Raw genomic sequence first — 72089 nt, forward strand, 5'->3', positions numbered from 1 at the left:
GGAATTGGCTTTTTCCAAAACAAGCTGCTTCGTCAATTTCCGAAATACCAGGGCTAGAGAAGTCAACCGAAAAATGCACATCGACAAATTCTGAATTCCAACCTTGGGATAAGATAAGATAATTTTTTCCTGTGCTGGGGCCACGCTTTTCACGTATCCCACAGTGAAAATTCTATTGTTTTCCAGCAATAAATATAAAACAAGTATCCCGTAAAATTTGGAAGATTTGCTAAGGACTAAGGATCTTTCAGATTTCTGGGCTGAATATCATTTTCTATCTGGTTATACCTTTAAGTTGTACTGTATTCATACCTGAAGGAAACACATTTTCGCGGCAACCAATGAACAATGTATATTTCATATCTTCCTAAATAAGTAAATTTCTCTGTCTCCTGTTTCTTTCATTTTCAAATCGTCAACACTCCCTTTTCCTTCATCTAGCACAGGAATTTATGAATGCTGATTTTACTCGCATTGTTTAGCAGAGCTACCATGATACTTAGCCTGTAGCAAACCCTACTATTTTGATGTGAGTTTGAAGTTTGGTTGACTTATGTTATAATAATATTTTCCAAAATTTTGTGACTCAGCAAAAATCGTTGATCTTTAAACTCGAATATCTCGTGATCTAAAATTCACAATCCCAAACCATACCATATCCACAAAGTTTTTTTTTCAAGCCCCATCTAATCTGGTTTGAAAATATAAAAACTCCTGGTTAGCCGATGAAGTCATTAAAAGATATAGTAGATTTTGGGTCATTTTGGGATCTAAATGAAGAGATTTTACATACATGAATCCATTTTCATCATCTACTTTTCTAGTTAATTCATTCAGAAACGCAAATACATCGGTAGAAATTTTATTGTTATAAAATATGTTTTCAATGTCCCCAAAGGGTAATTAATTGGTAAACGCTTTTTGATCAAAACAATGTTAAGGGAAAATGCTCGATTTGATTGTCGGAAAAAAATACTTAAATCTCATTGGATAAACCAAAGTCTGGTGCAAGGGAATTCGTCTGCGACCAGGCGTTAGGATAAGATCAGAGAAACTTGTTGAACAGAGGTTATACACATTGGCAACTCGACGAGACTCCTGGATGGGGAATGAATCCGTCGTTATGATTGCGTCGCGTTCTAGGTACGTTCTGGATGTCCCCAAGTAGAAACACAGGTAGTTCCTATAAGTTTTCAAAAGAATAATGTAAGAAATATTATCATTATCAGGAAAATCTAACAAAAAGAAGTGAGAATTTACAGACCCTCTCAGTGCCTGTCAGTGTATTTATCCATGATATGCCTATTGCTTTGTTCTATTTTTAAAAAATGAAGTCAAGAAAGTACTCTGAATTAAGTTAAATCTATTTGAAAATATATACGTTAAGGAATAAAGTATAACAAATTAATACCTTTCCTTAGAAGGAGTATTTAGCAGACTGATTCCTTCATTCGTCCTAATAAGAATATGTTGATTTATTTTATATTTAATTTTTCATTTTCTTTCATGGGATAAATTCTCGTGGACATTAAATTTTGCGGTATTCGCGGATTACATTCCCCGTTACAACTAAAAATTCGGGGGAAGAATTTATTCACCCCCTCACCTGTGATTTTTCGAAAGTTCTTTTCCTAACCGAATCTCAACTTTCAATAGGTTGCTATTGATGAAAATTCTTCACAATTTAGGATAGATTTGGGGGTTTCCAAATCCGTCAAAAATTATGAAGAATTATGCAAGAATATTCTCAAAACTAAGCAGATGTGCAAATAAATTCGTAAAATTCTTCCTCCGAATTCTTATGTATAATGGAGTCTTTAAAGTGAGCTCGACTGCGAAATTTAATCCCTGCGAATATTTATCCCATTAAAATATAAAACAAAATGGCTCAAAAGTATTAAGTCTGAGTATGTATCAGTGTCAAAGTGGCTGTTACATCTACATCTACAAAAGGTGGAAAAGGAAAATTACTTTTTAACAAACCTTTCATTTGCAATTGATTCATACATCAACTATTTGAAAATTAAGTTAAATTATAAAGCGCAGAAAAGTAGCGTTAAAAATTATACCTTTGAAAAAGCCTAATTGCATCTTGGTCAATTTTTTCTACAGGAATTCTACTTGAATCTTGATTTTTTTATCCTCTCAGTTTATGATATGATAAAGGGATGGGTTCTCTTTTTTTGACACGCCGGGAGCTCTGACTCCATCAATTTCCTAAAAATTTCGAAAGTAACTAACCTTTGTTGAAATTTAGAGAGAAAGTTAATTTGAGTAATTTGATTGGCTTAGAAAAAAGTATTCTAATAATTGGTATCATAAAATCTATTGTTTCTAGTATGGTGCACTTCTCTGCTCAAAAGGGATTTTTTATTTTAAATGCAAATTTTGGCACACGTAGAGTATTTCCTGTGATATACTTGTCACCGGAAAGCTGTTACATAAAATGTCAACCGACAACCTGAATAATGAGATTGTTTTGCAAATAGTTGAGATATATATTATTGGCAAGCTTTGGCTTTGTACGTTGGAAAGATAGTACATTTTCTTCGCGTAAGCCTAAAACCGAAAAAATAATATTAACTTTTTAAGGAGACAAAATTATTCAAAAATTACAATAACTTCATGCTGATGAGTTAAATTCTCATTATATTCAAGACACACTAGTAGTTGAAAATTTAATTAACTTGTTACCGAACGTACCCAGGATAATCAAGGGAGAAGAAATCCTCAACAAAATAGTTTAATAGTAAACAATGAGCATGATAACGTTGGTAATTTAAAGTCAATTTTCGGACAATATTTTACTGTATAGAATCAATCTCCTTAAAAGATTTCAAACGTTACTTGGCAATGAGAAAATGGTAGTTTACCCTGGAGAGTTAATATATCTGAGGAAATCCCTTTTCTGGGAGATTCCCTTTTTATACCACAAGTAGTTATTAAGCGCTCTTCATAGTTTAAAAATATTACTCTACTCAAAGTTTTCGAACACTTATGTTGCTAAACGTGTACATTAGTTAAATAACATACGAAGAGCAGTATCTTCGGATATATGCTTTTTATAGGAAAAACCAGGATAAATATCTGAAAATCAATTAAACATAAAAGTTGTGATGACAAAAGATCTTGAAAATGTATTATTACCAAACTAAAAATAGTTTAGGTTTATTTTCATTGAGAAGCATTTGTAATCTTTATGCGGATTTACAAGGAAAACAAAACAAGTTAAAATTTACTACCCTTACCAAACAAACTAATCCTTTAATGTTCTCTACCAGTCTTCCTACAGTAAGTAACATACCTTGGTTTATCTATAATTAGATTTGGGTGGATAGAATTGTCAAGTTCAGTTTCGGATTCATCAGCTTGGTAGCCTTCATCTTCACTTTCATCGATATCTTCAGACTCATTTGCTTCGTCAATTTCTTCAGACTCGTTTGCTAAGCACGTAAGAAAATTATGAGCTGTTATCAGGTTACTCTTTGGAAGCTGCTGGTCGGTTCCTTTTTCTGTTGTCTTTTCTGAAGGCAACTGAGTGTGGGCCCTTCAACAGTCTTACATTACTCGGCAAAATATACCAACAGCTTCAATAACAACACCTACAAGATGCCAAGACATCCAACAAATAAAACAATCCGATAAGGTTTACATACCAGCCGACAAAACGACCAACATGTACAAAGTCAGCAAAGACGAATACAAAAGTCTGCTCACCAACTCTATCACTGCTTGACTGCAAGAAAGACGAAACCGACCTATCAAACGAGATCAAATATGCTTTGCTTTAGAATTTTAGTTAGGGAAACTATCCAGGATCCTGCCATTTTATAAACCAGCAAAAAACAAATGACACTCGTAAACTTAATTTTGTTTTCATTTTCCATCGAAAACAACCAAAAACATTGCTACTTCCCAAAGCCGGAGACCAAAACAAATTATCTTCCATGATTATGGCGCCCTTTTGGAGCTATTGTCAAGGCCATCTAAAATGGTAGAAAGAGTTGCGAAAAGACAGAGGCGCCCGCTGCTTCAAAGGTGCTGGTGATCATAGTGGGCGCCAAAACGCCCAATATGATCTTCCAACAGAAGGCAAGTTAGTTGCCGCGCAAGTTAGTTGCCGCGCAAGTTACGTCGTGCACTCCACCGCAGGGCACAATGAACGGTGTTTCAGTGAATATCAATAATTATAAGAATATCTGATGTGCCTTACTTCAGTAGAAAAGACACGAACGCCATTTTTTAATGAGTGTTGTTATGACTTTTTTTATTGTGGCTGTGTACAGGTACTCGCCAAATGTTCCTAACTGAATTTTATCATTTGAAGCAGGCACAACATAAGCCTTTCCATCTTATGCAGCCAATGAGGAAAACAACTTCATCAACGGCAATTTCTAAAATGGCGGACACAGTGAGATCATCAAAGTTGCAAAAAGTCAATCTTAGAAGAAAGAAAAAACAGTTGGCAGCCTTTCTCTTGATGAGTATGGATTTTATATATTTATCGATGTTACATTTATTTATTCTTTATTTAGGTCCTGCTTGCTGGTTAGGTTGCCCTTTTTTACCTTCGTGAATCCCAGTTAGGGTCCTCAAAAACACAAGCTCGAGTACAAGTGGAAGATAAGAGTACTCCCTCAGCCTCACGTGGTTTAGGTGGCTCAGGTACTTACTTACTTTTAATGGGTTTTTTGAGTCTCTGAATTATCCAATTTGGAAATGCGATGATTCACCATTTCTTTTACACTGTTTGAATCCACTCTCCTGTAAGGATAAACAGTCAAGTTGTCTTTTGAATTTAATTTTTGTACAGTTTGTGATTTTACAAATGTAGTAAAGAAGGGAATTGAAAAGCTTAGGTCCTTCTTCAGATAATATGCTTCTCTAAATGTTTTTGCGCTTTGAATTAACTTCTTTAAGGTAGGAGTTAGCAGGTCAGACTGTTGTACTTCCGTAGGATGTGGTCTCTCTAGACGATCTTTTAACGCCCTAGTGAGCTCTGACTTCGAATACTTTATGATTTCTCCATCTTTGGTCAGGTAAAATAACGTTGAAACAATTTCGTGTTTGAGGAGCTCTAAGACGTCAAGATTTCGGGAATAATCGATCATTCGAAGGAAGTGAATAGTTTCCTTGTTTACGTCAGGGGGTGTCTAGTTCTTGCTTCTTCTCTTGGATTATCTCTGGTCTTTTGAATTTTGTCAAATAGCTTCACAAATTTTTTCTGTAAACATTCTTTGACAAATTTGCAGTATGCCTCCTCGCCCTTTAATAACAAATAAATAATGTCGTACCTGAAGGTATGCTTCAAAAAACTCATAACATTTATACAGATGAGGAAAAAGCGCCAACAGAGACAGAACGAAAGCAGTGTGTATAAATATTAAAACATTGGTTATGATAGACGAAGGGCTTTTACTAGTGTATTTGAAATATTCTATCAGAGTATTTTATATGAAATGAGGTAAGGTAAAACTATTAAAGAATGATTGATATTGATACTAGTCAGAAAATCTGCCGTATACTATCTTCGCTTTCTGATTTGAATGATGGCGCTGCGATAGGACGTCAGAGGGAACCCCTCGACAGTTTTCTGTCGGCGCATGCGCCAACTTTTGAAAATAATTCAAAATTGCGCAATATCTGTGGTTTTTTAATTAAAAATGAAATGGCCGTATTGTTTTGTCTTTAAATAATGTTTTTATCTTAGTGAGGAAAACCACAGCTTAATTATTCATTTTGACTAACTGCCGCTCAAAACAAAATCTAATTCCGAGAATCTGAAAGTTTATGAAGCAATTCTACAGTGAAGATCTTAAAGAAGAAAACCAATCTAATCACATGGAGAAAATAATGGAAGTCTTTCCTTTTGCCATTAAGAAAAAGTAATATCCGATGATGTTGCTAATATGGTAATATGTATACTCGCTTTCTTTTTCATACGGCTGTCCTCCTATAATTATCTACTTTATCTTTTATCTACGTTGGAGTGTAATTTCTATGCTAATACGGCAAAAAGTATATTGAATAGAATGCTCTCTCATTCCTTGTGTTAAAAACAAAACAGAGAGAGTTTCGTGGTCGCATGGCTTTTTTAAAATATCCTCTCAATATCTTGATTTTGTTTGAGATATAGATCTTTAGTAGATACAACCAAGGGGATGTAAATAAACCTTCGAGAAGTCAAAGGCAAAATGGTAGATAAGATACGGTAGAAATGAACGAAGATATTAGTCACTACAGTAGGATCAGTGGTAAAATATGCTTGTTTATTTTCAAATTGGGTGATTAATTTTACACTTTTTGAACAAAATCTTTTGGTTTTTACATCTGAAAACACAAGTGAGGAAGACATTGTTGTTCATTATGTTTTCTATACAACAGGAAAAGAAAAAACACTTATAAAATAGTGATTTCTCTTCTCTTTTTTAAAATAAAAGTTTATGTAAACTTTTATGTTTTTTTTTTCTGCCATTTTAGAATAAATAATTATGGTGTCAGCCCCTCTAATTATGTGAAGACCTTAGTTATAAATTAAAAAAAGAGGGAATTCTAATTGGTTTTAAATTCAAATTTGGTGTGACAGTTAATAGTTTCAGTTACATAATTTGTGGGTTCCACTGGACTCTCTACTTTTTCCCCCATCAGAATTAGTAAAGGCAAAAAGTAGTTGAGTTCCAGCTCCTGGACTAGATTGATACCTTTTTGACACATGTCAAGAAAAATGCAGATGACTTGGCTTCAAGAGTAGCACCGGTTGCAAGTTTTCTTATTGATTTCAACCTGGTATCAAAAGGATTGCCACGACTGCAGATGTATGAAACGACTTGAGTTATTCTCTCTTGATCTGTTTCACTTTTCTTGGTGGAGAACTCGTGATGTAATGAATATTCATCTTCCACCATTAACGCCGGAAGATTTGCAAAGCAAATTGGAGTAGTTGGACTTTTCTTGCTTTATCAGAGCCTCTTTTCGTCTCATCGCAAGAATATTGCCTAGTTTTTGAACTACGAAACCTCCAAAGCCAAACTCACTAGCGTCTGAATAAACTATTTTTGTAGTGATGTGTTTACTTTAATTTGAAAACCGTGTTGTGTTTTTAGGTTGTTGCGCCAAAAAAGGGTTTCCTCGAGAAAAAGACCATGAATTGGGCGAAGGCTATCCCACGAAGAATGTGGCCCTACGTGCCTGACGTGCCTACGTGTTCGCGTGCCTTGACGTGCTCGCGTGCCTTCGTGCCGTCCAAAGTTTGACGTGCCCTCAAATTTGACGTGCCCTAATATTTTTTTCTTGAACATATCTGTTCTTTTTATAATTAGGTTACCTTAGTAACTTAGAGAAAGAATGAAATTAGATTATGACCCTTAGTGGGATTTCGAAGATAAATTGAACACTTTTTAACCAAAACAAGAGCCGCAAAGATGCGGATAAATATTTCCTTTACAAATGATAAGATAATTGATGTACTCAAAAGATTTCAAAGTGCTTAAAATCTCAGATAACATCAAGCAACACAAGCCCTTAAGAATTTCAAAAATCTATTTACGTAATTGCCAGTATTTACAGGTTATTCATAAGATGACTGTAGGTTCAAACACAGATACAGATCACGGAATATCAAAGCTGAACCGCTGAACAATCATAATTTCCAAAAAAATGTCAGGAAAGAAAAAAAGTTGTCATGCCAGGAAATTACTTGAGTTTTCTTCATTTTTTAAATGCATGTGGAAGCAAATATTAAGTTCACGACAAAAGCTTTCCACGTTTTGAATGCACGTGTAAGAAAATCTCCAAATTTATCACAAAAGCTTCCACGTTTTAAATGCACATAAGAAAATCTCCAAATTCACAACAAAAGTTTCTACGTTTAAAATGAACGCGGAAAAAGATCTCCAAATAAATTCACAACTAAAGTTTTCCACGTTTTAAATGCACGCGAGGAAAAAAACCTCCAAGTTCAAGAAAAATTTTAATTGTACATGTGAGGTGATTTCCAATTGATTACATCCATATTCAATGAAATAAACATTTTCAGAAGTTAACATTTTTCATATTGGCCGTGTTGTTCCGGTTTATCAGCTTAAAAAAGTCTGAAATTAAGCGCAACAGAATTATTCTCTCACTAACTGTCACTAGCCAGTTAATTCATTGTTGTAGATAAAAAGACCAAGGGAAATTCAATCATTAACCAGTCAATTTTGATCCATGTTTAAATTCTTAGCTAATCAGTTCATCAACCATTGTTGCATTGTCGCATTGATTGGGTGCAAACTTTTTTGATGTTGCAAGTATGTAATTTTTCAGGTATAACATGACGTTGCCCGATCGGTAAGGAAAATAGAGTGCCGTATGCATATTTTCCACAGAAGTTTCTCGAAAAAATGACGTCTTCCGCCTCGAAAAAAGAACATTCTACTGTTTTTACCGCCGGAGCTTGATTTAAAAAGGGACTCACGAAATTGACCAAAACCGGCGTTAGACTTTGAGAAGAAAAATTACTGTTTTAACAAATATTCCCCTATAATAGGGAAATACTTAATAAGATATTTTTCACAGATAAAAAATCTATCAAAAAAGAATAAAACATGAAATATAAAAGAATATTCCAATCTCGTGAACTACAGTATATTTGGGTATTTCAAGTCACCTAGAAAGTCGTACACCGTTCTAAGTCGTACAAGATCTAACCAAGTTCTTACAAGAAACTTCAAATAAAAACTTACGAAATCTTGTAAACCCTTATATAAGATTTTCAAGTTTTTTGACCAGGGATATACGTTATAAAAAGGTATTGACGGACTTTTTTGCGGTCGGACTAGAAAGTGACTTCTGAAAACTCGCTCTTCTTTTAAAATAGACCTTAGACAGGAGACCCGTCCTGTATCTTTATAATCTGATATATACAGGACGGGTACGAGCTGTGAGGCAGATTTCTGCCTCAAAAATTTTACAGAGAGAAATTCGAATCTAGCGCTGTCCTCACTTACTAAAATAAAATCCAAATTTCTGAACTTGCACTTTCTCTATAAAAGTGAGACTAGTAAAAGAATAACAAAATTTGATTTGCTATGTTTTCAACCGCAATCAAATATAGTCTTTATAAAAAAGGCTGATTGCTGGGTTGATTCTGTCATATTTTTTTCTTCCAACCTCTTTTAACCTCAACATCTTATCTACATATGTAGTGTATAATCTATAATAATGAAAACAGTATTGTTTATTATTATCGACGTCAACTAGATCAGACGCTTTTGCAACGCTCTTCGAAAAAATGGCTGAAAACAAATAAAAACATCAAAATTCATGAAAATAACATCAAAATGGATAAAGATAAGCCTTTCGAAGCAGCCTCACCACCTCAAGCTTGCACGCCGTCAAGATGTACTGAAGACGAAGACCTGGATCGCTTAACATGCAAAAAATGTAAAAGATCAGTTCATTATGAGTGCACACAGTTACCCCTGTATCAACTACAAATATTCGTGACATCCTACAACGATCATTACTTATGTTCAAACTGCGTACGAATAACGAAAAACCTAAGAAATAAAGTGGGAAAAAACACTCAACATATGATGCAAAATGAACTTAAAAAGAAAGACGACGTCATACAAAAACTGAACAATGAGGTCAACACCAACACCAAAACCCGTGATTCCATCAAAAATGACTTAAAAACTTTTCTGGCAGGGAAACTACAAGAGATGGAGGAAAAGACAAGAAGCATGATAAAGGAGGAAATAAAGCACACCGCAGAAATAATGACGGAAACATCAAAGAAAACATACGCCGAGATTGCCATAAAACAAAAAGAAGACTTAAAATCTGCCGAAGAACAAAAACGGAAGGAAGAAAGTGAAAAGAGAGACATAGAATCTAGAAAACTGAATATGATCGTTCACGGGTTTCTCGAATATTCAGGCCCAGATAAGGAAGATGAAGAAAATGGGGAAAAATATGACAAATTTCGGTTCCGAGAACTCCTAGATGACATCAATGTTCCAGAGATCAATGTTACTCACCACAGATTAGGAGACAGAAAAAATAAGAATGGCCGTCCTCTGAAAGTCACCCTGCAAAGTCAACATGACAAAGATCTTATCATGAAGAATTTACACATGCTAAAAGAAACTTGTTTCTTTCAGGTAAGTATAACGGAAGATTTCACAATCAACGAACGGAAAAAGATCAAGGAGATGCACGAACAAGCAAAGAAACTCAACAAGAACAAGAACAATAAAGGATTCAACTGGCGTGTAAGAGGAAGCCCAAAAACAAAACTACGCCTCGTTAAAAAATTACAAAACCAAACAAAAATATCTTCAAATTACAAACCAAAATGCTCTACAGAAGAAATCGTCAGCGATTGGGCATTGACAGATGATGATGAATGATTCATTTTGTAAAATAGGCAGGCGAGCTCTATTAGCTTTCAAGCTAGTACAGATTTGTACACATTTTTCAACTTTAAAGAATATATACATTAACATTAACATATTGCACGAGTTAACTTTATTGCTTGCTTCCGATCCGGACACATACTAATCTCACAAACGAGATATATTCCTTCGAGATATACAGTTGGTTGGAACAAAATCAAAAAATATGATCTAGTGGGTTTTTTACCATCTAGTTTGTCCCAATTGACAAAGAAAACAAATTTTCTTTTTATTCTATGAAATTTTGGGGCCACATCAGAATTCCAGAACATGTTAAAAGTTGAGGGGACGTCCTGTTTTCATCGACCCCCTGACAACTCAAAGTATATTGATAAAAACTTCTGTCAAAAGTTTGATAATATGATGAACAATATTTCTAGAGAGAAAAAAGAAACAATTATGTTAGGTGACTTTAATTGCAACTATAAAGTCCCTGGAGATCATGTTGACTTGAAAGCTCTCATCAAAACATACGGTTACAGTCAATTAATAAAAGGATATACACGAATAACAAAAGACAGTCGAACATGCATTGATCTTTGTTTCACTACAAATAAAACTAATGTTGCTGACACATTGAACTACAAAAATTCGCTCAGTGATCACAATTTAATTGGTATAATCCGAAAAATGAACTGTAAACGGTATCTTTCACAAACCATCAAAGCTCGCGATTACTCCAAGTACAATAAGAAGGACCTGAAAAACGAAATTCGTAATTTACCTTGGGAAAACTGCTTAATAACGACCGATTTTAACCAAGGTTGGAATCTGTTTAAACACTATATCTCATCAACTCTTAACAAAAACTGTCCAATTAAAGAAAAACGTACTCGTGGAAAACCTAACCCATGGCTTACCCAAGAAATCCGTCAACTTCAGGATGCTCGTGATTACCATCAAAAACAACACGAACGCACCAACTCTCAGCTCCATTGGGATCGCTATAAAAACCTTCGTAATACCGTAAATAACAAAATCCGCTCTGCAAAAGCTAACCATATCAGATCTGTCTTTAGAGAAACTTGCAACCAACCTAAAGATTTTTGGACCCAAATCAAAAAATGCTACCCTACCAAGGATAATGGAAGTATACAAAAATCTTTTAAGATCAATGGCAAGCTTACGTCTGACACAACATCGATAGCGAATACATTTTGTTCTTTCTTTGCTAAAGTTGGATCTAGTCTCATGACATCTCCAATAATAAACTTCACTTGGAAAGTGTTTAACCAACGTAAATACCTGCATAATGTGAACAATACAAACTCAGCTTTTACGTTCAGCCCAGTTTACACGCACGATACGTTAAAAATTCTCCTTGCAACCAAGGCATCAAAAGCAACTGGTCCTGACCAGATACCTGCAAGGATAATCAGAGACATTGCACATGAAATAGCGGCACCTCTCACATTCCTGGTTAATCGAAGCCTCCAAACGGAAATTTTTCCAACCACCGAGAAAATTGCAAAAATCAATCCTGTATACAAAAGTGGGGAACACTCTGACGTAGATAACTATCGACCGATTTCAGTGTTGAACATTCTTTCAAAAGTTGTCGAGCGTATTGCGTATAACCAACTAACAAACTACCTTGAAACGAACAATTTCTTAAACGAGAATCAATTTGGATTTCGCTGTAAACGATCTACACGTCATGCCGTGACAAAGTTTACCGATCACATCAGGGAAAACATGGACAAATCGAAAGTCACTGGAGCCCTTTTCATGGACTTACGCAAGGCTTTTGATACTGTTAATCACAGCTATCTTCTCAGTAAACTCCCATACTACGGTATTACTGGTAAGGAAGTAAATTGGTTTGCAAGCTATTTATTTCATCGTAGCCAAGTTGTTTCAATTGATGGAGTAACATCGAAATCTGAATTTGTTACCCACGGTGTACCTCAAGGATCTATCTTGGGTCTGTTACTCTTTGTTATTCTGATTAATGATCTTCCATTACAATCGTTGAACTGCCAAGTTTTAATGTATGCGGACGATACAGTAATTTATTTCTCACATAAATCCATCTCTGAGATTGAGAAGTGCATAAATGCTGATGCCCATCGAATAAATCTTTGGATGAACGAAAACTGTTTAATCCTCAATCCTAAGAAGGGCAAAACGGAGTTCATAATTTTTGCTTCACAAGTACGTGACCAAACCGCTAACATAGTGATAAACAACAACGCTATCAACCAGCCTGGTCTTTATGAATACCTTGGAGTTAAACTCGACTCGCATCTCAATCTAAACACTCATCTGCAAACCATGTACAAACGTATCAGTTCCCGTTAAAACATGCTCAGGAAGATACGTCATCAAATCTCACCAACCGTTGCTGAAACTATATTCAACTCGATGATCCAACCACTCATATTCTACTGTTATCCAGTTTTCAGTTGTATGAGCAATACTTGGATAGATAAATTTGAATCGTTCTACACTAGAGCAAAATTTATTGTCAACAGCCGTAAGGGATGGCCGACATTCCGTACACGTCTACAAAGGAATATTGCTCTTGATGTTTTCAAAGAAATTAATTCTGGCAATGAGAAGTATTCATTCATTTCACATGATGGTATAAAAACTCGAAACAAACGAATGCTTCGTCTACCTAGGATAAAATTAGAGGCAGGTAGAAAAACCACCTACTACCAGGGAGCCTCAATATTCAATAACCTTACTACTGACATTCGTGAGCAAAAAAGTATAGTTTTATTTAAAAATATGGTCAGCAATAAATTTGAATTTGACAAGTAAAATCTTTATAATAGTTTTCTTAGATACACTTTTTGAACCTCTCGCAACCCAAAATTCAATCAATTTTAAGCCTATTAATCTTGCGTCTTACATACTAATCTTGAGTTACCACGAGGTTCGATATATTTCTATTTTTACCTATAGTTTATAATATATAAAATAGTTTACACGAAAAATATATACAGAATGACCATTAAAATGTTATTTAAATTATAATCTACATTCGTATCAAATGTATGACACTAAAGGCAATAAAACATTTAGAATTTCATTGCTATATTAGACCCAATAATCCTTGTCTAATCTCGATCACAATACCCAGTCTAAAATTTGAGTTTGTTTTTTAGCTTTTTCGCCTTTGTTTTTAGCCCCTTGACTTATCTCTTTTTGTTTCTTTCGTTTTTCACACAGGTCCCTCATTGATAACAGTATCTATTATACTTGTATATAATTAATTTGTATATATTGTATATTTACTGATGCAGACTAACCTGTATAAATATGAATAATAATAATGATAATAATAATAATAATAATACTTTAAGAAAGGCACGTTCGAAGGCACGTCAAAATTTGAGAGCACGTCAAAATTTGAGGGCACGCCAAAATTCGAGGGCACGTAAGCACGTCGGGCACGTCAAATTTCGGAGGGCACGTAGGGCACAAAGGCACGTCAAAAAATTGAGGGCACGTGGGCACGTCAAAAAAATAAGGGCACGTGGGCACGTCATTTAGCAGACTCATTCCTTAGATTACACATGTTCTCTTTTCTTTTCTTTCATTTCCCTATTATATGATGGTCAGGTCAGGAACAGATTGCTTAGCGGATCAATGTGTTCGTAATATTTACTTCATAATGTGGACCCATACTATAGCCTGACTGACATGACCGTATAGTAAGGGACTCTTTTTTCCAAAGTAGAAACCATTTTTCCTTTCTCTAAGATGTTCCTGTATGAATTTGGTTCCTTCTCAAAAGGAACGATTTGTTCAATTAGTTCATTTGAAACCAGAAACTGTTGATTTTGCGGTTCAATGTGTTCACGATATTTTCTTGAGAATAGGGACCAAAAACTAGAGCTTGCTTGATATGGTCTTATATTGCGGAGCTGTTTTCGAAAAGGAACGACGAATAATTTTTTAAAAATGGTACTTCATGGACATATAGGATGAAGTGATCAAATTGGCCCGAATTTTATTTACATTTTTGAGTTCCTTTTTAAAGATTCCACATCAGAAATACAAATAGGAATTGTAGGAAACAAACTATGAACCCTATGAGTGAAGGGCACTCTTTTTCTTTAAATTAGCTATCGTACCCTTACCACACATATTAGTATCCACAGTTTGTTGTGCACGGAAATAAACTGACACAGTTTGGAACTTCGATTGAAGTGAAATACGATTGTTCAAACTGAAAATTAAAAATAATGACAAAACTAAGTGACGAAATATGACAAGAAAAATGACAAGAAAATTGTACAGAAATTGACTAGAAATCTTGAGGAAATTGATCAAATTGACCTTAAAAGTATCATGAAAATCGCACAAGAAATCTCTTGAAATATACCAAAATTAATGAAACCTAACTTAAGCTTAAAGAAATTGATTTAAAAATATCAAAAATAATCTAATTCCAGACACCTGAGCCAAATAGGCTGATGAACAGAAAAACACAGAGAGGCAAAGGCAAAAAGCAGAAAACAACATACCAGGTAGCCAGTATGTGAAAACTGTGAAAAACTGTGCACAAAAGTTGAGAATTGAATTTGATTTAAGACCAAAACTGTCTAAGTCTGAAACTCCATATTTTGATGCAACCTCACACAACGCTTCTCATAGCTTGATTGATGATTCATGAAAATCGAGAGAGAAAAACGCGTACTTGAATAAAATTGAAAATACTAGATAATTGCCTAAGTGTGAATAAACTAATTATATGACAAAAATGATACAAAAGAACTTAAATGAATGCGTAGAATTAATTGTCAAGAGACTGAACAGAAAAGTGACGTAAGACCAAGAAACAAAGGACTGAATAAAATGACACAAAAGACGCTGAATGAGTTAAATTTTTGACCATTTATATATTAAAACCATCATGCATTACATTCCCCACCATGGGCCAAAAATTTAATCATGTGATCAACCAAAATAATAACTTTGCATGGCTCAATGCCAATAATGACTTTTATCATAGCTCATTGCCAATCAAATAATAACTTTCACATTAACTCATAACCAACCAAGATAACATTCACTCATTTCGTGGAGCTCATTGAACAAATCAGGATCATCGACTGAATGGATTAAAACGAGGTTACGAACAGATCTAACTGTTTCACGTTTGACGCTTTCGTTTTCGTTTTGATAAGATACTGTAACCTTACGAACATTGCCATCATCGCCGACAACAACATCTTTGATCATACCGTACGTGTATCTTTTCGTTAGTGCAGATTCGACTTTGGTGAATAATACGACGTCGCCGATTTGCAAGTTGCGTTCATGGCGAAACCACTTTGTTTGTTTCATAAGCTTGGGAACGTGACATTCGAGCCAGTTTTCGAACCATGCATCGTAGACTTTGGAGTTGGTTTCGAGTAGCCTTATTGGATTGCATGTTTTGACGAAGTCTCCTGAAGGACTACGATCGTTGTTACGACCAAGTATCAGCCGATTCGGTGTGAGAAGATCCATGGTTTCAGTTTCAGTGATGTTTCCAACGAGTAGTGGTAAATCGTTGATTGAGTTTGCAATGATTGATCCGAGTGTCTCCCATTGCAGTATCGATAGCCTTTCGTTGTGGGCGATCTTTTCGATTGACAGGTTGACTTCTCGAATCTTACGTTCGACTTTACCATTGACGTTGTGAGCTCCTACTGGACAAGTTTCGAATTCTACTTTTCGATCCTTGAAAAGTGTTGATTGGATGTTGGTGAAGCTCATTCGAATATCTTGATTGCTTTTGACCAGTTGACTGCCTTCGTCGCAGTATAGCTTTATGGGAAATCCATATCTTGATGAGAATCTTGTAAACGATTGGATGAAGGAGGGTGACGAATAATCATCCATCGTGTTGATGTGGACAGCTGATGTGGAACAGCAGCAGTAGATGACGAGCCAGATCTTTATGGTTGCTCTCTTGTTGGTTGGTGAGATTGATTTGTATGGACCACTGAGATCCACTTGGGTTTGATAAAACGCTGGTGCGATGGTGAGTGAACTGCTTGGAATAGGACCCATGATGGCTTCAACGGTACGTTTTTCAAGATAGCGACATCGTTCGCATGATCTCTTGATGGTTTTAACGAGAGTTCGTCCTTCGATGATGAACACCTTCTTGAGTAGTCGACGAAGAGTTGCTTCGATGCCATCATGTTTCAACCAGTGTGCTTCGATGGCGAGACTGTAAGCGACAGGTGAGTGACGATCAATGACTGGTACACAAAACGTGGACTGAGATAAGTCAAGCATTGCATCTGTGAACTTGCCTGCAATTGTGACACCATTGTTTGGAAGGATTCGTCCTTTGTACGTTAGAATGTTATCTTTCAAAATGGAGATTGGTTCGTACTTCTTTGGGCTGACGAATTTGATGACTTCTTGAGTTGCTAGTTTAAGAAAATAACGTTCACCAAGTTGGACTTCGACTTCCTTGAGCTGGGGAACGTCAGATGCGGTGATTGGATGGTTGAGAACGATTAACAATCCGTTTGAACGAATCTTTGATCTCAAATTGTTGAAGTAACGGTACACGTAGCCCATGATACGGACGACGGTGCTGAAGGATTTGACATTGGGATCGATGAGATACGACGAGAATTTGTAGCGTTCTCCAACTTCTTCTGGAATGATGGGTGCTACATGGTGAACGTAGACTTCCTTGTTGACTTCTGATACCTGTTGATCGGTCAGACGAAGTTCTTGAGCGGTCATCACTGGGAAGTCCTTTGATTGTTGATGCATCCAGTTGTGACCATTGATCCAGGTAGATTCTTTGTTGACGTCTTCGACGGTTGCACCTTTGCGAGTACCGATATCAGCTATCATCTCATCGGTTGGAACGTACTTCCACTGATCTCTGGTGGTGAAACGAAGACTTTCGATGACACGATTTCGTACCCACTGCTTCAAGGGCTTCTGATCATTGTCCAGCCAGTACAAAACGATTTGACTGTCCGTGAATTTCATCGAAGATTGGTGCCATTTGCTGAGTGATCTCTTCACGATTTCTCCGGTGTGGGTATTGATGAGAGCAGCATAGAGTTCTCCTCTTGGTTGTGACATCCCTTTTGGTACTGCTCTGGTTCGTGAGAAGATGAGTTGACATGAGTATTCACCGTTGGTTCTGAGAAAACGAGCGTAGATAGCGACACAAACCATAGACGAACTTGCATCTCCGAAGTCAAGCGTTTCCATGGTTAGGTTGACAGCATCTACAGGTACCACTGCACGATTGAATCTGAGATTGCCAGCTTCTTGGATGAGTTGAAAGTTTGATTCCCACAATGGTCTGAGTGTTTCTGGTATAACATCGTCCCAATCCAGTTTGCGTTGGACTAGGTCTTGAAGGTCGATCTTCATGGATGCGACTAGAGGTGAAACTTTGCCGGTTAGATCGAACATCTCGGCCACTTTTGAAGCACAATGACGACGTGTTAATTTGGAAGGAATGACGTTGACTTGATTCGATGGCTTTTTTCCACGAGACTTCTTCGCGAAGTTCAGGTCACCATGTTGAGCGAAACCATATCTGATTTGACGTACCACTTGAATCCAGCGATGTGAATCATCTCTCCGTCTTCACTCATGGTGGGTGGAGGATCTTCTCCTGAGAATACGAATCCCTTGAGATTGAATCCACCTCGACTGATGACACGTTCGAGTTGGTCTGCACGAATATAGGCTGTTTGTCTGTCTTGTTCACCGGTGAGGCAATCATCGACGTAAATATCACGTTTGACGATCTCTTCGATTTCGGGGTACTCATCCTTTGACATTTCAGCTACTCTTCGAAGACCGTATTCAGCTTGGTTTCCTGAAGACTTAACCCCGTATATCAGGGTCTTGACGACTTTTTCTTGAGGGATTTTGGATGGGTCAAGGTTGGCTTCCCAAACGTAGCGTTGATAGCACCAATGAGATTCGTCCAATTTGATGGTGTTATACATCTTCTTGATATCTGTGTGCATAGCGATAGGGTGAATGAAGAATCGGATCAAGACTTCCTGAAGCCTGTTGAGGGTATTCCTCCCTTTAGCGAGAAGATCGTTTAAACTATATCCCGACGATGTTGTTGATGATGCATCAAAGACAATGCGACAAGGGGTGCTAATGGAATTGCCCTTCCACACTGCTCTCCATGGGATGTAGTGGTGACATTGATGGTCGCTGAGCATCTGTTGAGTTGACTCTGGTAGATTGCTGACATAGTCGACGTAACCAAGACTCTGAAGCTTAGATTCTGACGTAAGGATATCTTCCTTGTCGCTATGGTTGGACGGTTTGTTAAGTTTACGAAGTTGTTGACCAAATACTTTCATGGCGATGTCTCTGTTGTTTGCTAATCTGGTTGATGGATCAGTAATGAAAGGTAGGATAGCTGAGGTTGTTCGAGTTTCTGGATCGATAGTGACCGACGAGTTGATAAGTGATTGTTCGATCTCTTCCTTGATACTGATTGCTTCAGTCGATTCGTCGTATTTACATTGGTTGCAATTGCGGCAATTTGGACAGCGATATGTGATTTCACTGCCTGCTCCTTCGACTTCCTCAAATACTCGCATTGATGTGGATAGATGGGTGTTGAATCCAAGCAAAGGAACGTCTGATGGTGGAGTTCGAAGTAGTTGATATGTTGATGTGAAGTTGCAGGATGCATGAAAGGGACTGAATGATGGGTGTGGTCCACCGATGACACCTGATCCCCCACTTGCACTTGTGAAGGATGATTCGAAGATCGACAATCCTGATGGCATTTGATGGATGATTTTTGGAAAGTACCTCAAGTATTTGATACCGATCATCATGTGAACGTCGCCACCAATTGATGATGGAAGCTTTGGTAGACATTTTGAATCACCACACTTGGAGTATGACTTGATGATGTCTTTTTCTGCTTCGACGAGCGAAAACGTTGGGAATGTTGACGTGATCTGTTGGATGCAAGGACCAGTTAATGAGGCTATCTCCCCATTGCTGAGTGGAATGTTGACAACGTAACGTCCAAATGACGATTTTGTGACACTGTTCCCAACACCACCAAGGATGACTGGTGCTGAAGAGTCTTTGATGGCACTGGGTCCGAGAAGTTTGATTGCGTTTTGACTGACCACGAAATCACTGCAGCCACTGTCGTAAAAGATAAGTAATTTGTGTTGATTGATGAGAACTTCTTGCAGCATGTAGATACCCCTGTCTCCATGTTGATCGTTTGTTTTGAAGGATGCTGTGTGGAATGACAAGCTTATATTTCTTGTAAAGCTTGGAAGACTTGGACTTCGGAAGAACCGTTCTTTGAATTTTTCCAGCAGCTCGATATTGGCTGGTTCCTCTTTATGCTCCTCGCAGACCAAGACGTGCTTTCGAACAGGATACTTTCGATGTGAAGCGTTGGGACATACGAAATCATGCTGACATTTTCCATCTTTATGCTTTCCAGATGCGGATGCTGCACCTGGAAAGAGACATTGAAAACAGTATCCCTTGTCTTTGAGAAGGGAGAGTCGACTTGCAGGTGTGAGTTCTGCAAATTTCTGACAAGTGTAGTATTGAACCAGCTTTGTTCTACCTGGGCCTGATGAGGCAACATGATCGTTTTCACCAGCTGGGGTTTCACAAAGGGCACACACAGGATTCGAGGTATCAGAGGACATATAAGAATTCGAAAAATGTCCATACCTCTTATCCCTGGTTTGTTTGGATGGATCCTTTGGTTTGTTATCGTTTGATTTTGACTCATCTCGAAGGAGAAGTTTCTGCTCGTTGATTCTTCGCTCTTTGGTCAGGAATGATATCATAGTTGTCCAGGTTTCCTTGGGGCTGAGGTTGTGGTCACAGACACTTGATAGGAATCTTGTTGTCCTACCGTCACCGAGGAGGTTTTGAATGTGGTTAAGTGAGTCGCCATAATACAGGTGTTCTTCTATGTGATGCTTTTCGGCCAAGACTGCCATCTCCTGCATCATGCTTATTAGGTGACTAATGCCAGAGACAACTTTTTCCGGGTTTTTCTTTGAGATTTCAAGTGATTTGAGTTGAGTGATCTTTTTCTTGAGCATCATCCTGGTGTCACCAAATGCTTCTTCGAGACGTTTCCAAATTTCGTCGATTGACTCAAGGTTTTTGACCATGGTATATGCTGGATCAGCAAGGTAATTGTTGACTAACAGATCTGGTAGATAGCTCTTGGGAGTTGATGATAAATGAACTTTTTCGAAATTAGAGCGAAAGGTATAATAATCTGATTTGGAATCATATCCAGTGAATTTGTCAAGATGAATGTTCAGTTTATTGCGTTTGAATTCTGAATGTACATCTAGTTCACGATTACTTATTTCAATGCTCAAGTTGTTCATAAAAGTTTGACGTAAAGTGTCTAATTTGAAATATCTCTCACCAAGTTGTTTGATTGTGGCTTTGATCAGTGCATTAGTGGTGGATGTTTGGAGACATTCCTTGTAGGAATCTGAAATCTTGTTGAACTTTGTTTCGTTTGATGGCATCTCTTTTCGCCAATTCAGGAGTTCGATTGATGCTGAATCAGCAGGGATCCTTTTGAAATTTAGTTCCAGTTCATCGATGGCTCCTTTGGCCCACTGCATATTGAATTCCAGTGTTTGTTCTTTGTGCGCGATGAACTCGTCGACTCGTTTCTTTTCCTTGGTGACAGTGATCTTGGAGTTGTATTCCTTCGAGTCCTGTATGTACTTGGTGATTTGATCCAAGCCTGTCTTTATTGTAAGTTGGAGATCGTCCGATAAGGCTTGTCCGGATGACACGATTCTGCGTGATTTGGTACGGATTGATTTCCGCATTAATTCGAATTTGGCCAGTAACGACTTGAGGTCCTCTGGTTGTATGCTTTCGAACTTATGTTCGTTGATGAGATCTGGTATCTCGTCACACATTACTTCGATGGCAATGCGTTCTTCATTTACTGTGGTGTTGTGTAGTTGATGATGAGGAGGATCCATTTCGTCCTCTGATGAACTCAGCTCCTTGTAGTTGACACGTTTTGTCTGACGGAGCAACATGCATTGATTGATTCAATGAACAGGCGAGTGAGTCAGCTCTGTTTGAATGTTGTGCACGGAAATAAACTGACACAGTTTGGAACTTCGATTGAAGTGAAATACGATTGTTCAAACTGAAAATTAAAAATAATGACAAAACTAAGTGACGAAATATGACAAGAAAAATGACAAGAAAATTGAACAGAAATTGACTAGAAATCTTGAGGAAATTGATCAAATTGACCTTAAAAGTATCATGAAAATCGCACAAGAAATCTCTTGAAATATACCAAAATTAATGAAACCTAACTTAAGCTTAAAGAAATTGATTTAAAAATATCAAAAATAATCTAATTCCAGACACCTGAGCCAAATAGGCTGATGAACAGAAAAACACAGAGAGGCAAAGGCAAAAAGCAGAAAACAACATACCAGGTAGCCAGTATGTGAAAACTGTGAAAAACTGTGCACAAAAGTTGAGAATTGAATTTGATTTAAGACCAAAACTGTCTAAGTCTGAAACTCCATATTTTGATGCAACCTCACACAACGCTTCTCATAGCTTGATTGATGATTCATGAAAATCGAGAGAGAAAAACGCGTACTTGAATAAAATTGAAAATACTAGATAATTGCCTAAGTGTGAATAAACTAATTATATGACAAAAATGATACAAAAGAACTTAAATGAATGCGTAGAATTAATTGTCAAGAGACTGAACAGAAAAGTGACGTAAGACCAAGAAACAAAGGACTGAATAAAATGACACAAAAGACGCTGAATGAGTTAAATTTTTGACCATTTATATATTAAAACCATCATGCATTACACAGTTATATCACAGCTTGTCTACAGTTATCACAACATATCGAGGCCACTAAGTCAAATGGAAAACGAAAGTGCCCAGTCTAATGTCTTATCACACCTTATCACACGTATCCTTCGTTTTATCACAACTTATCACTACTTATCTACAGTTATCACTACATATCAAGGCCACTAAGTCAAATGGAAAGGCAAAGTGCCGAGACTAATGTCTTATCACACCTATCCATAGTTTTATCACAACTTATCACTACTTATCTACAGTTATCACAACATATCGAGGCCACTAAGTCAAATGGAAAGGCAAAGTGCCGAGACTAATGTCTTATCACACCTATCCTTAGTTTTATCACAAATTATCACTACTTATCTACAGTTATCACATCTTATCACACGTACGAATAGTTTTATCACAACTTATCACTACTTATCTGCAGTTATCACAACATATCGAAGGCCACTAAGTCAAATAGAAAGCGAAAGTACCGAGACTAATTTCTCATCACACCTTATCACACCGATCCATAGTTTTATCACAACTTATCGCTACTTATCTACAGTTATCACAACATATCGAGGCCACTAAGTCAAATGGAAAGCGAAAGTGCCGAGACTAATGTCTTATCACACCTATCCATAGTTCTATCACAACTTATCGCTACTTATCTACAGTTATCACAACATATCGAGGCCACTAAGTCGAATGGAAAGTGAAAGTGTCTATTCTAATGTCTTATCACATCTTATCACACGTCTACTTATCGACCGCTGGAGGCGGTTTCTATCATAGTGGTACGCTAATCTCGTTTTGCCTTGGCTCATTACGTTGTCTGCCATTTACTTTCGGTTTTTTTTAACTAGATTACCCAGGTGTTTCTCTTTTTTTCCCTGAATGTCTTTTATTCGGAATTGAATAGTCGAGACATGAAAAATGACTATATTGTAATCTGTTTTCAATGAATAATCTAAAATGTACTGGAGATGACATGTAGGCGTTAATAATGTGCGCGCGCTTTTTCGCGAGCGTGACGCGTGATGGAAGGCGGTCTTTTCAGTGGGGTTTAGATCCACACTGTGACCTGGTCAACAGTTATCACAACAAATCGGGGACACTTAGTCAAATGGAAAGCGAAAGTGCCCAGTCTAATGTCTAATGTCACCTTATCACCGTGACAGGACAATTGCCCACCGTGACAATTACCCCGGGATAATTGCCCCCAGAAAATTCCCCCCAGGACAATTCCCCCCCAGACAATTCTCCTTAGGACAATTATCCCCTGGACAATTACCCCCCGGACAATTGCCCCCCCCTCCCAAAAAAGAAAATCCAGACAATCACTGTTGAGACAATTCTTGATCGGGGGTGATCGTTAGTCTTTTTGACTATTTTTCTTGTTAGACTTGAAAAGTGCATTCAAGAATGCTATGCTGTATGATTTTTCCAAGAGAGACTTTTTGACGATTACAGAGAAAGTAGTCTGCATAATATACCCACTGTAATACAATCACGTGTGACCAAAAACAAATAAAGAGATAACTCAAAAATAAGCGATAATTTTTCTGGCAAATTTTCTTATAAAAAGGTGTTTACTGAATTCCCATGCACATAAGCTGTTATTGAAAAACAAAATGAAAATAAAACGCTTAATGGAAAAGTGGGACGTGGGGCGGTGGCTCAGGTGGGACGCTTAAGTGGGATGATGCTGGGACGTTCAGGTGGGACGATGCTGGGACGCTCAGGTGGGACGCTCAAGTGGGACGATGGTGGAACGCTCAGGTGGGACGATGGTGGGACGCTCTTTCATGTTGTCGCTTTAATATTCTTGGCTCCGAGAAAACCCAGGTGCGATCTATTTATTCATTCATTCATTCATGAAACTTAAAAAAACGTCTTCAAAAATATTCAGGATATTTCAAAGATGAGGTTTTTCATAAGAACATTAAGGCTAAAATCGAGTTACTCGATCACCATAAATTTTGACATCATCTTTTACTTTTAACATCTAGTCCGGGGGGCAATTGTCTGGAGGGCAATTGTCCAGGGGGGGATTGTCTGGGGGCAATTGTCCTGGGGGCAATTGTCCGGGGGCAATTGTCCGGGGGCAATTGTCCGGGGGCAATTGTCACGGGGGGGGGGCAATTGTCCTAGAACCCTTATCACACGTATCCTTCGTTTTATCACAACTTATCTACAGATATCACTACATATCAAGGCCACTAAGTCAAATGGAAAGCGAAAGTGCCGAGACTAATGTCTTATCACACCAATTCATAGTTTTATCATAACTCATCGATACTTATCTACAGTTATCACAACATATCGATGCCATTAAGTGAAATGGAAAGCGAAAGTGCCGAGACTAATGTCTTATCACACCTTATCATCACACCTATCTATAGTTTTATCACAACTTATCGCTCGCTACTTATCTACAGTTATCACAACATATCGAGGCCACTAAGTCGAATGGAAAGTGAAAGTGTCTATTCTAATGTCTTATCACATCATATCCCACGTACGAATAGTTTTATCACAACTTATCACTAATTATCTACAGTTATCACGACACACCGAGGCCACTAACTCAAATGGAAGGCGAAAGTGCCGAGACTAATGTCTTATCACACCTTACCACACCAATCCATAGTTTTATCACAATTTATCGCTACTTATCTACAGTTATCACAACGTATCGAGGCCGCTAAGTTAAAAGGAAAGCGAAAGTGCCGAGACTAATGTCTCATCACACCAATCCATAGTTTTATCAAAACTTATCGCTACTTATCTACAGTTATCACGACATATCGAGGACAATAAGTCGAATGGAAAGTGAAAGTGTCTATTCTAATGTCTTTTCACATCTTATCTACAGTTATCCCCCGGGGGGGGGGGGTACTAGGGCGAAATGGGTGCCAGGTATGTGCGAGCCATAAGGGTACCTTTTCTCATTCCTCAAAAGTCTCTCAAAGGCGTACAAATTCAAAAGTTAGTCTCTGAAAGGGTCCCAAAATCACAAAAATCAAAAATTTCTCTCTCAAAGGGTCACGATTTCCAAGGATTTTGACCAAAATCTGGTGAAAATCAAACCAAAATTTGGAAAAAATGGACCAAAATTTAGGAAAAAGTCTCTCAAAGGGTCCCAAAATCACCAAAATTTTGTCTCTCAAAGGGTCGATATTCGATTTTCGGCTCGGACATACCCGTCACCTCGCAAACCTAGTACCCCCCCACTCCCCCGGGCAGTTATCACAACATATCCAGGTCACTAAGTCAAATGGAAAGCGAAAGTGTTATTTTATTGTAAGAGGCTCGATAACCAATTCTATGTTTTTTTGGCCGCTCATATCGGTCCTGTGATGTCATTGGCCCGCTATTGTTGTTTTGTTCTTTTGACATAAAATCATTTAAAAGTTCCTGTCATAGGTGTCCAAAATCATTTAGCTCGAAGAGAACAGAGAGGCCAGACCAGACCAGACGATGAAGAGAATATTCAGCAAAAGCGAATGGAAAGAAATCGATGGAGCCAGCGACAAGGCAAGGCAAGAAGACTGAAACGTTAGCCAAACGAACACGGTTTGTACATATGTCCAGTCGAGAATTGCGACAGTGACAGCTATAAAAGCCAAAAGGGCCGCAGGAAGAATGTGTCCATTAAGCACGCCTGGTTTTATTATTTCGACAAGAAGCCAGATGGGGAAGAAGCCTTTCCTCAAACGATGAACCCTCCTGCGAAAAAAGTCTTGGGACATGCCTTCGTTTTCTAAAAACTGTCAATTGGCAAAAGACTTTGTCAATTGGATTTGCAGCGCCGGTGGTGGTGGAAAAGACATGAGCCAAGCCGACCAACTGTGCGTCAATATTCTTAAGTTTTGCAAGACAACCAAGAGTTAACGAGGACGACATTGGAGTATTGCATCGGATCCGTCGACCTCATTCAAAAGTAGAATCTAGAATCATTTCCTACTTGCATTCCAGCAGCCACGGACTGCGGACTTTTTGCGCTTCAAAGGACTGACTTCTCGGAAGATATCCGTGTTGTTGATCACGGAAGCTTTTGTTTCAAGAGCAAAGCAATGTCTCAGAAAGAAGATGCGTGTACTTTCAGTCGAACATTTCGAAAGCATGAACTGTTGGGCGTCGTTGGCAGACTTGCAAAAGGCGGTGCCCTTTCACGAAAACCGCTACATACAAATCACCAGTCTGGCCAAAGAAGACGTCTCTATTCCGCACGATTTGTCTTTCGCGATCTCGTTCTTGCTGACGGTCCTGTTCCTGAGAGTTAAAGTCAGCCGCCCAATGACGTATCAATTTCTAACAGTCGACGTGATGAAATCTGCATTAAAAGACGGCGTCATTGATCAAACGCGTTTTAAAACTGAGGCGACATACAGTTTCGATTCGTTGTTGTTTTCCGACTACGCTCTCGAGAAAGCTAAAGACTACACTGATTTCGTGAGGCCAAAACTGAATGCTACGTGTGACTTTCTACTCGTTTGGAAGAACGGTGGACAACTGTCTAACTTGGGTGATGTTTTTGGAAAAATGGTGTACCAAGCCATCGGTAAGTATGTGAATCCGACACGTTACCGTCAGATCATTGAGACTGCCAGTTCCGAACACTTGTCTCCTGCTGACCAAGAAATGATCAGCCAACACCAGAAGCACACTTCGAACGTCACCAAAGTCCATTACAGAAAATTCGAGAATTGTTGCACAAAATGCTTCTGATTGCATCGAAAGGTTGATACAGTCCAGCCAAACCGCGCAAGTCGAGAACGAAGTTGAGGAAGATGTTTGCGACGACCACGAGTCAACTGATACCGAAGTTGCAAAGGTTCCGGATTCTGACGAAACGGCCATCAGCAGACCAACAACAAGAAGTAGTGCTCGACAACAAGTACTGAACAATTCATTGAAAATCGACACCCAAAGTATCAGCACAACTTAAGGAGCTCGGGGAAGGAAAAGCTCGTTCACGAAAGAAGAGGACATGTTTATAATAAACGGTTTAAAAAAGTAGAAAGGAAAATGGACTCAAATACTAAACGACCCTAATTACAAATTCCATCCGTCAAGGAGGATAAGCACCTTTATGACGCGTGCTAAGAAACTGAACTATGTTTAGAAATGTTTGTTTGCATTTCCACATTTAAATTTGTAAAATATTTTCAAAAACACTTTACCAGTAACTAGCATTGAAACATAACCAAAGCTAGGGAATAGAAGTGTCGTTTTTTGATCGCTTTCAAATTGACTTATTTTCACTTTCAAACTTTGTTATCAGGTATGATAAGGTATGATAAGAGTGACGAAATGTGTGACAAGCTGTGATAAGAAATTCGAGAATCCAATATTCGTTTTCAATCTGAAATATTTCACGATCCTGAATGCATGTTCTAAACTAGGACACGTGCTGAAAGGTAGAATTCAATCGAGATTTAATCAGGAATTAACATATATCATATATTTGTTGTCATATTCTTCATATAACTCTCTTGTTAATAGACTCTACAAATACTTTATTTTTTTTCAAATTGAAAAAGAATCAGCCCTTCCATGATAAGTCAAGAGATCTTTATTTCGTGCTCAAACTCAAAGGCCCTCTATCTTATTCTATGTTCTTTGTATAACTCTGTACGAGTTAATATCAACAGGCTAAATATATCTAGTTGTCAAAGTTTAACTCCAAAGCTCATGTTTCAATATGCATTATGGATTATTAAAAAAATAGAGAGAGACTTGAAAATAATTATCGAGAGAATAACTTGTTTATAGTCAAATAAAGTGAGATTCAAACACGATCTTAGTATATTTTAGATATACAATTTGCAATGAATTCTACAATTCGTTAAAAAAGTAAAACAATTCTAGAAGTAGGCAAGATTGTTGTGTTCTGATCAAGTTGTCGATTGTCCTTTTTCTGGAGTACTATTCAGAACGGGCGTAGGGAAATTTAGTTCTCTACCTCGGTAATCATGGCCTCCTCGTCCTCAGTTTCAGAGACGACTGTTCTCATCTTTCTCCTCTTGCGAAGGGGGCTATTTTCATTTTCGGAGTTCTCTGAAGAGCTAGATTTGGATAATGGCAGTTGATACGATGGTATGTGATCATCGGCTTCTTTGGGAACTTCTTGGCTTGGGTGAGCTTCTTGGCTTGGGCGAGGAGCTTCTTGGCTTGGGTGAGTTTCTTGGCTTGGGCGAGCTTCTTGGCTTTGGTTCTCCCTGACGGATGCCGACGACTGTGATCTGTAGGGTGGTATTGTTTCGTCGCTTTCGTTGTGGGTCTGTTGGCTTTGTGTCAGATTTTTGATTAGAATGTCTGCCAACTCTGGATAAAGAATGTGGAAGAACAGGTGGTAGTCGAAAAACGGTCTTTCGAGTCCATGTTTCACAAACCAGCCGTCATAGACAGTGTCAGACAGGTCCCACTTGGTCCTATTACGACGTTTGAACATTGCTACAGCCTCCGGACTCACACCAAGTTTATTCCAGTAGTTATCAACGTTTTGCACCAACTCGAACACCTTCTCACAATATGCATTGTCGCAGTGGTCAGAGGTGTTGTTAAAATGCTCTGACTCCCAACTCAGGTGGTTGTAGTTGACTCCAACAGCTCTGTCTTCAGACATTACAGCGTGGTCTACAGCTTCCTGTACGGACGCGCTGCTATCGTTACTTTTGCTCGGACGTAGATTTGACGTTTGCGAAAAAAAGAATTCGTCAACGTCTTCTTCGAATAGAGCCGCCTGAGGATCATTGTCGAAGTCATTGTAAATGGGACCACGGCCGCTGGTGTTGACGTCTAGAGAGTTTCCGTCTTCGCCATCTGATACGTCACTGTCGTCTTCCATGCTTGTATCGAAAAGTGGTTCGTTCCTCAAAATGTGAGCAACGTAGTGGAAAACGAGCATGCAATTGACACGGAGCCAACCTGGTAAACTGAAAATATGACGCTATACTATGTCTCCGGGCGCAGTAGTGTAGTGGTTATCAATCTTGACTGCCGTCCAGGAGGTCGGGGTTCGATTCCCGCTCGGTGCTGAGTTTCACTTGGCAAGTGAATGTACCTTCGCCCGGGCCAACCCATGCCATGTGAGGGGAATTGGGTAGACAGAAACTCAAGAAGCCTGTCGGTGACTGTGCTAGGTATCGATTCCACAACCCATCGTGGATGAGGTGAGAGTGCGCTGGTCTTGTTCCCTAGTGGTTCACGCTGGACTTAACGCACTCGATCCAAAAACTGTGTGTCAGTGTCTCGCAAGCTGGTCACAGTATAAACCATCCAGACGGTTCTAATGAGACGACTCCTAGACCGCTCAATACGGAACCGGGTGTCCTCTGCAAAGAGTAGCCAGTCATCACCATACTATGTCTCCGGAAAAGTCATTTCATATAAAACACAGGGAGTAAGGACCTTTCTCGCAATTCTATTTCATAATACTGCGCATGCGTAATTTTCAACCGGTAGTGGATATTTAATGGCTAGAACCAAGTCAAATAATCCGGGAGGGGTGGACTCACTCAAATCCATTTTTTGATTAGACGGGAATGTGACGTTCTTTAGTGACGTATTGTGACGTTCTTTAGTGACGTATTTGTCGCTTATTGGGTCACTACCAGTTAGGGTCAGGGTTGGACTCGAGAGTCACAACTGAGTGCCCTGGACCCATTTAGAGTCACTTTAGGGTCAATTGGACCCACTGCCAAAATTGAAAAACTTCGTTTTTGTAAGATTTTAGATTGCTGCGAATAAGGTACTTTCTTCCTCTCATAAATAATTACAAAAAGTTGAAAATGCTTTGTTTGATCAAAAGACATTCAACTGCCAGTGTGATTGATTTGGTTAATGCGAAAAGAAATCAAGTAATTACGACATAAAAATAAGTTTCAATTATGAAGATTTTTCTTTTTGACATATGCCAGTCATATTTTGTACAAAATAAAAGCAGAGTTTCTGCATTGAAAATTCGTTTCTATACTCGTATATATCTTATGCATGTAAAGCAATCACTTACGAGAAATCCGTGGGTCTTTCTTTGTCAGAGACTTTGTCTTAAAGATTTCCAAACGATTTTTGATTGCGTTGTTGTTCTTGTCGTTTCCAAAATCAGGGTAATTGTTAGTTGCGATGTAGAATCCTGAGTTGTATTTCACTCTTGAGGCACCCTTATGCTTCTGTGGGACGAAAATCAATCCGCCTGGTTAAAAGAAATAAAGAAAGACCGTGTTAAAAACTACTCCAAGAAAACTGAAAAGTATACAAAAGTAAATACGCTACATATCTCAACTCAACATAACCAAAAACCCGTCAGGGTAAAGAAAATGAAAGTGCTAGAACTAAATGAAATGTCAAAAATGCAGATATCATTCAGATGGACTTGCACCATATTCATTCTTCTAAAAAACTTTATATTTACCTTGTAAGAGTCTTTTTGAGTCTTCACATGCCAAGCTATCGGGCGTCCACTCGTCCATCATCACTATATGAGTACGTGCTGTGATGAGTGATGCCGAGAATTTGCCGTCATTCATTACACCGGCGATTAATTGACTTGGGATGATGCCTAGAAAAATATAAATCAATTTATCCTTGTCTTTTTTGCCTCTTCGATGTTTTTGCACTCAAAACCACAGTAGAAAATGCAGCACGAAAGGCCAAACTTCGATACTGAATTAAAAAACTCACCTTGAAAGGCACCAAACCAACTGGTCTTTCCACTGTCGGATTTCCCAACAAGACACAATTTCTTTTCTTTTTGTGGAAACTTTCCATGAAGCAAAAGCTAATAGTACTTGTGAAGAAACAGCAGTCTTTCTTTTGGATCGGGGAACGAATTACGAATGCCATTGACAAAGGGTTCAGGGCACGGCACGTATAATTGTAGTCCACGTACGCTCTAGGTGAGACTGTTAAGACGAAAGGAATATTAAAAGCTTAAAAAGAAGTGCAACGAAAATCGCGTAGGGCATGAAAAAACAACAACAATATGCCCATGTGACCTCAACTTTTCCTCAAAAATTTGACGCACATTCCATAGTTCACCATCTTTTATCAGCACTCGGACTGCAGCCACTTGATAAAAAGCAGCAACATGCTCGACAACACAAGACTGCAGAATCTTTTTCAAAGGAACTTACCTGAGTTCATTAACGGAAAATAATTCCTTTACTTCGTCTCCTTTGCCATTGCTCGATGATGCATTGCTTTCAACTTCTTGACTTAAGGCTTCCATTTTACCACACTCACATCTACACATACATACAAGTGAGTGCTATGATGTGATTGTTTCAAAAAAGTCCTATTTTTTATATTTTTACGAAGACGATTAAAATGTTCCGATAATTTCCCGATGGACCATTTTCTCAAAAGAGACAAAACAAAAATAATTTGTTAGTACTCTCTTGACATTCGAATAATTCTCCTAGGAATAAACACAGATACAATAATACTGTTGATGGAGTACGGAATAATACTCAAGGGTATAAATATCTAACGTAGCTGATTGTTTGTGTTAATTAATAGATACCTAAACTTAATACTTTATATCCCTTGATAAAAGTTGAAATACATGTAGACATAAAAAACGTCACCAGAAATTACTTTTCCCATGTCAAATGGTGTGATAGGTATAAATAAGATGTGATAAGACATTAGAATCGACACTTTCACTTTCCATTTGACTTAGTGGCCTCGATATGTTGCAATAACTGTAGATTAGTAGTGATAAGCTGTGATAGTTCTAAGGATATGAGTGATAAGATGTGATAAGACATTAGACTCGGCACTTTCACTTTCAATTTTACTTAGTGGCCTTGATATGTTGTGATAACTGTAAATAAGTAGTGATAAATTGTGATAAAACTATGGATAGGTGTGATAAGGTGTGATTAGACATTAGAGTCGGCACTTTCGCTTTCCATTTGACTTAGTGGCCTCGATATGTTGCGATAATGTGATTAGGCATTCGACTCGGCAATTTCACTTTCAATTTGACTTAGTGACCTTGATATGTTGTGATAACTGTAGATAAGTAGTGATAAGTTGTGATAAAACTATGGATAGGTGTGATAAGGTGTGATTGCCCCGCAAGGGCTTTTGTTGCTTCACGTAGCGGACTTGCTCGCCAGAAAAATATTCATGTTCAGATTCAAATTCAGAATCATGTTGTTTCTTCCGATTCTGAGCAGGCCGCCGCGGTTAAAAAATGTTCACGCGCACCTAATATTATATCTCTTTTGTTGCTACTTGGTACATTATAAGAATCAAATCAATAACTCTTGATTGAAGGCCATATATACCTTTCGGTAATTGGTTCTTAGAAAGTAAACAAAAGAAGGCAAAAAAATTGAGCATATTAATTTTTATTATAAGCATCTACTTTAAGAATCAAATCAATAACTCTTGATTGAAAGGAATATTCCTTTCGGTAATTCGGTCTTACATATAAAGGAAACAAAGTATGGCGAAAAAGCTGAGCATATTAATTTTTATTATAAGCATCTACTTTAGAAGAATCAAATCAATAACTCTTGATTGAAAGCAATATGCCTTTCGGTAATTCGTTCTTACAAAGTAAACAAAGGATGGCGAAAAAGATGAGCATATTTATTTCATTATAAGCATTTTCTTTATAAGAATCAAATCAATAACTCTTGATTGAAGGCAATATATCTTTCAGTAATTAGTTATTAGAAAGTAAACCAAGGATGGCGAAAAAGACGACCATATTTATTTTTATTGCCGACCCAAAAAAATATCAGCGTTTTGATTGGTCGAGAGCATCGAGATATTTGCGATATTTCATATTTCTTTAGTCTGGAAATATGACCGCGTTGACTTTTGGGGGACTGGGTAAGCGGTGGGAGAAAAATCAAAACAAAACAGCCGAAAAGAACTGACTTTCGGAATTGGAATTCGGCTTGGGAATCAAAGGGAAAAACGCAACAAAAATATGTTCAGATTAACTTTTACTTTGGAGTTCTTCCATAAAAGACACTAAAATCAAATCTGATAAACTAAGAAATTATAAAGCTACTTGACACGACCCAAATATTTCCAGCTTTTGGTATAAAATTCGTCCGTGTGTAACAAAACAGTTTTTTATCAATGCATACAAAAAACTTGAGATTCTTGAATGTTTGCCAATAAGATTTCTCATAACATAGCATAGGAAGTGGTGATTTTAAAAAAAGGTGACTCCTAATTCTCCTTGACGAGGTACGTGGTACATCCTTGAATTGTAAACTCAACAATCATTTATACATCTTCCTTCTAAAATTCAAAACAATTAAAGCTTGACGATAATCAAGAAAGTATCCAAATTGTTTTGCCTTTGAAAAAAATGTTGTTCTTTAACCATTATTACAAGCATACATTTCCATCATGGAACTCCTTTCCTCTGCTATTCTTTTCCATGCATGGAAACAAAAACATAGAAAAAGACTGAATGTTATCAATCTGATTAATCCAACGATGAAGGGTTCCTTCTCTATCGAAATAATACTGTACACCATCTGCATTTTGAATTATCAATCTAGAAACTTTCAAATACATCTCTGAAAAATCTGCAACTCTTCAAAACAAAACTTCTGGATCAAAAAATGCTTCTCTGTTTTGTTTTTGTGTGAATATTTTTGGCGGGAACATATCGAATGTTTTATTGTTCGAATCTAACGTTCGAATTAGATTTTCGAATAAAAACATTCGAAACTACACAGAAGAAAGAAGCAAGGCGGAAGTAAGTTTTAAAACAAAAACAAAAAGAATTTTATATCAGGACAATTTTTTTGAGTCGACAATAAATTAGTTATCACATGACTTCTCGTGCAATACTCGATATTTTACTCGTTCCGAGATTTTACCGATATTTTTCCTCGCCTAAAGGCTCGGAAAAATATTACGGAAAAATCTCGGAACTCGTAAAATATTTCTCGTATTGCACTCGAAGTCATGCGATAACTAGTACTTATTATAAGCATCTACTTTATAAGAATCAAATCAATAACTCTTGATGGGTTGGTCTAAAAAGCAGGGTAGCCAATTGGGGTAGCCGATTGGGCTAGGTTGTGGGGTACCTAAATATTTAATAGACCAGAATAGAAATACCGAAAATGAATGCATAGAACCACATTTTACTGACCAGGGAGCATTAATCTGATTGATACTTAGATTGATCATGTATGATTCCAAAGATAAACAAAGATATAAATTACCACGTGTTAATGCACGAGGAGTAAGAAGTAGAGCTTAATTATAATAGAGCTATTTCAAAAGACTTTTTGTACCTATTATAAGCTGCCATATTTAAAAATTTTCAAAGGAATTAATTGTTTGAAACATCTAAACATGGTTTAAATTAAACAATAGATTCAATAACAAAGGATTGTTAAGATATGACAAGATTAGAGATCATATGGCCCAAAGGCGATTCCAAAGCTATTATCATCGAATTACAGCTTCACGGAAATAACAATTAAAAACATAAATAAAATCTAAATCTAAAATATTAAAAACTGTTTTGTATATATTTTTTATTCGGGTCTGTAAATTTTCCAACGAAGCCAAGAAGGAAGACAAAATGGCGCCAGGTCTCTTGAGAAGTAACAAAGCTCGATACCTTTGGAAAAAAGGCTATTGTGGCTGAAGTTCGAAAGGAATCTTAAATTTTATTACATGGAATCATTAACAAGAAGTTGTAATAGTTATTTCCACATGAAAACAGGTTTCAGATTTCAAAAGTTTAGGCAAAAAGAAGTACCCCATAGCCTAGCCCAATTGGCTACCCCGGCTACCCTGCTTTTTAGACCAACCCACTCTTGATTGAAGGCAATATCCCTTTCTGTAATTAGTTCTTACAAAGTAAACAAAGTACGGCGAAAAAGATGAGCATATTTATTTTTATTATAAGTGTCTACTTCATAAGAATGAAATCAATTCCAGAATTTTTGGCGTTTTTACTGTGATAACGTGTGAGCCATAACTTCTCTTTTTGAGATGTGAGCGACCGTATATTGCATGTCACCAAAAGTAAAGTTGAAACCAAGCCTCCGACTTAAATTTTATCGATAAAACGAATTTAAAATCTACACATGCGTTATTTTGCTTACCTAGGGATACTTCGAAAGGAAGCTCTGCGGGGCATTCTTAGCGACAGCTATTTGCTAGTTAGACATTAGACTCTGCACTTTTCTCTTTCCATTTGACTTAGTGGCCTCGATATGTTGTGATAACTGTAGATAAGTTGGGATAAAACTATGGATAGGTGTGATAAGGTGTGATTAGACATTAGATTCGGCATTTTCACTTTCAATTTGACTTAGTGGCCTCGATATGTTGTGATAACTGTAGATAAGTAGTGATTAGTTGTGATAAATCTAAGGATATGTGTGATAATGTGCGATTAGGCGTATTCATTTATCATAAATCTCTTTGTTTGTTGTTAATGGATTTAATTAAGGAAGGTCTGCAGTGTGAACACGACCATTGTTTTTAAAGTCGAAGTGTGAACGAGAGTCATTGTCATTTTCATAATTTACATTGAAATCGTCCATCAAAATAATTTGTTTGTTCTCTTTTGAAACGAGCTCGATGTTTTCATTTAAACAGTCATTAAAGTATTTTGAATCATCAGGCGGTCGATGGAAAAACCAACAATAAAGGATTTTGAGTTTTTGACAAAAATTTCGATGTAGATATTTTGGACCAGGTCGGCTTAGTGTGAGGCATGGCCACGAACTGAATTGATATTTTCACTGTTCAGTTGGTAGCCAGGAATCGAATATGATGAAAATACAGACCGAGAACTGCTTCTCCGACTTTCACTGTCCAGTTCCTGGCCAGGATTCCGCCCAATATCAGTTCAGCTCGTAGCCATAACCCCATCGATGATCAATTCACTTTGTAACCAGGACACCACCCAAGATTAGTTCATTTCGTAGCTAGAAACCCTCCAAAGATCAGTTTGTTCCGTAGCCAGTAAGCCACTCATGATCAGTTCACACCGTAGCCAGGACCCCACCAAAGATCAGTTAAGTTTGTAGCCAGAACCCCAACGGAGATCAAGTCAGACCGTACAGGACCCCACACATGATTAGTTCAGTTCGTAGCCAGGACTGAAATGATGGAAATTTAGACGAAGCATGTATTTATGTTTTTTTTTGGGATATTTTTTGGATCAATCAAAACGTTTGAAACGTTACGGTATCAAAATTTTACTCAAATTGATCTCTGTATAACTAGATATAGCTTACACTAAGTGCCACCTAATAATAATAAATAAAATATAAGCATAGGTTTGGTTACATGAAGAAATAATGTGAAGATTTTCTTTTTTTCTAAAAATAACAATGTAAAGAATATATCTAAATAAATAAAAATGATGGGTTAGTTTTAAAAATGACAATATAAACAAACCATCCAAATAAAAATGATGGGCTAAGCGGTTTTTCTATATGCAATAAATCTACATAAGTACAAATCACAACAATGACTCCTTTATAACTACTTTAAACTGCATCCCATTAAACGAACCCTCCCCAATTTCTTGCTGGTTATCCCAAAAATATATATAGGGGAAAGATTCCAGAAAAGTATCAAGAATCTTAGTGCGGAAATGGGAATCTTATACAAAACAACGGTACACTGGAGTTTTTAATGATTCAAAATGAAAAATCCTGATTAGCAAAAGGTGTATCAAGATCGGTGAAGTTCGATATTGAAGCTTCATTTATTACCTTGTTGCCCATTTCCGACGGCTTATTAGACAAATATCTATCATCCCATCTGTGGAATAGTGCAACACACTTGAGAGGGCTTGTAACAAGATATTGATTGAAGGATTGATATCTTTGCGTTCAAACTGAATGAAAATAAATCAAGGAATAATAAGTATTTGAATTGATAAAATAAATGAAAATAATGACTAAATGACAAAATTAGGAGCTTAAATTGATAATTGATTCATGAAACTTAGACTAATTTGAGAAACAATTTGAGTGAACAGAAAATGATATGAAAGAATAAAAGTATGATAGAATCTTAGAAAAAATTACTAAGTCTTAACCTAACCTAACCCAGGACAGTAATGGGTAGAAGCCTGTGCCAAAAGGGCAAATACAGAGCCTAAAGTTGAGCCAACCTAAGACTAGGAGAAGAGAAAACAAAAAGTGAGAAATGCAAATAAAATGATGATGTGAAGTGATGATTTGCTAATGGTAAAGTAATTAAATATACAAAAGAAATGAAATTTTGAAGCTATTTTTTATATAAGAAAATAAACGATTTTTAACTGAATTTTTATATTTTTTATAAGAATATTTTTCTAATTTTGATAAGAACATTGAGCAGACTAATGCTGTTCATGTGACAACTGTTGTAGACGTTTTCATTGTCTCTCATCAGCTTTTAAGGGTTGTTTGATAGAATCATGTCACCGATGGGGCTTCTTTCGTTATTGCGTCCCAAGAGTAGGCGATTAGGCGTGATCAGATGTGATCAGATCGAGATTCTCCAGTTTTTTCGTTCAACTTTTCCATGCATATTATGCCCGCCAACTGGGCATATAGAAAAGTCGATGGCTTTGTTTCGATGTAATTTGGATTGAAGATCGACAAAGTCCAACTTCATGTTGTTACATCCTTTGATCAGTTGACTTCCACCATCACAGTAGAGCTTCTTCGGATATCCATGGTCGCAAGCAAATCGAGTGAATGATAATATGAACGAATCAGTAGAATAATCGTCCATCACTTTAATAGATATAGCTGAGGTTGTAGAACAGCAGATAACAACAAGCCAAATCTTCACAGTTGTGCGCTTGTGACTAGGTGAAAAGGATAAATATGGACCAAACAGATCAACTTGTGATGCATAGAAGGCTGATGCAACTGTTAGATTTGATTCTGATATGGGCCCCATGACAACTTCAACTGATTTCTTCATTAGGAAACGACATTTTTGACAGTTTTTACGAATGAGCTTGATCATGGACCGATATTCGATAATGTAGGCTTTCTTTAGAAGATATCGAATTGTTTTTTCAACTCCAGTGTGTTGGCAAATGGGATGGTTCCAGTGAATGTCGAGAGCGATACTGAAAGCAATAGGTGAGTGATTGCTGAGTACAGGTACGCAGAAGGTATCGTTTGAGAGGTCTTTCATTGTTGAGGTGAATTTTCCAATGATTGATACTTCATCTGATGGAAGAATTCTACCAGTATAATGTAGAATACCATTCTTTTCTTGAGTGATCTTGTCAAATTTCTTTGGCTGAATGAATTGAAGTACTTCTCTTGTCCCAATTCTGAAGAAATATTGCTCTGAATCCTTAATTTCCTCATCTGACAAGTTTGCTTGATAAACGCAATTTTGATTTTTACTTTAATTCTCTTCTGGATGTTCCGACAAAAACGAATGACGTATGCAATGATTCTGACAACTTTTGTGAATGAGTGACGATTGGGATCAATTAGATAGTTCAAGAAAGCATAGTAATCTTTGACGACATCATTGACTTTTGAGACGTGTGAATCGACTTCACCTGGGTTGAATTTGAGCTTGACTTCGTCTGGTTTGAAGATGGGAATTTCGATATGCTCGAGTTGCAACCAAGGATGACCATTGATCCATGCTGAACCAGCATCAACGTCCTTGATGGATGCGCCTCTTCGAGTTCCAATATCACCAAGATTATTATCAGATTGGATGTAATACTATTGATTAGCAGTCGTAAAGCGAAGGATTTCTATTACTCAATTCCTGACCCATTGATCCCAAGGTTTTTCGTCGTTGGTGATCCAGAATAGACTTGCTTGATTATCGGTGAGTTTGATTGCATTCTTGTGATACTTGATGAATGATCTACGAACAACTTCTCCTGTGTAGGCGTTAATCAAAGCTGCGTAGAGCTCGGCTCTCGGTAGTGACATTCCTTTAGGTACAACACGTGTTCTGGATAGGACAAGTTGACATGACGAGCCTCCTTATTTCTTCTTGAAACGAACATAGATACAGGAGCATACTGTTGACTTGCTAGCGTCGCCAAAATCGATGGTTTCCAGGTCGAGAGAAATTGCATCTTCAGGAATGATAGCACGTTGATATTTGAGGTTGTTGATTTCCTTCATCAGGTCGAAGTGTGATTCCCACAATGGTCTTAGTTCATCTGGGATCTTGTCGTCCCAGTCGAGTTTTCGGTGAACCAGTTCTTGTAGATCCAACTTCATAGCAGCAACGATTGGGGTGACTTTTCCTGTAAGATCAAAAATTTCTGCTACTTTCGATGCGCAGTGTCTTCGAGTGAGTTTGGCAGGAATGATGTTGACAGTGTTTGATGGCTTTTTACCACGACATTTCTTCGCAAAGTTGAGTTGACTGATATTGAGTGATAACATATCGTCTTTAGGAAACCATCGCATTCCGCCAACGTGAATCGTCTCTCCATCGTCTGTGAGATTCTCCAACGGTTTTTCTCCAGAAAAAGAAACACCTTTCAGTTGGAATCCTCCTTTGTTGATGTTGAGTTCGATGTCGTCTGCCAAATGTGGGCTTGTTGGATTGATTGAGCACCAGTGATACAGTCATCTACGTAGACGTCATTCTGTATCACTTCGTTGGCTTTTGGATATTGATCTTTTGATAATTCGGCTACCTTTCGTAATGCATACTCAGATTGGTTTCCACTCGATCGAACGCCATATATAAGTGTTTTTATGACTTTTTCTTTGGGTATCTTCGAAGGATTAAGGTTTTCTTCCCAAATGTATCGTTGGTAGCACCAGTCTGATTGGTTGAGTCTGACTGTATTGTACATTTTGCTCACGTCGGTATGAACTCCAACTCGGTGCATTGACCACCGGATGATGATTTCTTGGAGTTTATTTAGATTGTTACGACCCTTGGCCAAGAGATCATTAAGACTATAACCAGAGGACGTAGCTTGAGAGGCGTCAAATACAATTCGGCAAGGTGTGCTTACCGAATTCCCCTTCCACACAGCACGCCAAGGAATGAAGTTCTGGATTGGATGGTTTTGCAGTGAGTCTTGAACGTCTTGTGGGAGGTTTTCAACGTATTCGACATAATTGAGTTGCTGAAGCTTCGATTCCGAATCCAAAATGTCTTGCTTGTCTTTGATATTGGATGGGTTGTTCAGCGTTCTGAGTTGTTGCTTGAAGGTTTTCATTGCACGATCTTTGTTGGCAGCAAGGCGATTTGGGCTTGAGATGAATGGAAGTGAGGCCGTTTTAGTTGATGTTTCCAGATTGATGGTGACAGATGCATTGATTAGGCTTTGCTCCACTTCCTCCCTCAAGCTGATTGTTTGGTATTGGTCAAAGTGCTTGCAATCCTTGCACGTTCTGCAAGATGGACATCTGTAGGACACTTCACAACCAGTAGACTCGACTTGTTCGAACAGTCGCTGTTGATGTGTGAGATGGACATCTGAGTGATTCTGATCGTCAAGAAGCAGTTGTTCTTCCTGATAACCAAGTATTGATGGATTGTTGAATAAGTACCTTCCTCTATTAATAAAGAAGGCTGTTGATGACGTAAAGAAGATGTTGTGAATTTCGGTAAAGAGTTTATGCGGACCTCCGATGACACCTCTTCCTCCGTCTGAGTTGATGAATGAAGATTTATAGATAGATAATCCAGAATCCAATTGTGATAGCGCAGATACTTGACACCAATCATCAAGTGGACTTCTCCTCCAACATGAGGTGGTAGTTTTGGGTAGAGGATCAATTCCTCCTGATGATTTGTAGTGGGTAGTTATGTCCTTCTCAACCTCAATGAGTGGGTAGATGGGAAAGTTTGATGTGATTTGATCCAAGCAGATTCCTGAGAGGGTGACGATTCTTCCATCCTGAAGTGGAAGATTGACTTTGTAGCTTCCTGAAGATACAGTGGCTGTGTTTCCAACACCTCCAATGTTGATCGATCCGCTACTGAATTTGATGGCTGATGATCCAAGAAGTTGAACAGCTTTGGTATGAAGTCAGAGCAACCATTGTCGTAAAAGATGTTGACTCTATTGCCATTGACAGTAATTGTCTGAAGAAGATAGATTGCCTTTTTGGTGATTGAATCATCATGAGGTGATACATCAGACTTGAATGAAGAGTGGAATGACAGTTTGATTTGCTTCACGAAATCTGGTAGGTGTGAACTTCGCATGAATCTAGACTTGAACTGATCGAGAATATCTTGATTTGATTGATTGTCCTTGTGCTCTTCGCATAATAGGACATGTTTCTTGATGGTATACTGGTGGTGACTGGGGTGTGGACATGTAAAGTCCCTCTGGCATCGACCATCAGAGTGCTTTCCTTTGGATGCGTCAGCACCTGGCAGAAGACATTGAGTGCAGAATCCCTTTTTATTGATGATTGCTAGACGAGCTGCAGGTTTCTTTGCATGTATAGTATTGGACGATCTTGGAACCATTTGGACCATTTGATACCATGTGCTCTGATGATGATGATGGAGCTTCTCCACACAGTTGACATTTGACTGGATCGTTTTGGTTGCCAAGGAATGTCTTCTTCTTTGGAATTTGATTTGTTCGAGGTGGATCCTTCTTCTCGTTAGTACGTTGAGTTTGAATGCTGACTTTTTGTTGATTCAACTTTTCCTCTTTCTCAAGAAAAGTTAGCAACTTTCCCCGAGTTTGTTTTGGAGTGAATTCATCATCGCTGATGCTTGACAAGAATCTTGTGAGACAACCCTCGCCGAGTTGTTGGTAAATTCGTGGAAGTGACTCTCCAAAGTAAAGATTGTCTTCAATTTGATGTTTGTGAGCAAGTTGCATCACTTCACGAATGATATTTGAGAACTTGCTGAGTGTGATGACGAGTTTTTCAGGATCACGACTTTTGGCGATTTCAGATTTATTGAATGTCTGAAGTCTTTTCGTTAGAAGAGTTCTCGAATCCCCAAAAGCTACTTTTAGACGTTGCCAAATATCATCGATATTGTCAAGGCTTCGAACGAGAGTGATGGCTGGCTCACCAAGATGATTGTTTTTGAGAAGATCAGGTAAGTAGCTTGAAGGAGTTGATTTGATATATAATTTCTCAAAGTTCGATTTGAAAGTATAAAAGTCAATAGGTGATTCGTACCCACAGAATTTGTCGAGCTTGATTTTGATGTTAGTCATACTGTGGTCTTTCTCCAGTTCTCTCTTGGTGTACTCTCGATGGACAGCAGTATTGAAGTCGAGTTTTATTCGAGTTGAGCTTGATGAGAAGTGCACCCATATTCATGATGGCTTCTGAAGCATCACTATCGATGATTGGTGATTGAAGAAGTTTCTCGTACTTGATGGATAACCTGTCAAGATTGTCGGAGAGTTTGGATGATTTGTCCTTGAGTTGGGTAAGTTGTTTATCGTCCAACTTTTGAAGATCTTGAGTGATAGTTGAATTGATTTCGAAGAGATTTTGTTGCATAACCTCAATACTGAATGCAATAGATTTCTCATTACTGATAGTTGTTTGTGATTTCACTTGGGTATTGGCGAGATTTAGTTTGGATTTGTGATCTCGAGCTGATATATTGTAGTCTTGATTGATGTTTCTGCTCTCAGGGCTGATAGAATGAGGTCATCTTGATCATCCAAGTTCGATTCTATGCACAGGAGTCTCAGCTCATCTCGTCTTGAATTCATTTGTGAAATGGTTGGATCGACTTCAGTGGCAGTCAAACCATTGATTGGTGTCTCATCGATTGCATAATTGATAGCTGCAATTAAGACTTTGATTTTATTGATGGTGCTTTCATTTGTCGAAGGCATGATGGTTTCACGAAGTGAAAGATTTTCAAGTTGACTGGAAAGATGGTCCTCGACGTGGATACTCCGACCAGTGTTGTGAAGTTCCTTATAGTTTATACGAGGAAGATTTCTCTTTGACATAAATGTTTGGCTGAATTGATGAAGTTGATTGAGTTGAGTGTGATTGGAGGGTGTGGCTCCGTTTGAATGTGGAATAGTGCAACACATTTGAGAGGGTTTGTAACAAGATATTGATTGAAGGATTGATATCTTTGCGTTCAAACTGAATGAAAATAAATTGAGGAATAATAAGTATTTGAATTGATAAAATAAATGAAAAGAGTGACTAAATGACAAAATTAGGAGCTTAAATTGATAATTGATTTATGAAACTTAGACTAATTTGAGAAACAATTTGAGTGAACAGAAAATGATATGAAAGAATAAAAGTATGATAGAATCTTAGAAAAAATTACTAAGTCTTAACCTAACCTAACCTAGCACAGCAATGGGTAGAAGCCTGTGCCAAAAGGGCAAATGCAGAGCCTAAAGTTGAGCCAACCTAAGACTAGGAGAAGAGAAAACAAAAAGTGAGAAATGCTAACAAAAAGCTTACCGGCTGGCCCAATGTGATTGCTGTGAAAATGACCAGTGAAATGAGTGGGTTACAATCTGGGTAAATCCACAGTGAAATACAAATTATTATTCAGAGGCGGATCTGGGATTTTTCTGAGGGGGTTCAAAAATCTCTTTTCAAAAAAAAATTTTCGGAACAAACGTTTTGGGCGTAAATTTTGCACCCGCCCTGTTTGGGCGGTGTCACCTTTTTTCCATTCAAAATGGGGGACGTTAATGAGCGCCTGCACGTCTGCAGTTCCCATTACCTATGAACTCCAAACATAGGCCTCAGCGGGGGACCATTCAAAAAGTATGTACGCTCGAAAATGGCAAATTTTTGACTCCACCCCCCTTGTACGCTTGTGTACGCTTTATGTGTACCCCCACCCCCTTCAGCGTACGTACGCTTTTTAGTACACCCCGTCCCCTAACCAAAGTCGAAACTTGTAACTCTTGTAACAGTAGAATATGTAGGTATCCAATCGTATTTATAACAAAGTCTCAAGAAATTAAAAGAATCTATAAGATGAACAAAAATACCAAAGGAGAAATGAAAAATAACAATCGCAAAAACCATTTTTTGATGTGAAAATATTGCGTTTTTCTCTCAAAAAAGACAGTTTACGAAAAGTTACGAGCGTACGAACTTCTCCTCAAGGACCCCCTTCCCCCTCGTACGCTTTTGGAGTACCCCCCTCTCGAGCGTACGTACTTTTTGAATGGTCCCATACGTTGAAAGGAGGGCAGTAGACCAATTTTTTTTGACTCGGCTTGAACAGTCAGACGCTGAACGTGTAATAATCGTTTGTGGTGATATTCATATATACATTGGGAAATTCCCTAACTGCAATTGCGCACATCTAGTTTCTTCTTTTCAATCTTATCACACAAAACGTTCATAAAACGGAAATATAGTTAGTATTATATTTCTTATATTTCTTTGGTTTAACCTTTTATTTTGATAAAACAGACACCCAGAGCATGCTCAGAACTGCTTGTTTGGTGTATATTCTTTTATATATTCATGGTTCTTGCAGAAAATGTTTTGAGAAAGCCATAGATAAAAGAGCAAATAAATGGTTTTGAAGAAAAAATAATACAATTTATAATATTAAATACTTTACACACTTCAGTTTCATTTCGTGAATGTTTAAAACATAGTAAAAAAGTTCGATAATTTATTCTTATAACCATTTTTTATGGAATTTCTTTGTAGCGAATTAATTGGCTGACAATCAAGCAAAAACTTTTCATGTTGAGTATGTTTACATTATAAAACCAGAAATGCATAATGTTTTGAAAACAGTGATCAAGTTAAAAATAAAGGAGATTATTTATATAATAGACCTTTTTTTAAAGAGGCAGCCATATTGAATAATTATGTACTCCAGCATAAAAACAATGATACAGCCCTGCATAATTACTGTATCATGCATATTTTAAAAATTATGCATGGCTGTATCATTGTTTTTATGCTGGAGTACATAATTATTCAACATGGCTGCCTCTTTAAGAAAAGGTCTTTACATACAAAGGAATACAATATTCTTAAGATGGAAAAATAAAAGATTGCCAAAAAGTGGAGTACACCATGAGTACTGATATAATGTGTTTTATGTGCAAATAGACTCAAGAAATTCTAGCTCTCAAATTAGATGAATAATCTCATAAAAAAGTACTTTTTACATTCAAAGTAAAAAGTTTGATGTTTTTAAGCATTATTAAAGGCACTAACAGTAATCATCAACAATCTGTAGGAAAGCACTTTTTCAACTTTCACAATTGTATGGAGTGTTGTTTATAATTCTTTTGGTAGAGATTGTTGTTATATATCATTTCATAAATTCTGCATTCAATCGTACTCTTTTATGCTTACTTGTAGGGGGTGGAAGATGCAGGGGCAGTACTCTCAGAGAAAATTCATAAAATGGGGGGTCATTATTAACTGATTTTGGGGTGATTTTCCCTTAAAAACCCAAGGAAAATGAAGGTTTGGCACTTTATCAGGAAAATTTCATAAATTGGAGGTTATTACAAAATGCTAATTGGGTGATTTTTTCCAAAAATTGCAAAATGTCCACCTACAATTAAGCACAAGAGGGTAATTTCTTCAGAGGTCACCAATGTCTCTTTTTGTATAAAAGTACACCACATTTTCATATGATCACGTAAAAGTAATCTTAGTTTTGAAGCATGCATGAAGGTTCACCTTTCCAGAAATTTCATTCTTCAACCAAATTCAATCAAATTGCTAAAATTTTGTTCCCTAACCTTTCTTCCAGTCTCTGTTATAAAACAAATTTTGTTTTGTTTTTCTATAATAGTTTTCAAAAATAAAGCTAGCTAGATTTTTTTCCATGTGAAATTCATCAATGTCCAATGATGGGAGAAGAATCTCTCGAAACGTAGCAATGTGAAATTCATCAATGTCCAATGATGGGAGAAGAACCTCTCGAAACGTAGCCAATCGCAAATCTTGTGATCCATATGTAGCTAGGTAGATTTTTCCCCGTGATATTCCCGATGCCCGATGATGGGAGAAGAGCCAAACGTAAATTCGTGATTATATTCAAGACACAATAAACTTCCACCAAATATTCACAAATAAGTCCTTTCCCATAAATAAATTCCAAACTTCATTTATCAAGCAAAATTGATTTAAGTTTTGTTTTTGTTGGTATGAATGCTTTTCCTCTAAAGCTTCACCACATCAAACACAAGCAGATGAAAATTCCATCACACAGAGTCTTTGTCAAAATCATCATACATTGATTGATATTGTTGTGTGATTCTCAAATTTACTGATTAAATTGAACCAAAAATGTCCTCAAAAAGATAAGTAATTGCCTGATTATTACCACTTTTCAGGACTTCAATTCCTTTCTTTAAAACACTGCATTGAATGCTTGCAAAGAAGTGAGGTCGTTTGCCGTACGAATGGCTACCCTTCAAATCATTTCAATATTTTGCCGGCGACGACATGCGACTGAAAGTTATTTTTGTAGGAAAATCTTTTACGCTCAAAACGGTCGGTCTCGTATTTTCGAGAAATTTCCTTGAACCACCTCAAATTTGCCATTTCACTGGATGCATTTTCTGAACCAGGTTCAAAATCAAAGATTTTCCTAGCACAGAACACAGCTAGATATTAATCCCGCAAAAAGAAAGTCATAACAAAGATTTTTTACAGCGCGGGAAAGCTAGCTACGCCGTACACACATAACCTAAAGATTTTTTAGCGCGGAAAAAGCTAAGTTTGTCGCGTGCACCACGGAAACGCACGCCACATGCGTACAACCCCTGGTAAAATAATATCGAGATATGATCAAAAAGAAAAATCAGTTCCGATCAGAAAACTAGATTTCACTTGAAGAAAGGGTCTTTTTTTTATTTACTAAAAGGGTTGGGGTGGTTTAGCTGAACCATTTGAACCCCCTCAGATCCGCCGCTGATTAAGAAAAGCGCTGTTTTTTATCTTTGTGAGTGAGTCCACCTTTATATTGGCCGTAGTACGCCCGCAGCCAAACACCCACGCCATAATCACCCAATGTACGGAATACTATAAATACGGGCTAGCCGTGTANCAGAAGCAGCCGGCGAAGCAATTTTTTAGAATTATGTGTTCTTATCTTCTAGGAGATACAAAATTGACTGTAGTTCTTGACAACTTGAAGTTTTTCTAGGAGCCGAGCATCTTATACATAGATTTTCTATGCTCAATAGGGAAAGTTACATTTCTTACTAGTGATGTGTTCTTTTTTCTAGGGGAGACCTTTTTCCAGCAGTACCGAAAATTCTTCCACTGTGCCACATTAAAACGGTCTCCTTTAACAGCTTTCCACTACCGATGTGTTCTGGTTTCTAGCTTGAGAGTAAATGTTGTTTGTAGACATTCCCCTTACTACTTACGTGTTCTGAAATTCTAGGAAATGTTATACTTTTGATAAAGAACACGTCCAAATATCTAGCAACGTGTTAAGATTTTTGTCAGAACACATCTCAATTTCCAGCTAGATGCTAGGGATTTCACAAGAACACATCTAAATTTCCAGCTGAACACCCGGAGATTATTACCAACCCCGTGTTCCCCGTGTATCCCAGGCTTTAGTTACGTTCCTGAATGACGCCAAAGAATACCCAGGTGTTGGCTTCTATATTTTTCACCGTTGTTACCCTTGTTAGGTTTTTAATGTTTCAATAGCATAATTTATTATGTCTATTCTGGAGACACTACTTTAATAAAAAGTTTTTCGGCCTTTGCGAAATGGCCTTAGCCGCCACGCTTTTTTTTTTATAAGAATACACTTTATAAGAATGTCCATGATGAAAATGACCAAAAAATTAAGAATATGCTAAGAATATCACCATCATGGAATTTTGAGACGTATGTACTAAATGTTAAATCTAGTCTGAATTAGGATCCTAACCTAAGAATGCTGTGAGAATATTTTAGGATGATTTTCCCAAAAAAGTTAAGAATATCCATGATGAAATGGATTTACACCATTCTTATAAAAAAAAAAGCGTGTAAAATAAACAAGCTAGATGCTAAATGGACGCATGCTTGATGATGAAAATTAGATAGCAATGAGAAGAAAAATGAAAACAATCAGTCTGAAAATAAGAATGGAAAAAATGAAAAATGAAATCTCGATAAAGTGTTAGTTTTTCGGGCATATATTTTTTTCTCGAAAATCGGGCTCCGTCACATTTTGGGCCTTACTATTTTGCATCTTTGTTCCATAAATCAGAAAAAAACTAATGAACCAATCTAGAGGAAAGCTGGTAACAGACGGACCGACGAGCGATCGGACAAAGGTTAATTTATAGGGCCAAGTAACCCCCTTTTTAAATGTTTACTGGCAGCAAAGAAGCGCTGGTAATATGTATTTCAACAGCCAAAATGCATGATTTGACAGTAAAAGGCACAAGATCGTGAAAAGAATGTCTTCCGGAAGAGCCATCCGCGAAATTAAGTCTCCGATAAATCTTCGTGGATAAGCTCAACCACAAAATTCAATCCCCGGGAATGTTTATCCCATTAAACTGGTCAAAATTGTATCATCAAGTAATAAGCAAATAATAAAAATGAAAGCAAACAAGATGATCATAATCAAATTTTCCTTTTGAATATAAGGCGCTTAAATCCTGGAAAAATTAATCCTTACCAAAAATATCCCAATCCAAGACGAAAATTTCAAACAGTCTCTATTATTTCAATCATTTTTTAAAGTGTTTCACAATAATACAAGACTCTAAAAAATTTACTGATAAGTTATAGTACAATCTCAAAAAACGAATAGACTCTTTTTTATAAGCATAACGTTAATAAGCATATTTCAAGGTCAAATTCGGTAAAAAATAATCATAATGCTAAGCATACCTACAAGCTGAAAAGCAAAAAAAAAACTCGTGCAGGTTCTTTTCAAATGCTAACCTTTTTAGGATTACCTTAATTTAAGAAATTTTGGCGGAAATAAAACTAAGTTCCCGCCAAATTAAATTCTCGATAGATTAAGTTTTTTTTATGTCCGATTTTTCACAATTTACCCCCGATATCAATGTTTTCACCCTGATTTCGGATTTAAAGATCCCTCATCCGCCAAATTAAATTCGCGCCAAAATTAGCTCTTTCCCTGATCCGCCAAATAAAATTACCTACGAAAAAACTTTTTTAGCCATCCGCCAAATTAAATTTCCGCCAAAATTTCTTCCCTTAAGGTACTTTTAAAGCTGTTTTAGCTTTCTTAAACCAAAAATTTTCGCCTGCTGCGCTGAATTACAAAGAAAACTTTCATTTTTTGAGCCGAATCAATGTTCAAATGTTCCAAAATGTCCGAGCTCGGGTAAGTTATGGCATGTCTTAAAATTACCATAATTTTTAGATCGCATTAGTCGACAGAAAACGACCAAACAAATGACTGAACATGAAGGGTACTATGATGTAGTTTCTAACCTGATGTGTAACCTAATTGTTTTTTCGCCGATTTTCGCGAAAAACCGTAAAAACTGATTATGACGTCATAATCGATGACGTCATAAAAATTAAAAATTGAATTTCTCAAGGGTTGTTTATCCAATCGTCCTCAAACTTTCACCAAAGATGTATCTCACTAAAATCAATCATTTGAAAGAAAATCTTTTTTGAAATTCTGATTATGTCAGCGAAAAATAGGATTTTTCCTTTTTTCCTAATTTCTGCTGATGTCATGAAAATTTCGAAAAATTTATTTTCTCAACTGATCGACTTTGGTGAGATACATCTTCGGTGAAAGTTTGAAGACAATTGGATGAACCATTCTTGAGAAATTCAGTTATTAGTTTTTATGACGTCATCGATTATGACGTCATAATCAGTTTTTACGTTTTTTTGCGAAAATCAGCGAAAAAACAATTAGGTTACACATCAGGTTAGAAACTTCATCATAGTACCCTTAATTTTCAGTCATTTGTTTGGTCATTTTCTGTCGACTAATGCGATCTAAAAATTATGGTAATTTTCAGTTTTTCAGACATGCCATAACTTACCCGAGAGTAACGTTTTACCAATTACAGACCACGTTACTGGTGACAGTTAACTGGTCACTTCAATATAGCCAAAATCACCAAACAAGGAATGTTCAAGCAGTGTCCTCTGCAATAGCACAACTTACTCACTACATACCAAGCCAGTCTGGTTCTGGGCGTACTCATTATGACGTACCTCAAAACCGAGCACCGTTGCGTATTAGTATTCTGCTCGTCCATTGTAAAGCAACACGTTTGAACCAACATCCAACCGAGTGATCCACCAATATCCAAACGAGTGATCCACCAACATCCAAACGAGTGATCCACCAACATCCAAACGAGTGATCCACCAACATCCAACCGAATGATCCATCTATCATTGCAGTGCAATTGGTGATAGCAGACGACCTATCACATGGGGCATGGTGTTCTCTTTGATAATGTGGGCACACATGAGGCGGTGGGCATTCACAGGAGGAGACGACGTGATGTTGAAGTGACATCCATATCGACGACCATCAGTTGTTGGGCAAGGGGTTTGTTGACCAATTTGAAACGAAAAAGAGTTTGAATATAATTAGAATACATTTGAACCACAACAACATGTACACAAACTCCTGAAACAAAATCATGAAGTCATTTATTAGGGGGGGGGTGGCCTGGGCAGAAACATAGGAGGGTACACCACGTTTGTCATAGGTGAGAAACTTCTTTGATTTCCTAATACGTTTTGGACGACCAAATTGAAGACATTTATGATATGCGAGTTGGTTGCTTGATGTCGAAGGTTCATCCTCAAATTCATCCTTGGAGCCGTCGGAGATTTCATCTTTAGTACTACTCAATAATTGATCTGATATGATAGGGGAGACACTATGATGACCAGATTCTTTTAGAACCACATCCTCAGCATCAGAATCTCCTAGTTCAGACTGATCTTGCAAACCAGCGTTATCAGGATGAAGGTACCCGCTCGAGTCATCACTGTGAGCCCTCTGACTCAAACCTCCAACGGAATGAGGAGGTACCTCCGAATCATCTAAAGTACAAACAGGCCTGCTCGAATCATCAATCAGCCCACCGTTAGTTGTATGGAAGTACCTGCTCGAGTCTAGTTCTCGGTGAACCTCCTGGTTCGAATAACCAACGGAATGAGAAGGTACCGCCGAATCATCTAAAGTACAAACAGGCCTGCTCGAATCATCAATCAGCCCACCGTTAGTTGTATGGAAGTACCTGCTCGAGTCTAGTGCTTGGTGAGCCTCCTGGCTCGAATCACCAACGGAATGAGAAGGTACCGCCGAATCATCTAAAGTACAAACAGGCCTGCTCGAATCATCAATCAGCCCACCGTTAGTTGTATGGAAGTACCTGCTCGAGTCTAGTGCTCGGTGAACCTCCTGGCTCGAATCACCAACGGAATGAGAAGGTACCACCGAATCATCACTCAGCCCACCGTTAGTTGTATGGAAGTACCCGCTCGAGGCTAGTGCTTGGTGAACCTCCTGGTTCGAATCACCAACGGAATGAGAAGGTACCGCCGAATCATCACTCAGCCCACCGTTAGTTGTATGGAAGTACCCGCTCGAGGCTAGTGCTTGGTGAACCTCCTGGCTCGAATCACCAACGGAATGAGAAGGTACCGCCGAATCATCACTCAGCCCACCGTTAGTTGTATGGAAGTACCCGCTCGAGTCTAGTGCTCGGTGAGCCTCCTGGCTCGAATAACCAACAGGATGAGAAGGTACCATCGAATCATCTACGATTCCGGTGCTTGAATCATCAGGTGTAGGTCCATGCTGTACAATATGTATGAGTGGTGTCTCAAAAAAATTCAAGATCTGCGCTAGACAACTTGCTCATTTCCCTTGCTTGATTAACAGATTCTTGAACTGTCACAGTGGGTTCAATGACAACAGGGGTCAAAGTAGAACTCTTGTTCGCCTCGATTCTAGTATGTGCTCTCCTTTAGCTTTTGAACACCTTTTTCATGTGACACTGCTAATTGTGCGTACCCTATTAGTGTACTATCTTTAACACGCTTTTTATTACTGTACTATTTTATTACTGTACTATTTTTGAACTTTTTAAACTTTTATGAATTTTAATCTAATAAATCTAATTTAAAATTGTATAAATTACCTATTTATTCTAATTTTTTATATCTTTATCTTAGCTATTAAACATTTTCATTTTTGTATTTTTACGTAGAATTTGCGAGATTAAGTAGGCATTTTTTTGTCTTATGCAAATATAAAACTAGAACTAGTACTAGTTAATGTTTAGTTGTTTACATTTGACATCCCTTCATGGTGACTCACGAGTATTTTGCAGAACAGATCAGTGTGTATGAGTCACCAGTCCACCATGCCCCTTTCTTGAGTGTTCTGTGTTTTTGTCTTTGCTGCCCATGCTCTTTGGGGCCTGGTAACGAGTTTGACCTTTTTGACCAGGCTCAATAAGAGCATGTGGATTTCACAGAGTTCTGGTTGAAGACCATACATGCTGTACCATTGTTAGAGCAGAAAATATCTTTAGTTTATGTCATTTTGTAAATGACTTGTGTTTTCAATTTCTTCTGTCCAGTACTATCCACCAAACGTTTTCAGTAGCTTTCGGGTTACTACATACACTGTTGAATGTCTCATTGATATTAGAGTTTAAACGAATCAAGTGTAGAAGACTATGCAAAAAATCAACCATAGAATCATAGTAATTATTGTTTAAACACGATAACATAACCGAAATCGAGACAATTCAAACTATAATTCCTCAAAAACTTCTGAAATCATACTGAATCTAAACGGGAAAGGAATATATTTTACCTTTAACGGAGAGAGTATCGGTACATATTTAACAGAACATTTCAAAAATTATTCACAGGGGGAGGGACAGTTATACACAGTTTGTCTTCAAATTGGATAGTAGATTAACTTAATTGGAAGTTTTAACTTTCTTTAACTTAGATGTATTAGGGTATCTCATCATTAGGCATTAGACAAAATGAGTCAGTAAGAGATTTCAGAAGTTTTTTGTAAAATATAACAAAATTAACAAGGTCAAAATTACATTACAAAAACACTTTCTACAAATTTACATCATTATATTACATTTTTTTGTTAAATAAGTCCAATAAGTCTAACAAGAACCGTCCACTTCCCCATCCCGCATGAACTGTAAAAAATTGGTGGCGTAAAAAATATAAAAGTTGCGGCGCTGGAGCTATAAAATATTTTTAATACATTCGAAACTCCCTTTAAATGAAATTCAACAGAATCCAAATACGTAAAACCCAACCATGTACACAAAGCTACTTAGAGAAGTGACGATAATTTTTTTTAACGTTCGCAAAGTACATAAAGATAATCGTTGCTTTAAGGCTCTAAAACATGCTAAAAAGGAGTTTCACTCCGCCAAATTAAATAGCGTTTTAGAAAACAAAAATTAGATTCCCATAAGGCGAGGCCAATTTAATTTGTTGCGAAATAGAAAACAAAAAGACACAAAAGGCTCGAATTCGTGGATAAAATGAAAAATTAAAGCAATGAAAATAAAAATGTACTGCCAAAATCAATTAGATTTTTATTTCGATTTTTTGAATTTCAGGGTCGCTAAAACAACTAATCAAATTGGTCTCGCCTAAGATAGTCACAATATAGAAATATAAAATGTTCAAAATTTCCAACAAGAGTGTGCTTCCTCACTTCGTTACTTGTTAGTACGATCATAAAAAATACCAAAAAACAACATTAAATAACGGTTCTAATATTAGAAAAATAAACCATCTGCGAGTGAGCAATGCGAGCAGCGCCAATTGTCGACGTTTTCTTCATTCACACAGGACTTGTGGAATAAATCGTCACATGTTGAGCACTTAAGCATTTTTTTATCATCAGGAAGTGAACATAAACAAGAAACTGATATGTATCTGACTGCCTCTCGTTTGATACTTCTTCTGTGGTTTGGTCCAGAAATGCGTGGAAAAGGTTTGATCATTCCATCTGTGAAACATTTGCTCATGTGACTTCTCATTTCGCTCTGATCATAACAAGCTTCGATAGGATTGTGTCCATTCACAATGTCAATGGTGTACGCGACAGCAAAAAATCCACAGTCGTTACCGCCAACTTGTTTATACACTTCGGGAAATGTGATTTCGAGTTTCTTGTTTAAAATCGCCATTGGATAGCATTGACAAAGTTGTTTAGCCAAAGCTGGCAGAACTTTCGTGTACAAACTGTCATAAACAATAACTTTGCCTGCCTTCAGCATAGATAACACCCAATGATTCGTACCATCATGATGGATCTGTAGACTATCGCAGTCTTTAGGTGCTGGTTCAAATTTATTCCTTTCTGCCAGATAGGTACTTTGAAAGCCTTTCATTTCTGGATGTTGTTCAGAGATTTTATCTTGTGCCCGATTTATCAACTCGCCACTTGCCCATTCGTTTTTTCTCTTAGATGGATGCTCTTCCTTTTTAGAAAACGAAAACGATTTTAAGGTAGTGACTGATTTCTGAGAAATTTTTTTCTTCTTCTTTGTATTTCCTGGCTTTGTTGGAGGATCGATAGCTTTCCTTTTCTTCCCCTTTTTGCCAAAGAAATCTGTTCTGTCGCAAGCAGACGTGGTGGTAGCAAAAACGGTCTCTTCTCGATCGAAAGCTTTCCTTTTATTGAAATTGATTGGGCGGTCGAAACAAGAGCTTTCAAGCCAAACTGGTTGGTGATCAGAATCCTTGAATTTTACCAAGTAGACATACTCATGTGATTTGGCATCCACTCTTCTGTCTAATACGTCTTCAACTTCTTGAAACTCATCAGGTAATTGGTCTTTAGCTATCTTCTTGGCCAGAGCTAAATCCTTCGATTCTTCATGGCTTTTGACTGTGGTATCTACAACTTTCTTAAAATTTGGCATGACTTCCAGACAATCGTCTTTGTTTCGCTCAAGCCCAACTTCCCCATAGATATTTGTTACTTTCAACCACTTGCTGACCAAGATCTTTTCTGGCAATCGGTAAACATACTGGCGCAATTTTTGAAGGGGGATTAAGCGACAAGTTGCATTCTCGTCTTCACTTGATACACTCATCACTGAATTACCATTACTATTCAATGTAGCCACTTTGCAAACCACTGTTTCATTCGAGATCTTTGCAACAACATAGCGGAATATAATCACATTGTGATCCTCTTTTATTTCTTTCCGGTCAGGGAGATAATTAGCAGCGATGTGTCGCCTTGAGCGTTCCCGAGAAACATACTCTCTTGGTACAAGCATTTTCAGGGCCTGCGTCAAATGGATGTAGCCTAATTTCCCGTTTATATATCTTGAAATGAGCCACTTACTGTTTTGAGGTTCTTCAGATTCGACGGTATCTTCTGTGTTGGCTGTTGTTGAAGGTTTAGGTGATTCCGGATTTGTTTCAATATTTTCTTCTCCGCAGCTTTCGAACTCTTCAGACTCGCGTTCAGCCTTGAAATATTCATTTATCTTCTTCTCCTTATCCATAACAGACTGTGTTAGAAGGATCGATGGACTAATTTCTGTCAACATTCGAAGTGCATAAACATTGTCAATAGACCCATCAAAGCAGTTTTCTTTAGGAATGGAATCCGTACCATTCTGATGCAGAAAATCAAGACCGCATTGGTTTTCCAACCATTGAATTCCATCCTCGCAATACTCCCTGTACAATTCAACACCCATTTTGACTCCATCTTTGTATGCTTGCCGTTGATGGTTTAGAAACTCCAGGAATGTATCGGGGTATTTGTATTCTGTTACTTTTGCGCTTTGAAGTTTATGAGACAATCTTCGGCGATTTGTTGAGTTTAGCTTTTTGGCACCTGCAGCAATAAGTTCCTCTTCCACTAAATGGTTCATCTGGACTTTGGAAACACGATGAATGATATCCAAAAGTGTTGGTTGGGCGTCCAATGACTGGAATTGGTTCGTCTTACCCTGGACTTCACTGATGATGCGCTCTGTGGCTTTGGTTCCACATTTGAATGGAGATAACGCAGTCGGGCCAAGATGTTTGAAATGTAAAAAAATGGTCAGCATGTAAGATGTTGCACTCGCAAATAAAATTTCCGCAGTTTTGTAGCAACAATAAGTTAAGAAGAAACTTCTCTTTGCTGGCTCCTTTGCAGCTTTCGGTGCAGCTGTCAATCTTTTCTTCTTAAGCTGAAGTATCTTCCTCCAAATTCGCAGGACAGTTATGCCAGTTGAGATACTTGTTTGCATGTATATTGGATCGGATGATGGGTTTAAAAAGGGCTCGAACAAATAGATGACGGCACGCAAGTAAAGCACAGTCCCCTCTGCTCCGTTCACATTTTTTTCCAGCATATCAGCGACACTAGGTTGAAATACTTTAATTGCAGCATCACAATTTTGATCTAGGTAACGCGCAAACAACAAATCATTGTTGCTGAACGGGCACTCTAATGAACTTTCCGTTTCGTCGCACTTTAGTTTTAACTCTTTCAGGTGCGTTATGGCAGCACTGTATGTCACTTTGGGGTTCGGGAAAAAGTTCATTTCCAACGTATTGTATTTGAGACATCTCAAAAAGAGGCGCAATCCATGGTCGTAATCGAGAAATGCTATTGAAGGCAATGGACCGAAGTAGGGTGAAGCATAACAACTTTCTCCAATGCCCAATGTTAAGTACTTGACGCCTTCCTTCATAGCTTCCTTGTTGGGGGACATCAAGGATAATGCGGCTGCCAATTGAAAGCCAGCGGAGTCGGTCGAGTGACCGATCAAATTCAACGGGTTGATTTTTAAGCTATTGTCTTCGTTCAAAAAAGATTTTTTCTAATCACATCCCAGATCTTAAGTAGATGGGGACCACAATAACCAGAGTTAGGGGTTGGCCATACAAGGAACACAATTGGTTCACTCGCTATTCCAGATCCTGATGTAAAATTGTGGATTGCGGTGTCTTTGGCAAGTTGATTTGTTTTAATAATTCCATCCACATAATCTTTCAAAGCAGAGTACTGATCAATTGAATTCTTTGAAAGGATATCATCTAAATACTTTCTTTCGTCATTCCATCGGTTCAAATCAGCGTCCCAACATTGACCTATCAATTCAATTTTGCCATTTTGGTCCATGAGTGGAGAAATATAACGCAATGTTCTTGCCTCGTCGGAACATTCCACAACAGGACGATTAGCATACCGCTCAGTAGCAGTTTCAATGGCGTTGTTGTTGAATCCAAGGTTGATCTTCGCAGGTTTCGCATGGTCAGAAGCACATGTTTTTCCTGGCAATCCAAAAAGGCTTTGTAAAAGACTATAATTGGTGGTTCCAAGGTGGTTTTTATAGAGGCACGCAACGTTTTTTATCAGCAAAGTAAACTTGTGATTCACCCCAGATTTCATTTTTAGGAGCAGATTCTTCAGTAAAGCAAACTGTATGGATTCCCGCTTATCGCGTTGTTCAAAGAGTGAGATGAGATCGATAGTCATTTTCTTAATGTCGTCATCCAGATAGGACTGCATTAGAATTTTTTGCCACGCCTTTTTGCTATAAAGGGTTCTGGAAAGTCTTTTGTTTTGCAACTTCAGTTCCTTGTTTTCTTTCTCGATGCTGATGTTATACTCGTCCATTTCTTCTTTAGTTGCATAAGAAGTTCGAAAACCTCTTTGGCCGATTCTTGACTCACGTGTTGGCAAGGAAGCATTTTGTCGCTTGGAAATGAGATCTTTGAAAGAAACTCGTTGTGCATAGCAATTGATACATGTAAATGGATGCGGACCAACATTGAAAGCAGTACCCAAACATGGAGGATCCAAAGATTTAATGCCTCCGTCAATTTCAAGAGTTTTACCATTTAATATGATGACCGACTTACCAGGTACAAACACAGACCTGTATGATTGCTTTGACTCGTAATTGAGTTCATTGTAGTCTTGAGGATGCTTTTCCCGCCATTTATCAAACTTGGAACAAACAGCATGGCCATGTTCAGGAGCGCATTTTTTCCACAATTCTTTTTTCTTGAAGAGAGTTTTGGGCTGCATACTTCGGATGTTTCTTTTATCCTTCAATTCTTGAACAAAATGATGATCCCAGAAAAAATGACATGCTACTGTTCTTCCTTTTCCAGTCGACTTGAAGTAATTACTGATGTATTGATCTGGTTTCTTTTTTAAACTTGCTGAAAAGTCCTGACAGACTGACCTTTCAAAAAATTGAATCGCTTCTTTATGGTGCGATGTAATTGAGTGATCATAAAGCTGACGAAAACCTTGAAATCTGCCGAGACCGATATTGCATCCACTACCTTGAGATTTCATAAAGTCACCATACAAAGGACATATTTCACAAGAAAATTCAAGATGACATTGCGAGTCAGCAAGTGTGAACTGCGGAAGCACATAGCCAAGTTTGAGAAAATCGAAGAAATTTGAAGATGAGCTGCATACAGGAATCGGTGTAAAAGAACCGCAAAGGAATGCCTTCAGTCTTTTTTCCGTTTCAGATGTAGAAAACTTGGCCCGAGTGAAAATTGTTTCGTATTTTGTCGACGTTATTTCCATTGGAGGAAAAACTGAATCCAAGAATCTGTCAAATGTTGTGCAATCAGAAGGCATATTAACTGATGTCATGGCCTTGTAATTTTGAAAATGCCTCGAAAAAACAAGAGCATTAAATTTGTGTGATTCTTTTTTTTTCTGTCTGAATGAAAATGACTTTTCATGATATACGGGCTCATCAAGTTTATTTCTCATTGTATCTGCTTTTTTATAAAAATCAAAAAGTGATTTCTTTATCTTATCTTTTCTGGTCTTCAAAGCAACGTTTTCTGGATTGACAGAGTTTGGAGCGATATCAGGACTGTCAGCATTTATGATGAGAACATCAGCACTGTCAGCATTCGCAGTGAGAGCTTCAGGATAGTTAGCTTTCGCAGTGAGAACGTCAGGATAGTCAGCATTTGCAGTAAGAACTTCAGCATTGTCAGCATTCGCAGTGAGAACTTCAGGATAGTCAGCATTTGCAGTGAGAACGTCAGGATAGTCAGCATTTGCATTGAGAACTTCAGCATTGTCAGCATTCGCAGTGAGAACTGCAGCATTGTCAGCATTCGCAGTGAGAACTTCAGGATAGTCAGCTTTTGCAGTAAGAACTTCAGCATTGTCAGCTTTCGCAGTCAGACTTCAGATAGACAGCAGGTGTAGTGAGAACTTCAGGATAGACATCATTTGCATTGAGAACTTCAGGATAGTCAGCTTTCGCAGTAAGAACTTCAGCATTGTCAGCATTCGCAGTAAGAACTTCAGGATAGTTAGCTTTCGCAGTGAGAACTTCAACATTGTCAGCATTCGCAGTGAGAACTGCAGCATTGTCAGCATTCGCAGTGAGAACTTCAGGATAGTCAGCTTTCGCAATAAGAACTTCAGCACTGACCAAGTTTGAGAAAATCGAAGAAATTTGAAGATGAGCTGCATACAGGAATCGGTGTAAAAGAACCGCAAAGGAATGCCTTCAGTCTTTTTTCCGTTTCAGATGTAGAAAACTTGGCCCGAGTGAAAATTGTTTCGTATTTTGTCGACGTTATTTCCATTGGAGGAAAAACTGAATCCAAGAATCTGTCAAATGTTGTGCAATCAGAAGGCATATTAACTGATGTCATGGCCTTGTAATTTTGAAAATGCCTCGAAAAAACAAGAGCATTAAATTTGTGTGATTCTTTTTTTTTCTGTCTGAATGAAAATGACTTTTCATGATATACGGGCTCATCAAGTTTATTTCTCATTGTATCTGCTTTTTTATAAAAATCAAAAAGTGATTTCTTTATCTTATCTTTTCTGGTCTTCAAAGCAACGTTTTCTGGATTGACAGAGTTTGGAGCGATATCAGGACTGTCAGCATTTATGATGAGAACATCAGCACTGTCAGCATTCGCAGTGAGAGCTTCAGGATAGTTAGCTTTCGCAGTGAGAACGTCAGGATAGTCAGCATTTGCAGTAAGAACTTCAGCATTGTCAGCATTCGCAGTGAGAACTTCAGGATAGTCAGCATTTGCAGTGAGAACGTCAGGATAGTCAGCATTTGCATTGAGAACTTCAGCATTGTCAGCATTCGCAGTGAGAACTGCAGCATTGTCAGCATTCGCAGTGAGAACTTCAGGATAGTCAGCTTTTGCAGTAAGAACTTCAGCATTGTCAGCTTTCGCAGTAAGAACTTCAGGATTGTCAGCATTCGCAGTGAGAACGTCAGGATAGTCAGCATTTGCATTGAGAACTTCAGCATTGTCAGCATTCGCAGTGAGAACTGCAGCATTGTCAGCATTCGCAGTGAGAACTTCAGGATAGTCAGCTTTTGCAGTAAGAACTTCAGCATTGTCAGCTTTCGCAGTAAGAACTTCAGGATAGTCAGCATTTGTAGTGAGAACTTCAGGATAGACATCATTTGCATTGAGAACTTCAGGATAGTCAGCATTCGCAGTAAGAACTTCAGGATAGTTAGCTTTCGCAGTGAGAACTTCAACATTGTCAGCATTCGCAGTGAGAACTGTAGCATTGTCAGCATTCGCAGTGAGAACTTCAGGATAGTCAGCTTTCGCAATAAGAACTTCAGCACTGCCAGCTTTCGCAGAGAGAAGAACTGCCGCATTGTCAGCATTCGCAGTAAGAACTTCAGCATTGTCAGCATTCGCAGTAAGAACTTCAGCATTGTCAGCTTTCGCAGTGAGAACTGTAGCATTGTCAGCATTCGCAGTGAGAACTTCAGGATAGTCAGCTTTCGCAGTAAGAACTTCAGCATTGTCAGCTTTCGCAGTGAGAACTTCAGGATAGTCAGCTTTCGCAATAAGAACTTCAGCATTGCCAGCTTTCGCAGAGAGAAGAGCTGCAGCATTGTCAGCATTCGCAGTAAGAACTTCAGCACTGTCAGCATTCGCAGTGAGAACATCAGCATTGTCAGCTTTCGCAGTAAGAACTGCAGCATTGTCAGCTTTCGCAGTGAGAACTTCAGGATAGTCAGCTTTCGCAATAAGAACTTCAGCATTGCCAGCTTTCGCAGAGAGAAGAGCTGCAGCATTGTCAGCATTCGCAGTAAGAACTTCAGCACTGTCAGCATTCGCAGTGAGAACATCAGCATTGTCAGCTTTCGCAGTAAGAACTGCAGCACTGTCAGCATTCGCAGTAAGAACTTCAGCATTGTCAGCATTCACAGAGAGAATTTCAGCATTGTCAGCTTTCGCAGTGAGAATTTCAGGATAGTCAGCTTTCGCAGTAAGAACTTCAGCATTGTCAACTTTCGCAGTGAGATCTTCAGCATTGGCAGCATTCGCAGTGAGAACTGTAGCATTGTCAGCATTCGCAGTGAGAACTTCAGGATAGTCAGCATTTGCATTGGCAGTGGTGAGAGCTTTTTTGCTACTGGAGCTTTGTTTAAGATTCGATAGATTGACACCAGTAATAATCTTTTCATACTTTCTCTTTCGATTTCTTTTTCTACCAAGCGTGTAAACGATATTTCTCCTGGCAAGATTTCGTTCTAAAGCTTCTTGAAAGAGTTCATTGGATGTACTAGTTTTTGAAGATTCTGCGTCATATTTGCATTTGATTTTCGATATAGCGCAATACTGTCCATCAGTTTTAAACAAGTTATTTGAAAACCAAGAATTTAGCTCATCCATAGTGCACTAAAAATTACATACATATGTTTTAAAGAGTATGTAAGAAAGACGTGAACTTTTTCAGCAAGTACTTTTTCTTTTTTATATAAGGTAGTTGAATTTGAGGGAATCAGAAGCTACTCTTAGGTTCCAAATAAACGGGGGGGGGTTGGAAAATTTTCTAGATTTTAATAAACGGGGGGACCTAATTGCCGGGGGGGTTGGAAATTGTACTTCTGAAACCCAAAAATAAGGTAAAAATAGGCTAAAATCAGGCTATTTAGAGCATAATAAGGGCCTTCTCTTTGACAGCTGAAAATATTCTTACAGATTAATAAACGGGGGGGGGGGTCCTAATAAGGTCCGGGGGGTTGGAAAATTTTCGAAAAATTAACAAGCGGGGGGGGGGCCGTTTATTTGGAACCTAAGAGTATATACTAACGTTTACTAAAAGTAGTAAATAATACTTTATTTCAAGTCCCGTAGTGTTAGCTACTAAAACAGTAAATAATCACAATACTGTATAAATAAATTCAAACATTTCAACAGGGCCCAAAGGACGAGGGGTAAGAAAAGGGTAAAAGGTAAAGAGAGCGTTTAAAATTCTACAAGAAGAGAATTAAACTAGACCAATAAAAGAAGGGTTTACGTAAGGGTTTGGACTATAATTTTGGTATTCTTTCTTTTCGAAAGAAAAAAAACAGAAAAATCTTCGTACTTTTGTCCCTGTTCTCTATATCTTATAACTTAAAAAAAAAAGAAATTAGCGACACTCTGTGATACTTCTAAACGTGATAGGACTATCAGGTGTCACTATCGAAAATTGGCTTTTGCTTTTTGCTCTAAATATATAATTAGTAAATGCTGCTAAAAATTTGTATTTTCATGGTTTTCTGAAAAAAAATCAGCGACACTCTATGATACTTCTAAACCTAATAGGACTATCAGGCGTCACTCGAGTGTTGAAGATTATTATCAAATATTGGATTTTGCTTTTTGCTTTTAAACATATGTAGTAAACGCTGTTAAAAATTTGTATTTACATGGTTTTCTGAAAAGAAAATCAGCAACACTCTATGATACTTCTAAACCTGATAGGACTATCAGGCGTCACTCGAGTGTTGAAGATTATTATCAAATATTGGATTTTGCATTTTGCTTTTAAACATATGTAGTAAACGCTGTTAAAAATTTGTATTTACATGGTTTTCTGAAAAGAAAATCAGCAACACTTTATGATACTTCTAAACCTGATAGGACTATCAGGCGTCACTCGAGTGTTGAAGATTATTATCAAATATTGGATTTTGCTTTTTGCTTTTAAACATATGTAGTAAACGCTGTTAAAAATTTGTATTTTCTGAAAAAAAATCAGCGACACTCTATGATACTTCTAAACCTAATAGGACTATCAGGCGTCACTCGAGTGTTGAAGATTATTATCAAATATTGGATTTTGCTTTTTGCTTTTAAACATATGTAGTAAACGCTGTTAAAAATTTGTATTTACATAGTTTTCTGAAAAGAAAATCAGCAACACTCTATGATACTTGTAAACCTGATAGGACTATCAGGCGTCACTCGAGTGTTGAAGACTATTATCAAAAATTGGATTTTGCTTTTTGCTTTTAAACATATGTAGTAAACGCTGTTAAAAATTTGTATTTTCATGGTTTTCTGAAAAAAAATCAGGAACACTCTATAATACTTCTAAACCTAATAGGAATATCAGGCGTCCCTGATAGGACTATCAGGCGTTACTCGAGTGTTGAAGATTATTATCAAAAATTGGATTTTGCTTTTTGCTTTTAAACATATGTAGTAAACGCTGTTAATGGTTTTCTGAAAAAAAATCAGCGACACTCTATGATACTTCTAAACCTGATAGGACTATCAGGCGTCACTCGAGTGTTGAAGATTATTATCAAAAATTGGATTTTGCTTTTTGCTTTTAAACATATGCAGTAAACGCTGTGAAAAATTTGTATCTTTATGATTAAAAAAATCAGCGACACTCTATGATACTTCTAAACCTGATAGGACTATCAGGCGTCACTCGAGTGTTGAAGATTATTATCAAAAATTGGATTTAGCTTTTTTGCTATTTAAAAAACATATAATTAGTAAACGCTGTTAAAAATTTGTACTTTCATGGTTTAAAAAAAATCAGCGACACTCTATGATACTTCTAAACCTGATAGGACTATCAGGCGTCACTCGAGTGTTGAGGATTGTTATCAAAAATTGGATTTTGCTTTTTGCTTTTAAACATATAATTAGTGAACGCTGTTAAAAATTTGTACTTTCATGGTTTAAAAAAGAATCAGCGACACTCTATGATACTTCTAAACCTGATAGGACTATCAGGCGTCACTCGAGTGTTGAGGATTGTTATCAAAAATTGGATTTTGCTTTTTGCTTTTAAACATATAATTAGTAAACTCTGTTAAAAATTTGTACTTTCATGGTTTAAAAAAAATCAGTGACACTCTATGATACTTCTAAACCTGATAGGACTATCAGGCGTCACTCGAGTGTTGAGGATTGTCCAAAAATTGGATTTTACTTTTTGCTTTTAAACAAATATGTAGTAAACGTGTTAAAAATTTGTATTTTCTTTTCATGGTTTTCTGAAAAAAAATCAGCGACACTCTATGATACTTCTAAACCTGATAGGACTATCAGGCGTCACTCGAGTTTTGAAGATTATCATTTAAAATTGGCTTTTTGCTTAAAACAAAATAGTAAGTGCTATCAAGATGAAATTTCATGTTTTATTTTTTTAAAGAAATCAGCAACTCTTTATTACCCTTACCCCTCATCCATATTTCAAATATTCTAAGATACCCAGAAAGATCTCACAAGGTCAGCTACCTATTACTTTTTAAATCTTACACTCCCTACATGACTACTCTATTTTTCCAAAACGACCTAAAGAAAACCAACACTTTGCAGTTATCTTCCAGTCTGCAGTTAACTTGCTGCACATATTACCTTTTTCTTACTCCTCCCTTTGAGTGATATTGGAAGCCTCTATCAATCCCTTAAAAAAGATTCAAATTATGAATACTATAAATTAAAATATTTTCAAAATAGAATGGATGATAAAATTGCTCTCGTCAAACTCTCATGTAATGTATGCGAATTTCAAATTATAATCACAGATCTTTTGTATAATACTTACTTTCTATAAATACTTACACAAAATAATCGAGAGAAACAATTCAACAAATTCAAGATTGTAATACGTTCATCAGTTCAAGAAACCTATGATTTTGAAGAAAAAAATTTTCTTAGCATGTTTAAATTGAAAGAGCACGAGAAAAATACTGCAAAATATCCAATTAGTACAGTAAACTTAGAATTTCAAGTATACTTTCTTGTTTGATACTAAATAATCTTTTGCCAGCAATTTAAGATACAAGATTGTTTTTATATGTATCAGTTTAAAATAGAATGACCCATCATTGTTCAGGCAAGGTCTGGATCTTCTTTTGAAGTTACTATTGGAGCTATGAGCTTAGTTCCTTAAGGACGCAAAAGATATGGTTTAGGTGGTTTACTGTACTTTCCCTTGTAAAAAGTTCAGTTTTTATTCCAAAAATTTTTATGTCCCCTTTGTGATGTAATTTTCCAAAAGATTCTTTCTTTTGGAAATCTCTATAGAGTGAAAATTTTACAGTTCTAAAGAAAAGATGTCCACACCCTCAAAAGTTCAAAAGTTATCCAGTCCTGATTTAAATATCTTGAAAACTTAGTAACTAAAAGTGTTAATACAGACAAATGTCATGCAACAATTTTAAAACCTTTTTAGTTCCCTTGTGTAATTTTGTAATCTGAATGTAAAAAGTTGCATGATGGTTCATGTTAAAGATGAATTTCCACAGAAATAGAAAACATGCTTTAAAGGTAAACAAATGACTTGCTAGTGGGTTCCAAGTTTGCTGAGTTTCTTTCTCATTTTGAGTTTCAGAGTGGGGTTCATTGAGAAATTCCCAGGTAGTTTAGGTACATAAGGTTACTACATTATAAAATCTTTCAATTTTAAAGACTGGACATGTTAGACTGAACAATGAACATTTGGTAGTTAGGGTATCATGTTGGATATTTAAAAACTCCACCATAAAAAAATGACAGGTTTATGCATAAGTATTATAAGTGTACATTCATTTTTAACTACTATCATTGTTTTGATGCTGAAGTTTTTAATTATATTCAACATGACATCCTAGCTAGCAAATGGTCTATGAGCCGGGGGGGGTGGCACCCAAGGTAGATGACCTACTGTATGTACACCCCTTAAGGGTCCCTTTTCCAAGCTTGTCAGGTTGGGTCAAAATGAGCAAAGATGGGGAAAAGTGCACTACACTCTACAGGGTGTAGAATTTGAAAAATCATAGTATATTTTTCCTGAAAATTTACTCAAATTAAGCTAAATTTTCCCTGCACTGTAAGGGTTTAAAATATCAAAGGCCTAATTTTGGGCCGCACGTAAAGTCATTTTTTAATCAAGTGCCCGCTTAGGTCTATGAGGTTATATAATATGCACACTTACCAATGCTCACAGCTTTGAAAAAAATCTTCACAATCATCAGGTTGGGCAGGTTACGATTTGCAAGGTGATTTGTGTGTAGAACCTGAAGTGAAGAAACCAGCAAAGCTTGAATGGCAACTGTAGTACTACAAGACATGCATTGAAAGTCGAATATTGCTATTGCGAAAGACAAATCATTTCATACGAGCCCACTAAATGCAAAGTTCCAATATGATCAGAAACCCAACACTCAAACCACTGCGCTACTGATACAAGCCAGGAGAATTTCTCTGGTGGCTGCTATTTATTATTGTACAAACTACAGATTACAAACTACACTATATTAAGAGAAAATCACAAAAAAGTGTTTGTTTCGATCGAGCTCCAACTCTGACACTAACTGATAATGACCCAATTCCCAGCCAATCTGAAACCCAACCACAACCATACCCAACCCTACTAGGTTGCCTGCATGTCCTGACACTATTCCTGCAATATATTTGCATTGTGTTATTTGCTTTTATGGAGAAGCCATCACCATAGACCTTTTTTCAAAGAGGCCACCCTGTTGAATAATTATGTGGTCCAGCAGAAAAACAATGATAAAACCATGCATAATTATGCATGCCTCTACCATTGTTTTTTTTGGCTGGACTACATAATTATTCAACAGGACGTCCTCTTTGAAAAAAGGTCTATTTGACCATGAGGATTGGAATAGGTCTGATGTAAGTATTTTGGTAGCAAGTTTAAGAGAAATAGTTTATAGCCATCATAAATAAAGTATAATATCGTGAAGTTGGGTAACTTGCATCAGTGGAGGAAAACTTGCATAACCATCAAATGACTGACTAAATTAAAGTAGCAAAATTTTAAAACAAATCAACTAAGCAGCTCAGCTCGCAGCCCTTCTCTACCATATTTGTTTTGATTTAAGTAACTTTATATTTTAATGACCAGCCAGATTATTCATTTAAGGGTTATGCATGTTAGCCTCCACTGATGCAAGTTACCCGATCTCACGGTATAATTAATTTGGGGTTGAGGGTAAACTGTTCATCTTTTCCCAGACAAAAAAAGCTTCTTTTTACTTGGCTTTGTCAATGCAGTACTGTGCCAAACATAGTATCACTTCACACACACACACACACACACACACACACACACAACACTGACAACGAACAACATACAGCCAGGCACATCCTGGCAAATGAACGGGGTATTTTTCACTTGCGACCATTGGCAAATGAACGGGGTCGAAAACGAAAGTGACGTAATAGCGCCGAATACCCAGTTCAATTGAACCGATATGGAAATATTTTGCTTCATTTCAAAGAACTGCATAGATGAAATTTTTATTCCATGGGTCAATTTTGTCTTCGAAGATTGAAGAAACTTTTAAAGAAAAAATAAAGTTCCCAGTTTTCTTACTTTTTTCCCTTTTTCAGTTCGAAGTTCATTTTTATTCATTTTCACGCTTTTAGCCTGAGACGTCCTATCTCATTTACACTGGGTGACGAATACCCCATGCAAATGCTCACCCCGTTCATTTGCCAGGATGTGCCTGACTGACATACTCACCTACCTTAATTCAAATTCGTAAATTCTTGACAAGAAATTTTGCCATACCCATACCCCAACAACCAACTGAACCAACAACCTAACTTACTTTCGTTACTCGCACACATTGACATATCAGGCAAACTTAAAACTTACCACTAGCACTACTTCTGTTTTACTATACAGAGTACGTACAGTCCAGACAGTAGTCTAAGTATACTTATTTCCCTGCCTTACTTTATATATTTTGGAATAAAAATTTCAGACATACCTTGTATGCTATGATTTCTTAATGATCACCACTGATAGCAGCAAGTCATCCTTATCAAACTTGTGTGTTTGTTTGTTGTCCATGTTCCTGATGTTCAATGTTAATGTTTACAGTTTGACAGTCGGTTCTTGTTTTGCCAGTCTGTTGGTAATTTTCTGAATTATTAATGTCGCTGTGAGCGGCTACCATATTGAGACCAGCCTGTTCGCGCGGTTTCGATGTTGGCACATGGACTCTAAGTTTTGTGACGCCATGTGTAGCATCAGATAGGAGGTCCAGTGCCGTAAATATTTTTATATTATACACCCCGCCGCCCGGCGCGTAGCAACAACCGGTGGGGTTTTCGCGTGTTGGCTGTCAGTGCTATTAATCCTCGAATCCTGCGAAGAGTTGTCTGAGTTCGTGAGTTTTAACGTACCCAAACTCCTCTTCGATTTGGCCATCTAGGCATTTTTTCTGTAAGTTGGATTCATTCAGAAAACATACGCAAAAAATCTTTATTAATTAATTTTCCAAATTCTCAGTCAGAACACATTAACGAAGAGTCGAAAATACTTCTATTTATTTTCCAGGGAGTAGATAGGCCTAGATAGGAAAGTTAAACTTTTCCAGAACCCAAGAACACATCAGCCCGAGAGAACACATCAATCAATATTTCATATCGAACACATCTATTTTTCATTTTTCATAAAACACTTCATGAGTTTTTTTTGTATCATTATCACATTATCATCAGAACACATCATATTTTTTAGACATTTGCTATTTGGATATCATCATGCAAGCTTTACTATTTTACACGCCTTTCCTTCTAAAGAACACATCAAAATTTCTAGCTGGCGGTTAATACGGAACCTTGTAAGAACAGATCAAAATTTCTAGCCGAAACATACACACAGAACACATCGAAAAAAAAGGTCGCCTCGCCGGCTGCTTTCGAATGTTCAATCTTCGTGTTGACATCTTCACCATTTTCTATGGTAGAAATAAAAATTGAACCGTTGTATACCCAGAATCTGTCTATGAGTTTTCCATCATAAAGTCTTTTAAACTGACTCCACAAGAATCTAGAGTAGGGAGCTAAGTTGCAATTTATAAAAAGTTTATCATTAATTCCCAATTGTGAGAGTTTCCCTGTCGTCTCGATTTGACTCGAGTTTTTCTTTCTCTGATGTAGAAGGTCACAAAATTTACGATTAACAAATCTCACGATGGTCCTTGGTGTCTTTTCTTTTCTGTTCTTTTTCAAGCGATGGCAGGCTTCGATATCTTGCTTTTTAATTTTGATTCCAATGGTATCTGCAATGCCTATCACATTTGATTCCAGGCCTTCCTCATCATCCTTTGGGATTCCACAAAACTCAATGTTGTTACGCCGGTTGTACTGTTGAAGATTATTTAGTTCAGTTTCTAAATTGACAACTCTTTTTTGGGTGCTCTGAAGTTCACTTCTAAGCATTTGATTTTCATTTTTCAGCTGTTTTATGATGTCATCCTTAGGTTAACTGAGTGGTGAGATGTGTTGTAAGTTCCTCTTTAAGCTTAGTAATCTCATGGTTGTGGTTCAATAACTTCCTGAAGAGGAGGATTGTTTTTTCTTGCTTCCTCTTTTAACCATTGTGAAGGTATACAAAATGTAAGATCAAAAATTAAATTTGACTCTTCCAGATGTAAGTTTTACATTAGCAAATCAAAAGCACGTCCGACCTCTATGAAATGACGAACGCGATTGAAATTTTACACGAAGCCCAGTGTTGTCATGGACCCACTCGACCCCATTCTTTTAAAATGAAAAAACATTGAGCTGTGTGTGACGTAATAAGGGCCAGCGTAAAAAGGGTCGGTGTAAAAAGGGCTGATAAGGTAGTCTTGAGTCATACGATTATGCCTAATTAAGATCCGTTTGTTTTGATCTTTTAAAACCTTGATGAAGCGCCACAAAATGAAAAAATTGTAATCAATGACAACTTGGCGCAGCAGATTTTTTGATATGTAGGTGGCTTACGGTAAACATAACATTAAATTCCAGGCCTTATGGGCAAAATGTCAATAAAAAGCTCAAAAATCTTTTGCTGACGACCTCTTACTGATGAAAGGAAAATTAGATAGATAAATATACCTTTAGTCTGCTTCTTCTTTGCACCAGTAGTCACAATTTTATCAATTTTACTTGGGTAGTACGTCATGTCAGGTCCCCATAGAGGAAAGCCTCGCATGTGTTGCACCAGATCATCTTCTGAAACCAAGACACTATCAGGCACTTCAATAAACCCATTTTTCTTCTCTTCATCTGAAGCTTAATAGATTATTGTTCGAAATTGAAAGTGTTCGTAAGGGGCATAATTACTTGCTCCATCATCAAACAGCATTTTGACCATGAGCTTACTTCCAAGGTGTTTTGGTGGAGGAGTTGCATTCATCAATTGTCCTGGCGCTTTAATTGGTCTTTTCTGTCTTTCGCTCATTATTGTGGTGTATATTTAAACAAAAAATCTTCAGTGAAGTGAAGTGCTCTGTGTGTTTTTAAATCTCCTCGTGTGAACTTCTTTGAGAGCTTTCATCTTTTAAAATTGCGGGTGAATGTACCCACATCGCATTTCGAATATCTCGGGTAAAATGTTAAGGGCCGATCTAGATCTTCTTTTTACAATCCTGTAAAAAGAATTTACTATATTCTTTGTCCTTTGTCATATTAATTGTAAGAATTCTCCATTTTCATGACAGAGTAATCATAATTTCTGAATATCATTTCTTCTTGAGCATAATGGGGGAATCTTTTAGATAAAGGAATCAAAGGAATATGTATTTGTGTAATGACCACATCTAGACAGACCCTTAAAAACTTGAAATTCAAAATGGTAGACCAGCATCATAAACAGAAAAACAAAAGTCCAAAAGGTGATATTGTGAATCTGTTGTAGCTGAGTGTTATTACTGTATTTTTAACAAAAAATTATAAAATTTTTCTTCTGGTATTATATCTAAGAAAAGTTTGAAAATCTCTCATGGATCAAAATACTACCCTCGACATAACCTCTGAGATAGAGCTCTATCTCAGCAGAGCAAAAGCTGAAACACCATCACACCCCTGCTCGACCGACAATACTAACAAATATGATACAAAACAGACAAAATATTCAACCAAACAACTATACAAAGAAAAAGAAATTGGCAAGATAAAGCCAAAGTCGTCTGACAAGGTAAAATGTTTTTGATTTTGGTCAACAAATCTCCCTTTTATTTTTTCTATATAGATATATCTAACACTAAGGCCTGGGTCACATATAAGTTGTGTTCGCGTCATTTTCAACCCCAAAATGTGAGTCGGTCGGTCGGTCGGCATATAAAATCATCGGAAAAATGTGCTATGAACATAAGCGGTCGGTCCGTGCTGAAATCATCGGAAAATTGCATTGCGCTCTGCGCAAAGGTTTTTTCAGGCGGCAAGAATCATCAAGCGCGTAATATGATTATTTTATAAAAAATCAAAATTTATTTCACTACATAAAAATAGAAGCTTTTCGGCTTACGCCATCATCAGTATACAAGAATGGTAAAAAATCACAAATTTGTATCTAAAATGTTGAAAAAAATTGCCTAATTATCTACAAATAAAAAAGTCATTAATAAGCGCTTGATAAAAAATTCGTTAAAAAACATAATGGGTAATAAAATTTTATTTTATTCCGTGGAGTAAATCAAGTGATGCCATTTCTAAAAAGTTGTAATTGTTTTGTTTCTATTTGGTTGTTTAATGATGGTCCCATAGTAGCAATAAATGAGGCTTCCAGAAATTTCCTTTCCTTATCGTTAATTGGAGCTTTTAAAATGCATCTCCATTGGAAATGGTGGGTGGGGTTTTCCTTTAAATGTTTTGCGGGCTCAGAATTGTGATTAACATTTTCGT

The 72089-nt window shown here is 37.4% G+C and overlaps 2 protein-coding genes and 1 long non-coding RNA gene across 3 annotated transcripts; all 3 read right to left on the reverse strand.

The window, feature by feature from the left end:
- Positions 1-15095: 15095 nt before the first annotated feature.
- Positions 15096-21930, reverse strand: LOC136809939 (uncharacterized). The gene is made up of 2 exons (XM_067066505.1): positions 21875-21930; positions 15096-21576 (listed from the first exon to the last, which is right to left on the reverse strand). Exon 2 carries the CDS (start codon positions 21461-21463, stop codon positions 17933-17935), a length of 3531 nt encoding a protein of 1176 aa, XP_066922606.1. The 5' UTR covers positions 21464-21576; positions 21875-21930; the 3' UTR covers positions 15096-17932.
- On the reverse strand, positions 15441-17834 carry LOC136809942 (uncharacterized). Its single transcript, XM_067066506.1, has one exon. The coding sequence runs from the start codon at positions 17832-17834 to the stop codon at positions 15441-15443; it is 2394 nt and encodes a 797-aa protein (XP_066922607.1).
- Positions 21931-64458: 42528 nt separating the features above from the next.
- LOC136809940 (uncharacterized) lies at positions 64459-68254 on the reverse strand. The gene is made up of 4 exons (XR_010847037.1): positions 68183-68254; positions 66373-66454; positions 65019-65084; positions 64459-64860 (listed from the first exon to the last, which is right to left on the reverse strand). It is a non-coding gene; the product is annotated as an uncharacterized lncRNA (long non-coding RNA).
- Positions 68255-72089: the final 3835 nt, after the last annotated feature.

This window comes from Clytia hemisphaerica, unplaced genomic scaffold (genome assembly GCF_902728285.1).
Source record: "Clytia hemisphaerica strain Z4C2 unplaced genomic scaffold, Clytia hemisphaerica genome assembly, whole genome shotgun sequence".
Lineage (NCBI taxonomy): Eukaryota > Metazoa > Cnidaria > Hydrozoa > Leptothecata > Clytiidae > Clytia > Clytia hemisphaerica.

What these genes read in the sequence shown, in the direction of transcription:
- LOC136809939 (XM_067066505.1), bottom strand. Translation starts at nt 21,463, where the DNA reads ATGTTGCTCCGTCAGACAAAACGTGTCAACTACAAGGAGCTGAGTTCA.
- LOC136809942 (XM_067066506.1), bottom strand. Translation starts at nt 17,834, where the DNA reads ATGTTCGATCTAACCGGCAAAGTTTCACCTCTAGTCGCATCCATGAAG.